The 72,089-nt window shown below is 51.1% G+C and overlaps 1 protein-coding gene across 1 annotated transcript; it reads right to left on the bottom strand.

Annotated features, from left to right (window-relative positions):
* Nucleotides 1-18,367: 18,367 nt before the first annotated feature.
* Nucleotides 18,368-65,315, bottom strand: TMEM214 (transmembrane protein 214). The gene is made up of 17 exons (XM_063914947.1): nt 65,027-65,315; nt 63,574-63,785; nt 63,204-63,354; nt 62,428-62,562; nt 55,027-55,115; nt 51,423-51,528; nt 51,260-51,341; nt 50,811-50,912; nt 49,959-50,100; nt 49,793-49,884; nt 47,864-47,912; nt 35,408-35,518; nt 32,644-32,761; nt 25,244-25,340; nt 21,225-21,393; nt 19,768-19,919; nt 18,368-19,238 (listed from the first exon to the last, which is right to left on the bottom strand). Exons 1-17 carry the CDS (start codon nt 65,148-65,150, stop codon nt 19,112-19,114), a joined length of 2,058 nt encoding a protein of 685 aa, XP_063771017.1. The 5' UTR covers nt 65,151-65,315; the 3' UTR covers nt 18,368-19,111.
* Between the last annotated feature and the right edge of the window lie 6,774 nt (nt 65,316-72,089).

Raw genomic sequence — 72,089 nt, 5'->3', positions numbered from 1 at the left:
TGCTGTGTGTCCGGCCACCCCCCCTCCCTGCTGTGTGTCCGCCCCCCCCCCTGCTGTGTGTCCGGCCACCCCCCCTCCCTGCTGTGTGTCCGGCCACCCCCCCAGACACGCAGCGCCTGATACACACACACGCATATGCAGCGCCTGACACACACACACACGCAGCACCTGACACTCACACGGACCTGACACACACTCACACGCAGCACCTGACACACGCATATGCAGCGCCTGACACACACGCACACACGCAGCACCTGACACACTCACTCGGACCTGACACACACGCACACACTCACACGCAGCACCTGACACACACACACATGCAGCACCTGACACACACTCACAGACACGCAGCGCCTGACACTCACAGACACGCAGCGCCTGACACTCACAGACACGCAGCGCCTGACACACAAAGCGCCTGACACACGCGCACACGCAGCGACTGACACACGCGCACACGCAGCGCCTGACACACGCGCACACAACACGCACACGCAGCACCTGACACACACGCACATGCAGCACCTGACACACGCACATGCAGCACCTGACACACACACTCACACGCACCTGACACACGCACTCACACGCAGCACCTGACATACTCACACGCACACGCAGCACCTGACACACGCGCACACGCAGCACCTGACACACGCGCACACGCAGCACCTGACACACGCGCACACGCAGCACCTGACACACGTGCACATGCAGCACCTGACACACACGCACACGCAGCACCTGACACACACACAGCACCTGACACAAACGCACATGCAGCACCTGGCACACGCAACACCTGACACACACACACTCACACGCACCTGACACACGCACTCACACGCAGCACCTGACATACTCACACGCAGCACCTGACACACACGCAGCACCTGACACACACACACACGCAGCACCTGACACACACACGCTGCACCTGACACACACACACACTCAGACACGCAGCACCTGACACACACGCAGCACCTGACACACACACACGCAGACACGCAGCACCTGACACACACACACACGCAGCACCTGACACACACACGCAGACACGCAGCACCTGACACACACACACGCAGACACGCAGCACCTGACACACACGCAGACACGCAGCACCTGACACACACACACGCAGACACACAGCACCTGACACACACACGCAGCACCTGACACACACACACACACACACATGCAGACATGCAGCGCCTGACACACACACGCAGACATGCAGCACCTGACACACACACACACACACACACACATATGCAGACATGCAGCACCTGACAGACACACACAGACATGCAGCACCTGACACACACACACAGACATACAGCACCTGACACACACACACACACACACACAGACATGCAGCACCTGACACACCCACACACATACAGACATGCAGCACCTGACTGACACACACACACACACACAGGCAGCACCTGACACACATATATACATGTGGCATTTAACGCACACACGCACAGCACCTGACACACAATCATATACACTCAGAGCACCTAACACACACATACACTCGCAGCACCTCACACACATATACATTCAGCACCTGCCACTCCCACATACATGAACAGCACCTAACACACACATATATACATGCAGCACCTAACACACACATATATACATGCAGCACCTGACACACACATACACGCGCAGCACCTGACAGTCACACACATACAGATGCGACACCTGACACAAACACATACACGCTCAACACCTGACACCCACGTGGCAGCTGACGCATACAAATGCAGCACCTGAGATACACACATATACACGTACAGCACCTGACACACACATGTACGTACACGCGCGGCTCCTGACACACACATGTATGTATGTATATGCGCGGCACCTGACACCTACACGTATGTATGTATATGCGCGGCTCCTGACACCCACACACATGTACACGCGTGGCTCCTGGCACACACACACACACACACACGTACTCGCGCTGCACCTGACACATACAGGCGTGTACGTACACACATGCACAGCACCTGACATACATAGATGTAGGTACGCGCCACCTGACACACACACACGTACACGCACGACACCTGACACACACGTACGTACACGCACGGCACCTGACACACACGTACGTGCACGCACGGCACTGACACGTATGTACGCGCACGGCACCTGACAAACACGTACATACTAGTGATGAGTGGGTTCGGTTCGTCGGAATTCAAACCCCCCGAACTTCACCCATTTTACACGGGTCCGAGGCAGGTTCGAACCTTCCCGCCTTGCTCGGCTAACCCGAGCGCGCCCGAACGTCATCATCCCGCTGTCGGATTCCCGCGAGATTCGGATGTCTGCATTCGTGGAAAGGGGTCCCATGTGTAAACATGGGACCCCTTTCAGTCCGTCTGGTCCGGGTGTTCGGTTTGTTGTTTTGCCAAGTACGTGGATTTAATCTGGAACCTGGATCAGGTGAGTATAATTATCTTTTATTTTCAGGTACCCGTGGATTCTACTTGGAGAAGAGGACCGACTGCTTCGTGTCAACATAGTTAAGTATGTGTGTGTCGGCAGGTGTGAAATAAAGTTATACTTTCACGGTGTCTGTCTCCTGTTTTTATTTGGGTATTTTTTTCCAGTAGAACTACAGGTACCAGCGGGCCCGTTTTACTCCCGCATGCTGGTACTTGTGGTTCTCCAAGTACCAGCTTGCGGGGAGGCTTGCTGGGACTTGAAGGACTACTGGAAAAAACAATATTCTTTCAATTTTCTCAAGGCTATCAGCCTCCCATCCGCAGCCCTTGGATGGGGGGGACAGCCTCGGGCTTCACCCCTGGCCCTTGGGTGGCTGGGGGGGGACCCCTTCAATCAAGGGGTCCCCCCCCAGCCACCCAAGGGCCAGGGGTGACTAGTTGGATATTTAATGCCACGGCCGCAGGGCTCTGTATAAAAGTGACCCCCGGCTGTGGCATTATCTGTCCAGCTAGTGGAGCCCGATGCTGGTGTAAAAAATATGGGGGACCCCTACTCTTTTTGTCCCCCGTATTTTTTGCACCAGCTCCAGGCGCAGAGCCCGGTGCTGGTTTTAAAAATACGGGGGATCCCCTGTCCGTTTTTCCCCCGGATTTTTAGAACCAGGACCGGCTCGAAGAGCCCGAGGCTGGTTATGCTTTGGAGGGGGGACCCCACGCAAAATTTTTTTCGGGTTTTTCACATTCCATTTAAAAAAATAATCTTTTAAAAAATATATAAATAATACTTGTCCCTTCAAAAAAGACAAACCAAGTACCTAATCCCTTCTAATATAAATAGATATGCTATTACCAAAAAAGAAAATAGCAAAAAAAAAAACATGTTTTTTAAATTTTTTATTAGATTCCGCCAGCAAAGTGTGGTGGATTGAAAATTACGAATTTACTGTTTAAAAGCACTGTTGTCGAATTTACAAACTTCAATTGAATATACTTTTGTCGAATTGCCGCATTTGTACCATTGCAGAAAAGTCGAATTTGTCAAATGTCGAATTTTAAAAAATTGAGTTTTGAAAGCCTGTAATAGGCCACGCCCCCTTCTTCACATCAGCCGTCCCCTTCTACCCCTGTACCTTGCTCTCTCCTGATTGTGCTCTCTCCCGTCTGTTGGACTAGGCCCCGCCCCCTTCTTACTCTCCAGTGACCGCTCTCTCCTGACAAGTGGACCAGGCCTGCCCCCTACACGCTGCTGGTGTCTTCATTGTTACTTGGTCTGGAGCTCTGTTGGGGAGAGAACTCACGTGAGCTCATTAAGAATGAGGAACGGGGATGTTTTAATTTTATTGTGAGTAGTGTGGTGATGTAGTATGTTGTATGGGGGGTATAGTGTAATTATGAAGTGCAGCATATGAGAGGGCTATAGCATAGTGATGTAGTGTGGCATATGGGGGGTGGTAGCGCATAGGCGTGCGTACAGGGGGTGCCTGGTGCGCACAGGCACTCCCTAATGTCCAGCACCGCTGCACGCCACGCTTGCACAGTGATCGCTGAGTGTGTGATCGGTGGAGCCTAGCCTGCAGCTCATTTCCGTACCTCCCCCCACAGCTGCGCCCGCCCCCCCTCTGCCTGCTGCTAATACTATGCTGAGTGCATTCGTCGGCGGCCTCACTAGGGGGACTGGCGTCACCTTGCAATGTGACGTGATGATGTCCGCCCATGCTCTCCTCCCGCCCACCTGTGCTTTCCTCCCGCTGCGGTCTCTCAGTCTTAGTGTGCCGCGGCTGCCACGCCACTGGCAGTGTTCCTCAAGGAGGGACTGGGAGCCGCCGGCAGACACATTCTGCTGAGACTTACTTGTCAGTGCGGGTTCCGGACGGCAGGTGGCGGGTGGGAGGGCAGACGGGGAGCAGGTGTCACAAGGAGTGTGTGGGTAACTAATTCACAATACTTCCGCTCAACGTGGCACTGCTGGTCCTTCATCTCCCATGTCTCTTCACCAGGTGGCGGGCGGCCCGGTAATTAAATGATGTGTTGTGCAGCAGTCAGTGTGAAGTGACTGTGAGTAACACTGGTGGTGCTGATGATGCTGCTGCAGAATCGGGAAGCAATTAATTCATAAATATAATGTACTCTATCAGTGTATTATACATACATAAACATGTACATACGTGAATTTGTGTATACATGTATATGCATGTATATACATGAGTGTGTGTGCATATATATATATATATATATATATATATATATATATAAATAAATAAGACTTGGGGTTTGTTTTATTAGATAGAGCATGTCCCAGTGAAGTGCCTTTTGGGGTTGTGGTTTTTCAGAAAGTTACAGGTTTTTTTTAATTAAGAGAAATATGCCACATTATAGAGATTGGGCATTTCAATTTGTTGCGCCTGCGCAGTGGCTGCCAGCAGGGGGTGTACTAGAGTGCCTTCACTTGAGAGCCGCAATATGGCCGCCTTCTCCCCGGTTATTCTGTAAATAGGAAAAGAACCTCACAGGTTCACATAGGGCAGAGTTGCCACTACTAGTGCAGGGCTGTAATGTACAGTACTAAGGAAAAGCCATATACTAAAGCGGCACGGTGACCTCACCCCTCTCAGAGACACCAGGGCGTAACACACTGTACGGGGTACACTTGGTACACACACCAGTTAGATCAGGGCAGCACTATAGGACCCTCCTGTAATGCTGTGCTGGCGGCGTGTAGTGATCAGGGCACTGGGAGACTGGCTGGCTGGTCTCCGTCTCTGCTGCCTATAGAACTTCCACCCCCCTCTTATATATCAGGGCTGCTCTCCTGTGTGTTCTCTTCCTCTCCTACCTCACACTGGAACTGGCCGCCCAGAGAACGAGAGGGCAGCGGCTGACATCAGAGAGGGTGCAGCAATCTGTGTGGGCAGAGCCCCTCACAGCAAGGTGTCCTTATGCTGTGCCCCGTGTTATCACTGTGATCCATACAGACTCTCACCCTGGTATGCTCTCTATTTATTATTTATTTTTTTACACTGCGGCATGCTCGAGGGAAGGGAGCAGGCACCCCCCCACCCCACCGCCACTACTCCTCCGCCAGCATCACTGCCGAGCCGGTCAGTGTTCCGGCGGCAATGAGCAGTAGGCAGCCACCAGCAACAACAGTCAGGAAGCTGTTACTCCCGGCAGCAGTAGCATCAAGCTGCAATTCAACCAGCGGCACGATGATCCGGGAGACAGTGGCAGCACAGGGAAGCAGTACCCCCTCCAATCGCAGCACCAACCAGCAACCCGCCCCCAGCAGCAGCACCACCCTGATGATAGGTAAGATGCATTTTGGTGCCACAAGAAGGTGGCCGGAGTAGTGGCTGGCTGTGGTCACACCCCGGCGAAAAGTGATAGTGACTTCAGTGTCCCCTTGCGCGGGGATTGGATGTGTAGATGTATGGAGGCTATGTATGTATAGATGTGAGCGGCAGTGTGCGGATGTATGAGAGCGGCAGTGTGCGGATGTATGAGAGCGGCAGTGTACGGCTGTATAACTGCGTTGGTGTGCGGCTGTACGCGTGCGGCGGTGTGCGGCTGTACGCGTGCGGCGGTGTGCGGCTGTATGTGTGCGGCAGTGTGCGGCTGTAAGAGTGCGGCAGTGTGCGGCTGTAAGAGTGCGGCAGTGTGCGGCTGTAAGAGTGCGGCAGTGTGCGGCTGTAAGAGTGCGGCAGTGTGCGGCTGTAAGAGTGCGGCAGTGTGCGGCTGTAAGAGTGCGGCAGTGTGCAGCTGTATGAGAGCGGCAGTGTGAGAGCGGCAGTGTGCGGCTGTAAGAGTGCGGCAGTGTGCAGCTGTATGAGAGCGGCAGTGTGCAGCTGTATGAGAGCGGCAGTGTGAGAGCGGCAGTGTGCGGCTGTATGAGAGCGGCAGTGTACGGCTGTATAACTGCGTCGTTGTGAAGCTGTATGAGAGCAGCAGTGTGCGGATGTATGAGAGCGGGGTTGTACGGCTGTATGAGAGCGGCAGTGTGCGGATGTATGAGAGCGGCAGTGTACGGCTGTATGAAAGCGTCGGTGTGTGGATGTATGAGAGCGGCGGTGTGTGAATGTATGAGAGCGGCGGTGTGTGAATGTATGAGAGCGGCGGTGTGTGAATGTATGAGAGCGGGGTTGTACGGATGTATGAGAGCGGGGTTGTACGGATGTATGAGAGCGGCAGTGTATGGATGTATGAGAGCAGCAGTGTACAGTTGTGTGAGAGCAGCAGTGTGCGGATGTATGAGAGCGGCAGTGTACGGCTGTATGAGAGCGGCAGTGTATGGATGTGTGAGAGCGGCAGTGTACGGATGTGTGAGAGCGGCAGTGTGCGGATGTATGAGAGCGGCAGTGTGTGGATGTATGAGAGCGGCAGTGTGCGGATGTATGAGAGCGGAGTTGTACGGATGTATGAGAGCGGCAGTGTGTGGATGTATGAGAGCGGCAGTGTGCGGATGTATGAGAGCGGCAGTGTGTGGATGTATGAGAGCGGCAGTGTGCGGATGTATGAGAGCGGGGTTGTACGGATGTATGAGAGCGGGGTTGTATGGATGTATGAGAGCAGCAGTGTACGGATGTATGAGAGCGGCAGTGTATGGATGTATGAGAGCAGCAGTGTACAGTTGCGTGAGAGCGGCAGTGTGCGGATGTATGAGAGTGGCGGTGTACGGATGTATGAGAGTGGGGTTGTACGGATGTATGAGAGTGGGGTTGTACGGATGTATGAGAGCGGCAGTGTATGGATGTATGAGAGCGGGGTTGTACGGATGTATGAGAGCGGCAGTGTACAGTTGTGTGAGAGCGGCAGTGTGCGGATGTATGAGAGCTGGGTTGTATGGATGTATGAGAGCAGCAGTGTACAGTTGTGTGAGAGCGGCAGTGTGCGGATGTATGAGAGCTGGGTTGTACGGATGTATGAGAGCAGCAGTGTACAGTTGTGTGAGAGCGGCAGTGTGCGGATGAATAAGAGCGGGGTTGTACGGATGTATGAGAGCAGCAGTGTACAGTTGTGTGAGAGCGGCAGTGTGCGGATGTATGAGAGTGGCAGTGTACGGATGTATGAGAGCGGCAGTGTACAGTTGTGTGAGAGCGGCAGTGTGCGGATGTATGAGAGCTGGGTTGTATGGATGTATGAGAGCAGCAGTGTACAGTTGTGTGAGAGCGGCAATGTGCGGATGTATAAGAGCGGGGTTGTACGGATGTATGAGAGCGGGGTTGTACGGATGTATGAGAGCAGCAGTGTACAGTTGTGTGAGAGCGGCAGTGTGCGGATGTATGAGAGTGATGGTGTACGGATGTATGAGAGCGGCAGTGTACGGATGGATGGATGGCAGCGTCATAGGAAGGGATGTCTGAATGCTGTTATAGGATTCCTAATACAAAATGGAATCCGTATAGTGGGTGGGGCTGGCACCATGGCACCACGTTGGGCTTGATGGGCAGGTAGTGCGGCAAGCACACCCAAATTGGCGTCTGACGTCGCCCGCAGTCCACACTGTTGTGAGGAGTCAGAGTTAATTTTGACTGTGTAGTGTACTCACAGAGGACCTACCGCCCGTCCCCTCCTCGCATCTGAGCAGCAGGTCAGGCTCTTATTTTCTTTTTAATCAGTAGAGGCCGAGTGAACTGTGAGCAGGGGGGCAGAGCTACATGGGACCCAGAGGGGCTGCTGTGCTGTCAGAGAGGAAGAGAGAGATGAAGCTACTGCAGATCCCCAGCTGATTGTGAGGTGCCGGGTTGAAGGGTGATGTGATCACCCTTCTCCCTCGCTGCCGCTGGGGACCGCATCTAGGCTTCCTCCATCGAGGGCATGCGGCGCAGCAGTGGGCAGCGTGTAATGAGTTTGTCTGACTCATTATACTGCTGCCTGTTGTGGAAACCTCCGTCCGTACGGACTGGTGTACATGCCCAGCACAGAGGTGACAGTGTTGGTGGAAGTGCTGCCCGGCTCTGACCCTGCAGGCCTCCCTGATCTGGCTGCGGCCGCTGCTGCTGCGGCCCGAAACCCCTGCCCGGTCCCCTCCATAGACTTCTGCCTGGCCAGTGCTGAGGTACTAGGGGTAGCCCAGCTGCGGGAAGGGTATGTCTCTGGCTTTCTCTCCGGTAGGGGAAGGTGACAGCAGCGGAGGAAGTGCTGCCCACCTCAGACACTGCAGGCCTCCCCGATCCAGCTGCGGCCACAGCTGATGCTGCCAGGACCCCCTGCTGGTCTCCTTTGTTGACTGCCGCATGGCCAGTGCTGAAGTACTGGGGGTAGGCCAGCTACGGGAAGAGTGTCTCTGCCTCGGGCTCTCTCTCTCTGGCAGGGGAAGGAAGGGCTGATTCTCTGGCACAACAGGGAGGGCTGGGCTGCAGGAACACAGCACTGGAAGAAACAGGAGGCCGAACTCATGACCAAAAAGTGAGCTGTGCAGTGATCAGCCCCCTGCTCTTTCCCTCTCTCTGGGTAGAGCTGTATTCTACATAGAGAGCTGGGATGGGAAGAAGGGGAACGGCACTTGACATACACATACACGCGCAACACCTGACACACACACATATACACGTGCGGCACCTGACACACACACACGTAGCATCAGACACAATAAAATAAACATGCAGCACCTGACCTACACATACACGCGCAACACCTGACACACACACATATACACATGCGGCACCTGACACACACACACGTAGCATCAGACACAATAAAATAAACATGCAGCACCTGACATGCATATACACACAGCACCTGACACATGCATATACACACAGCACCTGACACATACATATACACGCACACCATCAGATACACTAATATACACATGCAGCACCTGACACACACATACACACGCAGCACCTTACTCACACACACATAGACACGTGCAGCACCTGACGCACACACATGTACACGTGCAGCACCTGACGCACACTCATGTACACACACAGCACCTGACGCACACTCATGTACATGCACAGCACCTGACAGAGACATACGTATTCATGCACAGCACCAGACATACACTTGTACACACGCGGAGCACCTGATACTCACACACATATACACCCGCAACACCTGACACACACACACACACGTGCGGCAGCTGACGCATACACACGCACCATCAGACACACTCATATATACACGCAGCACCTGACACATACACACACACACACACACACAGGTGCTGACACACACATACACAGGCAGCACCTGACACCACGCACTCACATGTACAAGCAATGCCATTGCACATGCGCACCTCACAAACTAATTCAGACTGCGATCGCTGCTGCTGCAGTCTGAATTACCCCGTGTTTCTTTGTCCCCCCCCATCAGTGCTGCTTAGTGTTCCCTCTATCCACACACTTCTGTTCCCCCATCCACACCGCTCTCCTCCCTCCAATCAGCAACACTCTTACCTCATCCGAGCAGCTTTGTCTTCTGCTCAGACCTTCAGTTGCATAGACTGCATGTGTGTATTCCAATGAGCACACAAATCTGTGAATTAGCAGCTCCACCATTGTGTGAGTGACAGCAATGTCACTCTGTGAGAGTGCTGAATCTGCACTTACCCACAGGCTGTGATGGCATACCATATCTGTATTGCACAAAGAACACGTCCATTAAGGCGTCAGCCTTAATGATCGGAATTTCATTGCTTTTTGGAGTTTGAGTGGAAGAGTTACAACAGGTTTCTGAAATTTCGATCATGTGTAAGATGCCTTAATGGGACATGTGAAACCGTAAGGTTTTTTGTCTATGGAATATATATATATGCACATGTCGGGGGAATAAAAAGCTATGTGTTTTTTCTGTTATTTGTAACCTGAGGACGAAGAATAAACTTCGAAACGTTGTTGCTGCAACCTGCTGTCTTGTATCTTTTGTGACTAGGTCTTTGATGTTCTTCCCTCTTCTGTAACTCGTCATAATTCTAGTGTGTTTTAATGATTTCAGATCAGGATCAGAGGTGATCACAGGCCATAATGATTTGGCCCTTTTGTTTGTATGATGGCTATTGGTGTCAAACGTATTGACCCATGGGAGCCTATCTTTAGACTTTTGAGAAGTTTCTTTTAGAAGCAAACTGCTTCTCTTTTGGGCCACCGCCTTGGCTCGTGCCTGCTTTAGCAAGGATCTTGGATAGCCTCTCTGCAGAAATTTGCCTTCCATTATCTCAAGTTGTTTATCACGTTCAGAAACTGAACTGGAGATCTGCATACGCGTAAAAACTGGGAATAAGGTAAACCTTGAACTGTGGGAACAGGATGGAAACTGTTGTATTCGAGAATGGTGTTCCTATCAATTGGTTTGGTGTATAAAAAGGAGCCACATCGGAGGGTTTGCATTAAGGAAAAGTCTCTTGATGTATAGCAGAACTAGGGTACAGGGGTATAGAATAATTCTCTATGCTGATTTCATCTGTGTTGAGTTTATACGTGCTCTAGCAATGTTTTATTTGGTTTATGTATGGGGGTCTTACCACACATGTTGACTTAGGGGTTATTCACATGTATGGCAGTACATGTTTCGGGGTTATGAGTATATGTGATATTGTAGTAACACATTGTTTTTAGTCACAAACACAGGGTTCAGGTACTGCATTACAGGTCGCTGGTCACAGATTAGATGTTTTTATAAGGGTCATTGATATACATCCTTGTATGGTCTAGGATGGTAGGTGTACTATGTATTCCGCATAAGTACACACAGTAATAAATTAGCAGATGTTTTTAACTTGTATTTTCTTAACTTGTTACAGTAATCAGTGGCCGCTGGGGTTTCTAGTATTCACGCGTGATTCAGGGTTATCCACAGTTTGTATTATTATTGTTCAGCGTCACACATTATGAGCATTGCTCTCTTATTAAGTTTTTTACCAGCTGCACTATTTAATGTTTTTTTTATGCTCTTTTTAAGTAAGGACCAGCGGCAGGTATGCACATGAACTCTATGTTTGTTTTCACAGGGTCACCATGGCAACCGTGACCCCGCGACGGCATCATACGACGTCACTTCCGGCGGAAGTGATCATTCCGGATGGCCGGCCGGGCTCAGCGTGGCCAGTGGGACTCAGACACGGGGAGTGTTCAGGGGGTGAGTGCTTCTATATATTGTTTGTGTTTTTGCACTGTACACTATCCTGATGAAGGGGTCAAGTACCCCGAAATGTTGATGTAGCACTTTATGCACTAAAGTCACTTTTTTGATTCAAAAGTCTCCGAGTGCCGCCTATTTCATTGCGTATATATATATATATATATATATATATATATATATATATATATATATATATATATATATAGCCGAAGTGCAGTGCACGAGGACAGACTATATGAAACCTGATCCAAAATTCCCACTAACACCCCTGCGCCTCCGGTGGAGTAGAGATGTAGGACAGGAACGTTCTGGAATCATAAACAGGAAGCATGGTTAAAATGGCCCCCATGCCATGCTTACAGTCATAATCACAGTTCAGGTTATAAATACTTGTCTATACACATTCATAACCTGTAACTAACCCCCGTTAATATAGGCTTAACAGCCTATGCAATATTCCTTGTAAACCCATGCAGCCTTGCTATATTGCTGCTGCTGCTATAGGCATTCACTCCCCCCCCTATCCTGTGAGGATAGGCTTCTCACTCCCACTGCTCCCCCCCTGTAACATCGACTATCCAGCAGATGGGAGCGGGTGCAGGGAGCGGAGGATGTATACAGCCGGGGAGCGGCATTTAGAGCGGCCGTGAGTGCGGCGGCTCTGTCGGGATAGCTCTGAGCGGCAGGTGGGGCGGCTCTGCCGGGCGCTGTGAGCACTAGTCTTCCGAGCAGCGGCGGCGCATCGTTCCCCACACAGCGAGGCGGCAGCGTGAGCTGACCACCCTGTCCCCCAGCATACCTGATCTCCTGTAGTGAGGGGCTATGACGGGGCTTCTGCTGTAAGCTCCGTCCAGCCTGTCAGCTTGAGCTGCTGTTGGCTGTGAGGGTGCTCCTTTTGTGAGGACCGACACGCCAGTAGCTGCGTCCTTGCAGCGTGCACGATCCCGGACCCAAGTTTCTTGCTAAACTGGGAAGGGATGTGCTGAAGTAGAATTTTTATTTAAAATCAAAGTATGTGTGGAAGAATCCACTCGTGCTGTCACTCCTGTGAGCACCGAAAAAACACTGAGGTACTAATGGGAGTATGGAGGGGAGGAGAGTTAATAAATTTAAATATTCAGTGCCTGTCCTGCTAAAGCCCCGTCCATATCACAAGAGAACTCCAGTGACCCCTAGTGGATGAAAAATAAATGAAATTTCTTTTCAGGATTCACCCTCACTCCCTCAAAAATTTAGCTCGTGGGAAGGAGGGAAAGTTACCTTACATTTCTTTTCCTTATAGAAATAAGCCTTCTCCTGAGGTACAGGAGTGGCTTCCGTAACTTCCAAAACCTCCTTTATAGTAACCATCATATATTGTATGTTTTTTTGCCAATTTATGATCTTTCTCCCTGAAGTCACTATCGTCGACACAAGAATCAGAGTCCGTGTCGGTATCAGTATGTACAATGTTTGCAAATGGTCTCTTATGTGAACCCGACCAAGCAGCCGCTCGGCCAAGTTGCAATGCCGAGACACCTCGGGCAGCCGCCCAAGAAGAGCCCACCTTCCTAGTGGAATGGGCCTTTACCGAATTTGGTAACGGCAATCCAGCCGTAGAATGAGCCTGCTGAATCGTGTTACAGATCCAGCGAGCAATAGTCTGCTTAGAAGCAGGCACGCCAACCTTGTTGGCTGCATACAGGACAAACAGAGCCTCTGTTTTCCGAACTCGAGCCGTCCTGGCTACATAGATTTTTAAGGCCCTGACTACATCAAACGACTTGGAGTCCTCCAAGTCACTCGAAGCCACAGGTACCACAATAGGTTGGTTCATATGAAATGAAGAAACCACCTTAGGCACAAATTGAGGATGAGTCCTCAATTCCGCTCTATCCACATGAAAAATCAAGTAGGGGCTCTTGTGAGACAAGGCCGCCAACTCTGACACCCGCCTTGCACATGCCAAGGCTAATAACATGACCACCTTCCAGGTGAGAAATCTTAATTCAACAGTTTGAAGGGGTTCAAACCAGTGTGATTTAAGGAACTGTAACACCACGTTAAGGTCCCATGGTGCCACTGGTGGCACAAAAGGAGGCTGGATGTGCAGAACTCCCTTTACAAAAGTCTGGACTTCTGGGAGAGAAGCCAATTCCTTCTGAAAGAATATAGATAGGCTCCATTAAGGTACAGATTTCGGCCCTAACTTTAGGCCCATATCCACTCATGTCTGTAGAAAGTGGAGAAAACGGCCCAGATGGAAATCTTCCGTAGGAGCATTCTTGGTTTCACACCAAGATACATACTTCCTCCAGATACGGTGATAATGCTTCGCCGTTACCTCCTTCCTAGCCTTTATCAGAGTAGGGATAACTTCCTCCGGAATACCTTTCTCAGCTAGGATTCGGTGTTCAACCGCCATGCCGTCAAACGCAACCGCGGTAAGTCTTGGAACATGCAAGGCCCCTGCTGCAACAGGTCTTCCATGAGAGGAAGAGGCCACGGATCTTCTGTGAGCATCTCCTGAAGATCCGAATACCAGGCCCTTCGAGGGCAATCTGGAACAATGAGTATTGTCTGTACTCTTTTTTGTCTTATGATTCTCAGCACTTTTGAGATGAGAGGCAGAGGAGGGAACACATAGACCGACTGAAACACCCATGGTGTCACTAGGGCGTCTACCGCTACTGCCTGAGGGTCCCTTGACCTAGCACAATACCTCCGAAGCTTTTTGTTGAGGCGTGACGCCATCATGTCTATTTGAGGAAGTCCCCAAAGACTTGTTATCTCTGCAAAGACCTCTTGATGAAGTCCCCACTCTCCTGGATGGAGATCATGTCTGCTGAGGAAGTCTGCTTCCCAGTTATCCACTCCCGGTATGAAGACTGCTGACCGAACGCTTACGTGATTTTACGCCCAGCGCAGAATTCTGGTGGCTTCCGCCATTGCCACTCTGCTCCTTGTCCCGCCTTGGCGGTTTACATGAGCCACGGCTGTGACTTTGTCTGACTGAATCAGAACTGGTAGGTCGCGAAGAAGATACTCCGCTTGTCGTAGTCCGTTGTATATGGCCCTCAATTCCAGCACGTTGATGTGTAGACAAGCCTCCTGGCTTAACCATAGACCCTGAAAGTTTTTTTCCTTTTGCGACTGCTTCCCATCCTCGGAGGCTCGCGTCCGTGGTCACCAGAACTCAGTCTTGAACGCCGAACCTGCGACCCTCTAGAACAGGCATTCCCAACCACGGTCCTCAATGCACACTAACAGTGCAGGTTTTAGTGATATCCAGGCTTCAGCACAGGTGACTTAATTAGTAGCTCAGTTATTTTGATTTAACCATCTGTGCTGCAGCCTAGATATCACTAAAACCTGAACTGTTGGTGTGCCTTGAGGACCGTGGTTGGGAATGCCTGCTCTAGAAGGTGAGCACTCTGCAGCCACCATAGGAGAGACACCCTGACCCTGGGGGACAGGCTTATCTTTTGATGTAGTTGCAGATGTGACCCTGACCACTTGTCCAGAAGGTCCCACTGAAACGTCCTCGCATGGAACCTGCCGAAGGGGATGGCCTCGTAGGCTGCCACCATTTTCCCCAGAACTCGAGTGCATTGATGAACAGACACTCTTTTTTGTTTTAGCAGGTCCCTGACCATGTTCTGGAGATCGTGGGCTTTTTCCATTGGTAGAAAAACCCTCTTCTGTTCCGTGTCCAGAATCATGCCTAGGAATGATAGTCGAGACGTTGGAATCAACTGTGACTTTGGCAGATTGAGAATCCAAACATGTTGTTGTAACACTCTCGGGGAGAACGACACGCTTTTCAGCAATTGATCTCTCGGTCTCGCCTTTATCAGGAGATTGTCCAAGTACGGGATAATTGTGACTCCCTGCCTGCGCAGGAGCACCTTCATTTCCGCCATCACTTTGGGGAAAATCCTCGGGGCCGTGGAAAGCCCAAACGGCAATGTCTGAAACTGGTAATGACAGTCCTGTACCGCGAACCTCAGGTACTCCTGAAGAGTAGGAAATATGGGTACATGAAGGAAGGCATCCTTCACGTCCAGCGACACCATAAAATCCCCTCCTTCCAGACTGGAATTTGAACTTTTTCAAGTACAGGTTTAGGGATTTTAGATTTAAAATGGGTCTGACCGAACCATCCGGCTTCGGGACCACGAACAGGGTTGAATAGTACCCTTTTCCCTGTTGGACCAGGGGAACCTTGACAATCACTTGCTGTTGACACAGCTTTTGAATTGCATCTAATACTACTTCCCTCTCCGGGGAAGAGGCTGGCAGTGCCGACTTGAAAAATCGGCAAGGGGGCACCTCTTCGTACTCCAGTTTGTAACCTTGGGATACAATTTCCAACGCCCAAGGATCCACGTCTGTCAGAACACAGACCTGGCTGAAGAGTCGAAGACGTGCCCCCACCGGTGCGGACTCCCTCACTGGAGCCCCAGCGTCATGCGGTGGATTTAGCAGAAGCCGGGGAGGACTTCTGCTCCTGGGAACAAGCCGAAGTAGGTGTTCTCTTACCTCTACCCTTACCTCTGGCGAGGAAAGAGGAGCCCCAACCTCTTCTGGACTTAAGCGACCGAAAGCACTGCATCTGATATTGTGGAGTTTTCTTTTGCTGTGGGGGAACAAAAGACAAAAATGTAGATTTACCCGCGGTAGCTGTGGAAATCAGGTCCGCGAGACCATCCCCAAACAAAACTTCACCCTTGTAAGGTAAAACCTCCATATGCTTCTTTGAGTCGGCATCACCCGACCATTGGCGGGTCCACAGAGCTCGTCTCGCCGAAACTGCCATGGCGTTGGCTCTGGAACCAAGCAGCCCAACGTCTCTTTGAGCGTCTCTCATATATAAGACTGCGTCTTTAATGTGACCTAAAGTCAGTAAAATGGTATCCTTGCCCAGGGTATCAATGTCAGCTAATAAGGTATCTGTCCACGCTGCCACTGCGCTACAAACCCATGCCGCTGCTATTGCCGGCCTGAGCAAAGCCGGTGTATAAATAGATTTTAAGGTAGTTTCCTGTCTACGATCTGCAGGATACTTGAGGGCTGCGTTGTCTGGAGACGGTAGCGCCACCTTCTTGGACAGACGCGTTAAAGCCTTGTCCACCCTGGGCGAGGATTCCCACCGTACCCTGTCCTTTGCAGGGAAAGGATACGCCATAAGGATCCTCCTGGGAATGTGCAGATTTTTGTCTGGAGTTTCCGAAGCTTTTTCAAATAATTAGTTCAGTTCATGAGATGGAGGAAAAGTTACCTCCGGTTTCTTTTCCTTATACATGCACACCCTCGTGTCAGGGACAGAGGGTTCATCTGTGATATGCAAAACACCTTTTATTGCCATAATCATATAATGAATACTTTTGGCCACCTTTGGGTATAACCTTGCCTCATCATAGTCGACACTGGAGTCAGAATCAGTGTCGGTATCAGTGTCTGCTATTTGGGATAGGGGACGCTTTTGAGACCCTGACGGGCCCTGTGATCCAGTCAAATCCGTGGATTGACTCCCTGCTGTTTCCCTGGACTCAGCTTTGTCCATTCTCTTATGTAATAAGGTCACATTTGCATTTAAAATATTCCACATATCATGAGTCGGCGTTGCCGACGGAAACACCACAATCATCTGCTCCACCTCCTCCTTGAATGAGCCTTCCGCTTCAGACATGCCGACACACGCGTACCGACACCCCCACACACACACAGGGATATATCTATAAGGGGACAGTTCCCCAACAAGGCCCTTTGGAGAGACAGAGAGAGAGAGAGTATGCCAGCACACACCCAGCGCCACTGGACACTGGAACCAATTCCCAGATAAAGCGCTTTTATATATATATATTAACTGTGATATACACTCACTGCGCCTACATGTGCCCCCCCCCCCTCTTTTTCAGCCCTGTATCACCGTTCAGCAGGGGAGAGTCCGGGGAGCCAGCTTCTCTGCAGATCACTGTGGAGAAAATGGCGCTGGTTAGTGCTGAGGGACCAAGCTCCGCCCCCTCAGCGGCGGGCTTCGGTCCCGCTCAAATGTACAAATAATGGCGGGGAATGTATATATCTACTGCCTCCGCAGCCCATATATTAAAAATGCCAGTCCAGAGGGTTATATTGCTGCCCAGGGCGCCCCCCCTGCGCCCTGCACCCATCAGTGCCTGTTAGTGTGTGTAATGTGTGGGAGCAATGGCGCGCAGCGTTGCCGCTGCGCGCTTACCTCAGGGAAGATCTGAAGTCTTCTGCCACCTTTGAAGCCTTCTTTCTTCTTATACTCACCCGGCTTCTATCTTCCGGCTCTGTAAGGAGGACGGTGGCGCGGCTCTGGGACGAACGGTGGGGGGAGACCTGCGTTCCAACTCCCTCTGGAGCTAATGGTGTCCAGTAACCTAAGAAGCAGAGCCTATCATTTAAGTAGGACTGCTTCTCTCTCCTCAGTCCCACGATGCAGGGAGCCTGTTGCCAGCAGTGCTCCCTGAAAATAAAAAACCTAACAAAAGTCTTTTATCAGAGAAACTCAGGAGAGCTCCCCTGTAGTGCACCCATTCTTCTCTGGGCACAGAATCTAACGGAGGTCTGGAGGAGAGGCATAGAGGGAGGAGCCAGTGCACACCCATACTAAAAGTTCTTTATAGTGCCCATGTCTCCTGCGAAGCCCATCTAGACCCCATGGTCCTTACGGAGTCCCCAGCATCCTCTAGGACGTAAGAGAAATAAGATAAGGTCATGTGCAACCGTAACAGCGTAGTATGCAGTGGAGAACGTCAAAGAAAGAACACAACACCCCAACTTCACTCACATTCTTTGGTGTGTGAATACTGATGAGTTTATTAAAATAACTGACTGATGTACGTGCCGTATCATTACATACATGACTGTACTAGTGGAAATTTAGGAGATGGGAAAACGGGCTTATAAGAAACATCCTAGTGTTTAGGTCTTCAGCAGGAAACCTGGAAACAAAAACAAAGGTCTTTATTTGGCTAAAAACAAGGCTCAGTCTATGTCTGTGCAAAGAGATATTGTATGGGAGGAACATGACGGATGCGGCAAGACCAGCGACACTTATGAACAAAGTTGATCATTAGACAGAGGACAAGCTGACACTCCAGGAGAGACCGGGAGGCATTTCACCATAAAAACCAATAAGATCAAGTCCACAGGAAAATGGGAGACACGTTCTCCAATGTCGTCATTCACCACACAAAAAAAAAAACACAAGACAAAAAAAAAGCCCTAGCGATCATACATGTATATACTTCATGATCGATTGTCCAAAGGCCCACAAGAACTTATATAAAGTACACATGATCGCCAACAGACTCACGGAAGGGAAGCTGCAAACGGTGTAGACCCTGGAAATGGCTCCACCACAAAGAAACACACAAAATGCTTTGTCCGTCTGACCCCATGACATTCACACAGCGGTAATGGAACTGGTCCCAGTACAGGCGCATTTTCACCCAGACGTGTTTGGGATAACAGAGAAATGACGTTTTTGTAGGCAGCAGTTCCTAGTCCAGCTTACGTCCCACCACAGGTCTCTAGTGACTTGAGATCATAGCAACAGCCCAGTTTTTAATGGCCAACGTAGTGTTCTGTAAGTAGGCCCAGGAAGATTGGGTAACACTGGTCAAGTGTCCCTTGGTGCAGTCCCACGTCACCTCACCACTAAACGGGAAGAACCACAAGAACAGTTTAGCATCACAATGAAACGTCCTGACTGAATTACTTAAATACACACAGGTCAAACCCCATTAGCCCCCCCCCCACCCCCAGGCCAGATCTCGCAGATTTTGGAAGCAGTCCTAAAGGGTTGCTAATACATATCCGCGAGTCCGGAGGTACCATAAGTGCGGCATACGCCGGCACTTACTCACGGATTGACCCCGCAGTGTTACGATTTCTGAAGCAGCTACTACAATTCCTCTTCTGCCACCTTTGGTTAAACAGAGTAGACCTCCAAGACGTGGAGATTGCACATCAGCTGTTCTAATTCTATATTCTAGTGTAGAAGACTGAGACAGGAGGAACTCTCCCCGTCAGCCGTTCTGAACACACTCTGTAGAGTCCTCACAACCCGACTGGACTAGGTCCGTTTCCTCTGCGTGTTTAGTGTGCCTGTCTCTGACCCTACATGATATAGTACTGTAATGCAGAAAGAGACTACGTCTGTGCCTAGGCCGCCTAGAGAACCTACTTGCAAGAGTCCACGTATTGCTGCCACGCTCTCTGTACGGCGGCCTCGCAATACTCCACTGCAGGCACAAGGTAGCTACGATACAGATGTAGAAGAAGCTCCCGCAGGTACTCAATCAGGTGAAAGACGGAGTCAGGAATCCGAGACTGAAGCTGATGAGAGAGGAGGAAACAAAAGGGAAACCAATTGAGAACACTATGCAAACACAATAAACGCAGGTGGTGGTCGTCTCAAGTCTTAACGCAGGTCAGGGGGTTGTGCCCACACATGAAGGTGACTACCAGGTATTCAGGTAGCAACTGCCGGAACATTTATCGGCATTACACAGCGACACTTATTTCACGTATGTGGCAAGGCTACGCCACTCTACAGCTTTCGTTTTTGAATGGTGACTAGGTAATGGTGCATGAAAGGTGCGGTAACCCATAGCAACATGATTGCATCATTCTCCTAGATGAAAGCATGTATCTCGTTGAGTTAAGAGCAGTGGTCTCCAACCTTAATTGGGGTGTGAGCTACTTTCGGAAAATAAAACCTATGAAGGAGCTACCCCCTCCCCCCAATGCGCGTGCGTTCCTGCGAAAGTGGATGTGGCCTCACAAAAGTGGGTGTGGCCTCACATCTACAAGTAATGCCCCCCCACGTAGTGTCAGATACACAAAGAATGCCTCCAGCAGTGCCAGATACACAAATAATGCCCCCAAGCAGTGCCAGATACAAATCCCCCTGCAGTGCCATTTAAAATGCCCCCCCCCCCGCAGCGCCAGATAAAATGCCCCCCCCCCCACAGCGCCAGATAAAATGCCCCCCCCCCGCAGTGACCGATACAGTGCCCAACACAGTGCTATCCCTTGCTGGCGTCTTACTATGAGGGACGGAAGGGGAGAACAGCGCAGTGCGCGCCTCTCCTGTGAAGTCCATAGAGCGGCTGCGGTGACGGTGACCGTCTCCGGCGGCGGCGGGAATGTAAAATATGGTGCCGGTAAGTGAGCCAATCAAAACTCGCGGTCCGGCAGCCAATCAGGTTCCACCACTGCTGGTCCACAAGCTCTGATTGGCTGACGGCCGACACCATATTAAAAATGAAGGGAGGAGTAGTGCCAGTGACTGCCCAAGCCCATGCGCTCTCTGAGCTACCGTAAATACTACGGCGAGCTACCGGTAGCTCGCGAGCTACGGGTTGGAGATCACCGAGTTACAGCACCTTTATCCCTTTGCTCCAGTTTTCACTATACAGTCCCTCAATGACGCCACCTGTGAGCTGGAGAAGATGGCGTCCGGTTACACGCTTCAATTAGGGAGCTCAGAGAATCCCCCAGCATGCTCCACAGAGGACACGGCCACTGACATACACAACACAGACGTGAAACATGACCTTTCCCCGTATTTGGGCAATATAACACATTAATAAAGACCACAGAAACAGTTAATGGGGGACATCTCCACGTATCTCTTACCCATTCAATAAACCAGGGCAGGTTTTCCTTCAGGTAAGCGGTCTGTGTGGAGCATTTCTGTGTCACGTACACCAGGCCCTCCCGGGTTTTCTCCCACAAAAGCTGCAGGCCTGGTCCCAGAACATCCGCCATCTGTGAGTAATATACCGGAACATTCCTCTCCAGCCAGCTGCCGGACAGGGAGGAGATTATGTCAGTGCTGCGTCACAGGTCAGGGGAGGGGTAACACACATGCACGGCAAGTTCTAGAGATTACCGCACACAATGGGATATATAGCGTAAAATGTTCCTATGTATACATTGAGCATGTCGCAGGATCGCGGCACCGGCACTCATTGTCGGAGGATGAGACTTCTCAGGGAAAAGCAAATATTCAGCACACAGCTGGCTGGCTATAGCCTTAATGGAAATCTATGAATGCTACGAATATAGGTTTGGGTGATACTGCCAGCACTGTGCAAGATCAGTTATTACACAGGACAGAGGTGTGATACTGCCAGCACTGTGAGAGATCAGTTATTACACAGGACAGGGGTGTGATACTGCCAGCACTGTGAGAGATCAGTTATTACACAGGACAGGGGTGTGATACTGCCAGCACTGTGCAAGATCAGTTATTACACAGGACAGAGGTGTGATACTGCCAGCACTGTGCGAGATCAGTTATTACACAGGACAGGGGTGTGATACTGCCAGCACTGTGTGAGATCAGTTATTACACAGGACAGGGGTGTGATAACGCCAGCACTGTGCGAGATCAGTTATTACACAGGACAGGGGTGTGATAACGCCAGCACTGTGCGAGATCAGTTATTACACAGGACAGGGGTGTGATACTGCCAGCACTGTGCGAGATCAGTTATTACACAGGACAGGGGTGTGATACTGCCAGCATTGTGCGAGATCAGTTATTACACAGGACAGGGGTGTGATACTGCCAGCACTGTGTGAGATCAGTTATTACACAGGACAGAGGTGTGATACTGCCAGCACTGTGCAAGATCAGTTATTACACAGGACAGGGGTGTGATAACGCCAGCACTGTGCAAGATCAGTTATTACACAGGACAGGGGTGTGATACTGCCAGCACTGTGCGAGATCAGTAATTACACAGGACAGGGGTGGGATACTGCCAGCACTGTGCGAGATCAGTAATTACACAGGACAGGGGTGGGATACTGCCAGCACTGTGAGAGATCAGTTATTACACAGGACAGGGGTGTGATACTGCCAGCACTGTGCGAGATCAGTTATTACACAGGACAGGGGTGTGATACTGCCAGCTCTGTGCAAGATCAGTTATTACACAGAACAGGGGTGTGATACTGCCAGCACTGTGCGAGATCAGTTATTACACAGGACAGGGGTGTGATACTGCCAGCACTGTGCAAGATCAGTTATTACACAGGACAGGGGTGTGATAACGCCAGCACTGTGCAAGATCAGTTATTACACAGGACAGGGGTGTGATACTGCCAGCACTGTGAGAGATCAGTTATTACACAGGACAGGGGTGTGATAACGCCAGCACTGTGAGAGATCAGTTATTACACAGGACAGGGGAGTGATACTGCCAGCACTGTGTGAGATCAGTTATTACACAGGACAGGGGTGTGATACTGCCAGCACTGTGTGAGATCAGTTATTACACAGGACAGGGGTGTGATACTGCCAGCACTGTGAGAGATCAGTTATTACACAGGACAGGGGTGTGATACTGCCAGCACTGTGTGAGATCAGTTATTACACAGGACAGGGGTGTGATACTGCCAGCACTGTGCAAGATCAGTTATTACACAGGACAGGGGTGTGATAACGCCAGCACTGTGAGAGATCAGTTATTACACAGGACAGGGGTGTGATACTGCCAGCACTGTGTGAGATCAGTTATTACACAGGACAGGGGTGTGATACTGCCAGCACTGTGTGAGATCAGTTATTACACAGGACAGGGGTGTGATACTGCCAGCACTGTGAGAGATCAGTTATTACACAGGACAGGGGTGTGATACTGCCAGCACTGAGCAAGATCAGTTATTACACAGGACAGGGGTGGGATACTGCCAGCACTGTGCAAGATCAGTTATTACACAGGACAGGGGTGTGATACTGCCAGCACTGTGAGAGATCAGTTATTACACAGGACAGGGGTGTGATACTGCCAGCACTGTGAGAGATCAGTTATTACACAGGACAGGGGTGTGATACTGCCAGCACTGTGCGAGATCAGTTATTACACAGGACAGGGGTGTGATACTGCCAGCACTGTGAGAGATCAGTTATTACACAGGACAGGGGTGTGATACTGCCAGCACTGTGCGAGATCAGTTATTACACAGGACAGGGATGTGATACTGCCAGCACTGTGTGAGACCAGTTATTACACAGGACAGGGGTGTGATACTGCCAGCACTGTGCGAGATCAGTTATTACACAGGACAGGGGTGTGATACTGCCAGCACTGTGCGAGACCAGTTATTACACAGGACAGGGGTGTGATACTGCCAGCACTGTGTGAGACCAGTTATTACACAGGACAGGGTGTGATATTGCCAGCACTGTGAGAGACCAGTTATTACACAGGACAGGGGTGTGATACTGCCAGCACTGTGAGAGATCAGTTATTACACAGGACAGGGGTGTGATACTGCCAGCACTGTGCGAGATCAGTTATTACACAGGACAGGGGTGTGATACTGCCAGCACTGTGCGAGATCAGTTATTACACAGGACAGGGGTGTGATACTGCCAGCATTGTGCGAGATCAGTTATTACACAGGACAGGGGTGTGATACTGCCAGCATTGTGTGAGATCAGTTATTACACAGGACAGGGGTGTGATACTGCCAGCACTGTGAGAGATCAGTTATTACACAGGACAGGGGTGTGATACTGCCAGCACTGTGTGAGATCAGTTATTACACAGGACAGGGGTGTGATACTGCCAGCACTGTGCAAGATCAGTTATTACACAGGACAGGGGTGTGATACTGCCAGCACTGTGCAAGATCAGTTATTACACAGGACAGAGGTGTGATACTGCCAGCACTGTGCGAGATCAGTTATTACACAGGACAGAGGTGTGATACTGCCAGCACTGTGCGAGATCAGTTATTACACAGGACAGGGGTGTGATACTGCCAGCACTGTGCGAGATCAGTTATTACACAGGACAGGGGTGTGATACTGCCAGCACTGTGCGAGATCAGTTATTACACAGGACAGGGGTGTGATACTGCCAGCACTGTGCAAGATCAGTTATTACACAGGACAGGGGTGTGATAACGCCAGCACTGTGCAAGATCAGTTATTACACAGGACAGGGGTGTGATACTGCCAGCACTGTGAGAGATCAGTTATTACACAGGACAGGGGTGTGATAACGCCAGCACTGTGAGAGATCAGTTATTACACAGGACAGGGGAGTGATACTGCCAGCACTGTGTGAGATCAGTTATTACACAGGACAGGGGAGTGATACTGCCAGCACTGTGTGAGATCAGTTATTACACAGGACAGGGGTGTGATACTGCCAGCACTGTGAGAGATCAGTTATTACACAGGACAGGGGTGTGATACTGCCAGCACTGTGCAAGATCAGTTATTACACAGGACAGGGGTGTGATACTGCCAGCACTGTGAGAGATCAGTTATTACACAGGACAGGGGTGTGATACTGCCAGCACTGTGAGAGATCAGTTATTACACAGGACAGGGGTGTGATACTGCCAGCACTGAGCAAGATCAGTTATTACACAGGACAGGGGTGGGATACTGCCAGCACTGTGCAAGATCAGTTATTACACAGGACAGGGGTGTGATACTGCCAGCACTGTGCGAGATCAGTTATTACACAGGACAGGGGTGTGATACTGCCAGCACTGTGTGAGACCAGTTATTACACAGGACAGGGTGTGATATTGCCAGCACTGTGAGAGACCAGTTATTACACAGGACAGGGGTGTGATAACGCCAGTACTTTATACATATGAGGAAAGTTTAGCGCATATGAACTCACCTGTGTCCATGTTCCGCACAATATGACACTTTGCTCCACGCCTCCTGCGACACGTACAGCAGACCTGTTTGTTGCAGTATCTGTGCAGATGAAGACGCTGGAAGCAGAGTAAAGTGCGGCATCAGTATGGGAAAACCTCCTTACAGGGAGCCGAGTGTCACAAAGCTGGCACTATACCAGCCTGAGTACAGGCCCTGTGACCGATGGGCTCATAGTGGTAGATTGGGGGAGATGTACTACCAGGCCTCTTATATACCCTCACTAAGCTGCAGCCTGGATTGCTGCACGGAGGTGATAGCTCTGCAGACCTCTATCCTGGCTGTATTGCTGATCCCAACGCTGTGCACGAGTGAGATCTCATTCTGGACCAACTGTGCAAAGGTGTCAGCAGGACTGGGAAGTGACAGCACCAGGGGACATGCTTAGTAAGTGCCCCGCAATACTTCCCACACTGAAATCAGATTTGTCCAGGGTCAGCATTTGAATGCGTTTCAAAGAGGTGGTAAAAAGCCCTCTTTTGGCAAAAGCACAAAAATAAGAATTTACTTACCGATAATTCTATTTCTCGGAGTCCGTAGTGGATGCTGGGGTTCCTGAAAGGACCATGGGGAATAGCGGCTCCGCAGGAGACAGGGCACAAAAAGTAAAGCTTTAGGATCAGGTGGTGTGCACTGGCTCCTCCCCCTATGACCCTCCTCCAAGCCAGTTAGGTACTGTGCCCGGACGAGCGTACACAATAAGGGAGGAATTTTGAATCCCGGGTAAGACTCATACCAGCCACACCAATCACACCGTACAACTTGTGATCTAAACCCAGTTAACAGTATGATAACAGCGGAGCCTCTGAAAAGATGGCTCACAACAATAATAACCCGATTTTTGTAACTATGTACAAGTATTGCAGATAATCCGCACTTGGGATGGGCGCCCAGCATCCACTACGGACTCCGAGAAATAGAATTATCGGTAAGTAAATTCTTATTTTCTCTATCGTCCTAGTGGATGCTGGGGTTCCTGAAAGGACCATGGGGATTATACCAAAGCTCCCAAACGGGCGGGAGAGTGCGGATGACTCTGCAGCACCGAATGAGAGAACTCCAGGTCCTCTTTTGCCAGGATATCAAATTTGTAGAATTTTACAAACGTGTTCTCCCCTGACCACGTATCTGCTCGGCAGAGTTGTAATGCCGAGACCTCTCGGGCAGCCGCCCAAGATGAGCCCACCTTCCTTGTGGAATGGGCCTTAACCGATTTAGACTGTGGCAGGCCTGCCTCAGAATGTGCAAGTTGAATTGTGTTACAAATCCAACGAGCAATCGACTGCTTAGAAGCAGGCGCACCCAACTTGTTGGGTGCATACAGTATAAACAGCGAGTCAGATTTTCTGACTCCAGCTGTCCTGGAACATATTTTCAGGGCCCTGACAACTTCTAGCAACTTGGAGTCCTCCAAGTCCCTAGTAGGTGCAAGGCACCACAATAAGCTGGTTCAGGTGAAACACTGACACCACCTTAGGGAGAGAACTGGGGACGAGTCCGCAGCTCTGCCCTGTCCGAATGGACAAACAGATATGGGCTTTTTTGAGAAAAAACCACCAATTTGACACTCGCCTGGTCCAAGCCAGGGCCAAGAGCATGGTCACTTTTTATGTGAGATGCTTCAAATCCACATATTTGACTGGTTTTAAACCAATGTGATTTGAGGAATCCCAGAACAACGTTGAGATCCCACAGTGCCACTGGAGGCACAAAAAAGGGGTTTGTATATGCAATACTCCCTTGACAAACTTCTGGACTTCAGGAACTGAAGCCAATTCTTTCTGGAAGAAAATTTACAGGGCCGAATTTGAACCTTAATGGACCCCAATTTGAGGCCCATAGACACTCCTGTTTGCAGGAATGCAGGAAACGACCGAGTTGAAATTTCTTTGTGGGGCCTTCCTGGCCTCACACCACGCAACATATTTTCGCCACACGTGGTGATAATGTTGTGCGGTCACCTCCTTTCTGGCTTTGACCAGGGTAGGAATGACCTCTTCCGGAATGCCTTTTTTCCCTTAGGATCCGGCTTTCCATCGCCATGCCGACAAACGCAGCTGCGGTAAGTCTTGGAACAGACATGGTACTTGCTGAAGCAAGTCCCTTCTTGGCGGCAGAGGCCATAAGACCTCTGTAAGCATCTCTTGAAGTTCCGGGTACCAAGTCCTTCTTGGCCAATCCGGAGCCATGAGTATAGTTCTTACTCCTCTACGTCTTATAATTCTCAGCACCTTAGGTATGAGAAGCAGAGGAGGGAACACATACACCGACTGGTATACCCACGGTGTTACCAGAACGTCCACATCTATTGCCTGAGAGTCTCTTGACCTGGCGCAATACCTGTCCCGTTTTTTGTTCAGACGGGACGCCATCATGTCCACCTTTGGTATTTCCCAACGGTTTACAATCATGTGGAAAAAACTTCTCAATGAAGTTTCCACTCTCCCGGGTGGAGGTCGTGCTGAGGAAGTCTGCTTCCCAGTTTCCATTCCCGGGATGAAAAACTGCTGACAGTGTTATCACATGATTTTCCGCCCAGCGAAAAGTCCTTGCAGTTTCTGCCATTGCCCTCCTGCTTCTTGTGTCGCCCTGTCTGTTTACGTGGGCGACTGCCGTGATGTTTTTCCCACTGGATCAATACCGGCTGACCTTGAAGCAGAGGTCTTGCTAAGCTTAGAGCATTATAAATTTACCCTTAGCTCCAGTATATTTATGTGGAGAAAAGTCTCCATACTTGATCACACTCCCTGGAAATTTTTCCCTTGTGTGACTGCTCCCCAGCCTCTCAGGCTGGGCTCCGTGGTTACCAGCATCCAATCCTGAATGCCGAATCTGCGGCCCTCTAGAAGATGAGCACTCTATAACCACCACAGGAGAGACACCCTTGTCCTTGGATATTGGGTTATCCGCTGATGCATCTGAAGATGCGATCCGGACCATTTGTCCAGCAGATCCCACTGAAAAGTTCTTACGTGAAATCTGCCGAATGGAATTGCTTCGTAGGAAGCCACCATTTTTACCAGGACCCTTGTGCAATGATGCACTGTTTTTAGGAGGTTCCTGACTTGCTCGGATAACTCCCTGGCTTTCTCTTCCGGGAGAAACACCTTTTTCTGGACTGTGTCCAGAATCATCCCTAGGCACAGCAGACGTGTCGTCGGGATCAGCTGCGATTTTGGAATATTTAGAATCCACCCGTGCTGATTGTAGCAGTATCCGAGATAGTGCTACTCCGACCTCCAACTGTTCCCTGGATTATGCCCCTATCAGGAGATCGTCCAAGTAAGGGATAATTAAGACGCCTTTTCTTCGAAGAAGAATCATCATTTCGGCCATTACCTTGGTAAAGACCCCGGGGTGCCGTGGACAATCCAAACGGCAGCGTCTGAAACTGATAGTGACAGTTCTGCACCACGAACCTGAGGTACCCTTAGTGAGAAGGGCAAATTTGGGACATAGAGGTAAGCATCCCTGATGTCCCGGGACACTATATAGTCCCCTTCTTCCTGGTTCGTTATCACTGCTCTGAGTGACTTCATCTTAATTTGAACCTTTGTAAGTGTTCAAAAAAAAATTTTTTTTAGAATAAGTCTCACCTAGCCTTCTGGCTTCAGTACCACAATATAGTGTGGAATAATACCCCTTTTCTGTAGTAGGAGGGGTAATTTAATTATCACCTGCTGGGAATACAGCTTGTGAATTTTTTCCCATACTACCTCCTTGTCGGAGGGAGACTTGGTAAAGCAGACTTCAGGAGCCTGCGAAGGGGAAACGTCTCGACATTCCCATCTGTACCTCCGGGATACTACTTGTAGGATCCAGGGGTCCTGTACGGTCTCAGCGCCATGCTGAGAACTTGTCAGACGCGGTGGAACGCTTCTGTTCCTGGGAATGGGCTGCCTGCTGCAGTCTTCTTCCCTTTCCTCTATCCCTGGGCAGATATGATCTTATAGGGACGAGAGGACTGAGGCTGAAAAGACGGTGTCTTTTTCTGCAGAGATGTGACTTAGGGTAAAAAACGGTGGATTTTCCAGCAGTTGCCGTGACCACCAGGTCCGATGGACCGACCCCAAACAAGTCCTCTTCCTTTATACGGCCATACTGTGCCGTTTGGAATCTGCATCACCTGACCACTGTCGTGTCCATAACATCTTCTGGCAGTTATGGACATCGCGTTTATTCATGATGCCATAGTGCAAATATCCCTCTGTGCATCTCGCATATATAGAAATGCTCTATAGTCAATAAAATACTGTCCCTGTCAAGGGTATCAATATTTTTAGTCAGGGAATCCGACCAAGCCACCCTAGCTCTGCACATCCAGGCTGAGGCGATCGCTGGCCGCAGTATAACACCAGTATGTGTGTATATACTTTTTATTATATTTTCCAGCCTTGTCAGCTGGTCCTTGAGGACGGCCCTATCTATAGACGGTACCGCCACTTGTTTTGATAAGCGTGTGAGCGCCTTATCCACCTTAAGGGGTGTTTCCCAACGCGCCCTAACTTCTGGCGGGAAAGGGTATACCGCCCATAATTTTCTATCGGGGGGAACCCACGCATCATCACACACTTTATTTAATTTATCTGATTCAGGAAAAACTATGGTAGTTTTTTCACATCCCACATAATACCCTCTTTTGTGGTACTTGTAGTATCAGAAATACGTAACACCTCCTTCATTGCCTTTAACGTGTGGCCCTAATAAGGAATACGTTTGTTTATTCACCGTCGACACTGGATTCAGTGTCCCTGTCTGTGTCTGTGTCGACCGACTAAAGTAAACGGGCGTTTTAAAAACCCTTGACGGTGTTTTTGAGACGTCTGGACCGTACTAATTGTTTGTCGGCCGTCTCATGTCGTCAACCGACTTTGCAGCGTGTTGACATTATCACGTAATTTCCTAAATAAGCCATCCATTCCGGTGTCGACTCCCTAGAGAGTGACATCACCATTACAGGCAATTGCTCCGCCTCCACGCCAATATCGTCCTCATACATGTCGACACACACGTACCGACACACAGCAGACACACAGGGAATGCTCTATACGAAGACAGGACCCACTAGCCCTTTGGGGAGACAGAGGGAGAGTCTGCCAGCACACACCAAAAAGCGCTATATATGACAGGGATAGCCTTATGATTAAGTGCTCCCTTATAGCTGCTTTTATATTAATATATATATAGCCATTTATTTTGCCCCCCCTCTCTGTTATACCCTGTTTCTGTAGTGCAGTGCAGGGGAGAGACCTGGGAGCCTTCCTGACCAGCGGAGCTGTGACAGAAAATGGCGCCGTGTGCTGAGGAGATAGGCCCCGCCCCTTTTCCGGCGGGCTCGTCTCCCGCTATTTAGTACATTTAGGCAGGGGTAAATATCTCCATATAGCCTCTGGGGCTATATGTGAGGTATTTTTAGCCTTTTTAAAGGTTTTCATTTGCCTCCCAGGGCGCCCCCCCCCAGCGCCCTGCACCCTCAGTGACTGCCGTGTGAAGTGTGCTGAGAGGAAAATGGCGCACAGCTGCAGTGCTGTGCGCTACCTTAAGAAGACTGCAGGAGTCTTCAGCCGCCGATTCTGGACCTCTTCTTGCTTCAGCATCTGTGAGGGGGCCGGCGGCGTGGCTCCGGTGACCATCCAGGCTGTACCTGTGATCGTCCCTCTGGAGCTTCATGTCCAGTAGCCAAGAAGCCAATCCATCCTGCACGCAGGTGAGTTCACTTCTTCTCCCCTCTGTCCCTCGTTGCAGTGATCCTGTTGCCAGCAGGAATCACTGTAAAATAAAAAACCTAAGCTAAACTCTCTAAGCAGCTCTTTAGGAGAGCCACCTAGAATTGCACCCTTCTCGGCCGGGCACAAAATCTAACTGGCTTGGAGGAGGGTCATAGGGGGAGGAGCCAGTGCACACCACCTGATCCTAAAGCTTTACTTTTTGTGCCCTGTCTCCTGCGGAGCCGCTATTCCCCATGGTCCTTTCAGGAACCCCAGCATCCACTAGGACGATAGAGAAAAGGGGTTATCGAGACTTCACTAATGGAGCAGAACAGGCAGAAAGCCAAAACATTTATCACCGAGAGGTAGAGAGAATCTGGAGGGGCAACACACAATGCATCGGGGCACAGAGTGTGGTCACAGGAGCTTCGGTATTTCCAAGACTGCCTCCAAAAACTTCTCCTAGCCACGGTGGCTGTGATAACTCCGCTGCCCGCTCCATACTTCCCCTAGCCACTGTGGCTGTGATAACTCCGCTGCCCGCTCCATACTTCCCCTAGCCACTGTGGCTGTGATAACTCCGCTGCCCACTCCATACTTCCCCTAACCACGGTGGCTGTGATAACTCCGCTGCCCGCTCCATACTTCCCCTAGTCACGGTGGCTGTGATAACTCTGCTGCCCGCTCCATACTTCCCCTAGTCACGGTGGCTGTGATAACTCTGCTGCCCGCTCCATACTTCCCCTAGTCACGGTGGCTGTGATAACTCCGCTGCCCACTCCATGCTTCCCCTAGCCACTGTGGCTGTGATAACACCGCTGCCCGCTCCATACTTCCCCTAGCCACTGTGGCTGTGATAACTCCGCTGCCCGCTCAATACTTCCCCTAGCCACTGTGGCTGTGATAACTCCGCTGCCCGCTCAATACTTCCCCTAGACACTGTGGCTGTGATAACTCCGCTGCCCGCTCCATACTTCCCCTAGCCACTGTGGCTGTGATAACTCCGCTGCCCGCTCAATACTTCCCCTAGCCACTGTGGCTGTGATAACACCGCTGCCCGCTCAATACTTCCCCTAGCCACTGTGGCTGTGATAACTCCGCTGCCCGCTCCATGCTTCCCCTAGCCACTGTGGCTGTGATAACTCCGCTGCCCGCTCCATACTACCCCTAGCCACTGTGGCTGTGATAACTCCGCTGCCCGCTCCATACTACCCCTTGCCACTGTGGCTGTGGTGAGTAGTGTAAGCCTGTAAATATAGCATCTGCAGAAAGCAGCCCAGCGCCAGCCGGCACTCAGGAAAAGCTCTGACTCCCAGGGTATAGAGGGGAGGAGCATATGGAGGAAAACATAAAAGTGCCCAAACTGCCATATGTACACTCTATACCCCGGTGTAACCAGTGTCCCCCGCTGATTACAGATCTGTAGATTCTGTGATACACACAAGAGCAGAGGACTATTCAATAGGGGAATTTCACCGCTTACACACATGGGTCTATTTCTTCATGTGCAGCCAACACGTCATCTTGAGTATTCAGCGGGTGGGATTATTTGGCGCGACCCATTCTTTTGTTCGAGATTAGGACCAAACAATGGGAGTCAAATCAATGAGATTCTTTTCCGACAATTTAAAAGAAACGCCAGAGCCGAACTAACCTTGGAAACTTCCGTGTGTTCTGACGTCGTGGATGATAAAACCGGATACGAAAACGAGAGCGACGAGGAAAAGCCGGAAGAAGGGAAATCGCCGACCTTTCATCTTCTGCAACAGAGTCTGCGGAAAACAGAAAGAGGGTTTATTTAGTAACACTGCCAACAAGGTGCCAACCTGCGCCAAAGCCAACCGGACGCTTCTATTATAATAAGTTATTTAAGCAGCTAGAGCTCGTGTCATAGAGAAAAGGCTTTAGGTCAATCACGTCAGTCCCTGGTCCAAGAGAGCATACTGCCTGCACATAATACAGAGATAATGCTTGCCAGAGGCCAACTGACCTGCCAGTATGATTCTCAGCGGTGCGCAGAAACCCACAAAGAACAAGCAAACTCCAACGCTAACAAGGCCCCGGATGCCTGACAACCCCTGAGCTCTCTGGCAAGGCTGCTTCTGCTTTTCCCACTTGTGCCCCACTTATAGCCTTGCTATAGCAGTTATTTGCAGCTTGGCCTCTGGCATAATGTGAAGTGGGGGCATTCCGTGGCATAATGTGAAGCGGGGGCATTCCGTGGCATAATGTGAAGCGGAGGCATTCCGTGGCATAATGTGAAGCGGGGGCTTTCCGTGGCATAATGTGTATTGCAAGCAATATGATGTGCCAGAAGCCTTACTACAAAAGAACTGGTGGTGTGCTTTACCAATTTCACCATCTTCTTCAGTGCACGCAAGGGGCTTGGCTGCTGCGGCGGAGGGGAGGATCTGAGGGGGGGCATTAGGGGCACGTGGAGACATCTGAGGTGCATGTAAGGGGCCTGGCTGCTGCGGTGGAGGATCAGATGGGGGCATTTGGAGCACATGGAGACGTCTGAGGTACATGTAAGGGGCCTGTTCGGAGACCACAAGGTTTGGTTACTCCAGAGGTTCTCAAAAACAGTCCTCAAGGCACCCCAATGGTCCAGGTTTTAGGTATATCCACGGATCAGCGCAGATAGTTGAATAAAATTGACCGAGGTGCTAATTAAGTCACCTGTGGTCAAGCACAGATATACTTCTTAAAACCTGGACTGTGGGTTTGCCTTGAGGACCGCGTTTGAGAACCTCAGGGTTACTCTACAAGGTTTTTCGTTATTTCCCTCAAGCAGATTTAGATTTTACACCAAACCTTACACCAGGCATTCCCAACCACGGTCCTCAAGGCACACCAACAGGGCAGGTTTTAGGTATATCCAGGCTGCAGCACAGATGGTTAAGTCAAAATAACTGAGGTACTAATTAAGTCACCTGTGCTGAAGCCTGGATATCACTAAAACCTGCACTGTTAGTGTGCCTTGAGGACCGTGGTTGGGAATGCCTGCCTTACACCATGATGGACCCAGTAACTGAGGTAGGACACTATTCTTCTCCCCATTAGGTGATGGGTCTGTGTGATCACTGCGCTGCACACGGTACAGAGCCACCACACCGACGCCGGCTGCCATTACCCTATGCCGATTAGAATATTACAGCAAATGCAGATGATTTCAGGACCAATATTATTCAGAACTGTCCCCAAACCACTGCCCAGACACAATGCCATGTAACGAGGAGAAAGCGTCAGCTATATGGGTACAGGGTGTGCCCCGGGACTGCAGTAACACAGGAAGGCCTCTGGAGGTCACCGCACCTTACAGTACACAAAACCACAGCTCTGTGTGTAAGCAGCACTGGCAGCGGTGCATAGACTCGCAGAGGCACTGGGGGCATTACCTGGCACACAACCTCGCAGAGGCACTGGGGGCATTACCTGGCACGCAGGCTCGCAGAGGCACTGGGGGCATTACCTGAAACGCAGACTCGCAGAGGCCCTGGGTGCATTACCTGGCGCGCAGACTCACAGAGGCACTGGGGGCATTACCTGGCGCGCAGAGGCACTGGGGGCATTACCTGGCGCGTAGACTCGCAGAGTCACTGGGGGCATTACCTGGCGCGCAGACTCGCAGAGGCACTGGGGGCATTACCTGGCGCGCAGACTCGCAGAGGCACTGGGGGCATTACCTGGCGCGCAGACTCGCAGAGGCACTGGGGGCATTACCTGGCGCGCAGACTCGCAGAGGCACTGGGGGCATTACCTGGCGCGCAGACTCGCAGAGGCCCTGGGCGCATTACCTGGCGCGCAGACTCACAGAGGCACTGGGGGCATTACCTGGCGCGCAGAGGCACTGGGGGCATTACCTGGCGCGTAGACTCGCAGAGGCACTGGGGGCATTACCTGGCGCGCAGACTCGCAGAGGCACTGGGGGCATTACCTGGCGCGCAGACTCGCAGAGGCACTGGGGGCATTACCTGGCGCGCAGACTCGCAGAGGCACTGGGGGCATTACCTGGCGCGCAGACTCGCAGAGGCACTGGGGGCATTACCTGGCGCGCAGACTCGCAGAGGCACTGGGGGCATTACCTGGCGCGCAGACTCGCAGAGGCACTGGGGGCATTACCTGGCGCGCAGACTCGCAGAGGCACTGGGGGCATTACCTGGCGCGCAGACTCGCAGAGGCACTGGGGGCATTACCTGGCGCGCAGACTCGCAGAGGCACTGGGGGCATTACCTGGCGCGCAGACTCGCAGAGGCACTGGGGGCATTACCTGGCGCGCAGACTCGCAGAGGCACTGGGGGCATTACCTGGCACGCAGACTCGCAGAGGCACTGGGGGCATTACCTGGCACGCAGACTCGCAGAGGCACTGGGGGCATTACCTGGCGCGCAGACTCGCAGAGGCACTGGGGGCATTACCTGGCACGCAGACTCGCAGAGCTCAATATCCTTGGAATTAGGCGTCTTGGAGGAGAATTGTTCATTTGTCACGCAGAAGGACTTCACAGTTTCCTGTACAGATTTCCTCATCTGCAAGACACACGTGATCACGTAAAACCCGGACATCCGACCAACCAGAAATATATAGTTACCGACACTGCATATATACGACCCGGACATCAGACCAACCAGAAATACATAGTTACCGACACTGCACATATACAACCCGGACATCCGACCAGCCAGAAATAATAAGATTTTACTCACCGGTAAATCTATTTCTCGTAGTCCGTAGTGGATGCTGGGAACTCCGTAAGGACCATGGGGAATAGACGGGCTCCGCAGGAGACTGGGCACACTATAAGAAAGATTTGGTACTACCTGGTGTGCACTGGCTCCTCCCTCTATGCCCCTCCTCCAGACCTCAGTTAGGATACTGTGCCCGGAAGAGCTGACACAATAAGGAAGGATTTTGAATCCCGGGTAAGACTCATACCAGCCACACCAATCACACCGTATAACTCGTGATATTAAACCCAGTTAACAGTATGAAATATAACTGAGCCTCTCAACAGATGGCTCAACAATAACCTTTTAGTTAGGCAATAACTATATACAAGTATTGCAGACAATCCGCACTTGGGATGGGCGCCCAGCATCCACTACGGACTACGAGAAATAGATTTACCAGTGAGTAAAATCTTATTTTCTCTGACGTCCTAGTGGATGCTGGGAACTCCGTAAGGACCATGGGGATTATACCAAAGCTCCCAAACGGGCGGGAGAGTGCGGATGACTCTGCAGCACCGAATGAGAGAACTCAAGGTCCTCCTCAGCCAGGGTATCAAATTTGTAGAATTTAGCAAACGTGTTTGCCCCTGACCAAGTTGCAGCTCGGCAAAGTTGTAAAGCCGAGACCCCTCGGGCAGCCGCCCAAGATGAGCCCACCTTCCTCGTGGAATGGGCTTTCACTGATTTAGGATGCGGCAATCCAGCCGCAGAATGCGCCAGCTGAATTGTGCTACAAATCCAGCGAGCAATTGTCTGCTTAGAAGCAGGAGCACCTATTTTGTTGGGTGCATACAGGATAAAAAGCGAGTCAGTTTTCCTGACTCCAGCCGTCCTGGAAACATAAATTTTCAAGGCCCTGACTATGTCCAGTAACTTGGAATCCTCCAAGTCCCTAGTAGCCGCAGGCACCACAATAGGTTGGTTCAAGTGAAAAGCTGATACCACTTTAGGGAGAAACTGGGGACGAGTCCTCAATTCTGCCCTATCCATATGGAAAATCAGATAAGGGCTTTTACATGACAAAGCCGCCAACTCTGACACACGCCTGGCCGAAGCCAAGGCCAATAACATGACCACTTTCCACGTGAGATATTTCAGATCCACGGTTTTAAGTGGCTCAAACCAATGTGATTTTAGGAAACTCAACACCACATTGAGATCCCAAGGTGCCACAGGAGGCACAAAAGGGGGCTGAATATGAAGCACTCCCTTTGCAAAAGTCTGAACTTCAGGCAGTGAAGCCAGTTCTTTCTGGAAGAAAATCGACAGAGCCGAAATCTGGACCTTAATGGAACCCAATTTTAGGCCCATAGTCACTCCTGACTGTAGGAAGTGCAGAAAACGACCCAGTTGAAATTCCTCTGTAGGGGCCTTCCTGGCCTCACACCACGCATCATATTTTCGCCAAATGCGGTGATAATGGTTTGCGGTTACTTCTTTCCTGGCTTTTATCAGCGTAGGAATGACTTCCTCCGGAATGCCCTTTTCCTTTAGGATCCGGAATTCAACCGCCATGCCGTCAAACGCAGCCGCGGTAAGTCTTGGAACAGACAGGGCCCCTGCTGTAGCAGATCCTGTCTGAGCGGTAGAGGCCATGGGTCCTCTGATAACATTTCTTGAAGTTCCGGGTACCAAGCTCTTCTTGGCCAATCCGGAACCACGAGAATCGTTCTTACTCCTCGCCTTCTTATTATTCTCAGTACCTTTGTTATGAGAGGCAGAGGAGGGAACACATAAACCGACTGGTACACCCACGGTGTCACTAGAGCGTCCACAGCTATCGCCTGAGGGTCCCTTGACCTGGCGCAATATCTCTTTAGCTTTTTGTTGAGGCGGGACGCCATCATGTCCACCTGTGGCCTTTCCCAACGGTTTACCAACAGTAGGAAGACTTCTGGATGAAGTCCCCACTCTCCCGGGTGTAGGTCGTGTCTGCTGAGGAAGTCTGCTTCCCAGTTGTCCACTCCCGGAATGAACACTGCTGACAGTGCTAGTACGTGATTTTCCGCCCATCTGAGAATCCTTGTGGCTTCTGCCATCGCCACCCTGCTTCTTGTGCCGCCCTGTCGGTTTACATGGGCGACTGCCGTGATGTTGTCTGATTGGATCAGAACCGGCTGGTTTTGAAGCAGGGGCCTTGCCTGACTTAGGGCATTGTAAATGGCCCTCAGTTCCAGAATGTTTATGTGTAGGGACGACTCCTGACTTGACCAAAGTCCCTGGAAATTTCTTCCCTGTGTGACTGCGCCCCAGCCCCGAAGGCTGGCATCCGTGGTCACCAGGACCCAGTCCTGTATGCCGAATCTGCGGCCCTCTAGAAGATGAGCACTCTGCAGCCACCACAGTAGAGACACCCTGGTCCTTGGAGACAGGGTTATCAGTTGATGCATCTGAAGATGCGATCCCGACCACTTGTCCAAGAGGTCCCACTGGAAGGTCCTTGCATGGAACCTGCCGAATGGAATTGCTTCGTACGAAGCCACCATTTTTCCCAGGACTCGTGTGCAGTGATGCACCGATACCCGTTTTGGTTTTAGGAGGTCTCTGACTAGAGAGGACAGCTCCTTTGCTTTCTCCTGCGGGAGAAACACTTTTTTCTGTTCTGTGTCCAGAATCATCCCCAGGAACAGTAAGCGTGTGGAAGGAACCAGTTGTGACTTTGGAATGTTTAGAATCCAGCCATGCTGTTGTAGCACTTCCCGAGATAGTGCTACTCCGACCAGTAACTGCTCCCTGGACCTCGCCTTTATTAGGAGATCGTCCAAGTACAGGATAATTAAAACTCCCTTTTTTCGAAGGAGTATCATCATTTCTGCCATTACCTTGGTAAACACCCTCGGTGCCGTGGACAGTCCAAACGGTAGTGTCTGGAATTGGTAATGGCAATCCTATACCACAAATCTGAGGTACTCCTGGTGAGGAAGGTAAATTGGGACATGCAGGTAAGCATCCTTGATGTCCAGGGATACCATGTAATTCCCCTCGTCCAGGCTTGCAATAACCGCCCTGAGCGATTCCATCTTGAACTTGAATCTTTTTATGTATGTGTTCAAGGATTTCAAATTTAAAATGGGTCTCACCGAACCGTCCGGTTTCGGTACCACAAACAGTGTGGAATAGTAACCCCGTCCTTGTTGAAGTAGGGGTACTTTGACTATCACCTGCTGGGAATACAGCTTGTGAATTGCCTCTAGTACAGCCTCCCTGCCCGAGGGAGTTGTCGGTAAGGCCGATTTGAGGAAACGGCGGGGGGGAGGCGCCTCGAATTCCAGCTTGTACCCCTGAGATACTACTTGAAGGATCCAGGGATCCACCCGTGAGCGAACCCACTGATCGCTGAAATTTTTGAGGCGGCCCCCCACCGTACCTGGCTCCGCCTGTGGAGCCCCACCGTCATGCGGCGGATTTGGAAGAAGCGGGGGAGGACTTTTGTTCCTGTGAACCTGCTGCGTGGTGCAGCTTTTTCCCCTTCCTCTGCCTCTAGACAGAAAAGACCCGCCTTTTACCCGCCTGTTTTTCTGGGGTCGAAAGGACTGTACCTGATAATACGGCGCTTTCTTAGGCTGTGAGGGGACATGGGGCAAAAATGCTGACTTCCCAGCTGTTGCTGTGGAAACAAGGTCTGAGAGACCATCCCCGAATAACTCCTCACCCTTATAAGGCAAAACTTCCATGTGCCTTTTAGAATCTGCATCCCCTGTCCACTGCCGAGTCCATAAGCCTCTCCTAGCAGAAATGGACAATGCACTTATTCTAGATGCCAGCCGGCAGATCTCCCTCTGTGCATCTCTCATGTACAAGACTGAGTCTTTTATATGCTCTACGGTTAGCAATATAGTGTCCCTGTCCAGCGTGTCAATATTTTCTGACAGGGAATCTGACCAAGCAGCAGCAGCACTGCACATCCACGCTGAAGCAATAGCTGGTCTCAGTAGAACACCAGTGTGTGTATATATAGACTTTAGGATAGCCTCCTGCTTTCTATCAGCAGGTTCCTTTAGGGCGGCCGTATCCGGAGACGGTAGTGCCACCTTTTTAGACAAACGGTGTGAGCGCTTTATCCACCCTAGGGGGAGTTTCCCAACGTGACCTATCCTCTGGCGAGAAAGGGAACGCCATTAGTAATTTTTTTTTAAATCACCAATTTTTTATCAGGGAAAGCCCACGCTTCTTCACACACTTCATTTAATTCTTCAGATGGGGGAAAAACTACTGGGAGTTTTTTCTCCCCAAACATAATACCCTTTTTTGAGGTACCTGGGTTTATATCAGAAAGGTGTAATACCTCTTTCATTGCCTCAATCATGCAACGAATGGCCCTAGTGGACATTAAATTTGACTCATCGTCGTCGACACTGGTATCAGTATCCGTGTCGACATCTGTGTCTGCCATCTGAGGTAGTGGGCGTTTTAGAGCCCCTGATGGCCTTTGAATTGCCTGGGCAGGCACGAGCTGAGAAGCCGGCTGTCCCGCATTTGGCATGTCGTCAAATTTTTTATGTAAGGAGTCGACACTTGCACGTAATTCCTTCCATAAGTCCATCCACTCAGGTGTCTGCCCCGCAAGGGGTGACATCACATTTATCGGCATCTGCTCCGCCTCCACATAAGTCTCCTCATCAAACATGTCGACACAGCCGTACCGACACACCACACACACACACACACAGGGAATGCTCTTAAAGGAGACAGGACCCCACAAAAGCCCTTTGGGGAGACAGAGAGTATGCCAGCACACACCAGAGCGCTATATAATGCAGGGACTAACTGAATTATGTCCCCTATAGCTGCTATAATATTTACTGCGCCTCAAATTTGTGCCCCCCCTCTCTTTTTTACCCTTTTCTGTAGTGTAGACTGCAGGGGAGAGCCAGGGAGCTTCCTTCCAGCGGAACTGTGAGGGAGAAATGGCGCCAGTGTGCTGAGGGAGATGGCTCCGCCCCTTTTCGGCAGACTTTTCTCCCGCTTTTTTCTGTATTCTGGCAGGGGTAATTACCACATATATAACCTCTGGGGCTATATATTGTGGTTATTTTGCCAGCCAAGGTGTATTTATTGCTGCTCAAGGCGCCCCCCCCCAGCGCCCTGCACCCTCAGTGACCGGAGTGTGAAGTGTGTATGAGGAGCAATGGCGCACAGCTGCAGTGCTGTGCGCTACCTTGGTGAAGACTGAAGTCTTCTGCCGCCGATTTTCCGGACCATCTTCTTGCTTCTGGCTCTGTAAGGGGGACGGCGGCGCGGCTCCGGGAACGAACACCAAGGACGGGTCCTGCGGTCGATCCCTCTGGAGCTAATGGTGTCCAGTAGCCTAAGAAGCCCAAGCTAGCTGCAAGCAGGTAGGTTCGCTTCTTCTCCCCTTAGTCCCTCGTTGCAGTGAGCCTGTTGCCAGCAGGTCTCACTGTAAAATAAAAAACCTAACATATACTTTCTTTCTAGGAGCTCAGGAGAGCCCCTAGTGTGCATCCAGCTCGGCCGGGCACAGAAATCTAACGGAGGTCTGGAGGAGGGGCATAGAGGGAGGAGCCAGTGCACACCAGGTAGTACCAAATCTTTCTTATAGTGTGCCCAGTCTCCTGCGGAGCCCGTCTATTCCCCATGGTCCTTACGGAGTTCCCAGCATCCACTAGGATGTCAGAGAAAATAAGAATTTACTTACCGATAATTCTATTTCTCGTAGTCCGTAGTGGATGCTGGGGACTCCGTAAGGACCATGGGGAATAGCGGCTCCGCAGGAGACAGGGCACAAAAGTAAAAGCTTTAGGATCAGGTGGTGTGCACTGGCTCCTCCCCCTATGACCCTCCTCCAAGCCTCAGTTAGGATACTGTGCCCGGACGAGCGTACACAATAAGGAAGGATTTTGAATCCCGGGTAAGACTCATACCAGCCACACCAATCACACTGTACAACCTGTGATCTGAACCCAGTTAACAGCATGATAACAGCGGAGCCTCTGAAAAGATGGCTCACAACAATAATAACCCGATTTTTGTAACAATAACTATGTACAAGTATTGCAGACAATCCGCACTTGGGATGGGCGCCCAGCATCCACTACGGACTACGAGAAATAGAATTATCGGTAAGTAAATTCTTATTTTCTCTGACGTCCTAAGTGGATGCTGGGGACTCCGTAAGGACCATGGGGATTATACCAAAGCTCCCAAACGGGCGGGAGAGTGCGGATGACTCTGCAGCACCGAATGAGAGAACTCCAGGTCCTCCTCAGCCAGGGTATCAAATTTGTAGAATTTTGCAAACGTGTTTGCCCCTGACCAAGTAGCAGCTCGGCAAAGTTGTAAAGCAGAGACCCCTCGGGCAGCCGCCCAAAATGAGCCCACCTTCCTTGTGGAATGGGCATTTACATATTTTGGCTGTGGCAGGCCTGCCACAGAATGTGCAAGCTGAATTGTACTACACATCCAACTAGCAATCGTCTGCTTAGAAGCAAGAGCACCCCGTTTGTTGGGTGCATACAGGATAACAACAAGTCAGTTTTCCTGACTCCAGCCGTCCTGGAAACATATATTTTTAGGGCCCTGACAACATCTAGCAACTTGGAGTCCTCCAAGTCCCTAGTAGCCCCAGGTACCACAATAAGCTGGTTCAGGTGAAACGCTGACACCACCTTAGGGAGAAACTGGGGACGAGTCCGCAGCTCTGCCCTGTCCGAATGGACAATCAGATATGGGCTTTTGTGAGACAAAGCCGCCAATTCTGACACTCGCCTGGCCGAGGCCAGGGCCAACAGCATGGTCACTTTCCATGTGAGATATTTCAAATCCACAGATTTGAGCGGTTTAAACCAATGTGATTTGAGGAATCCCAGAACTACGTTGAGATCCCACAGTGCCACTGGAGGCACAAAAGGGGGTTGTATATGCAGTACTCCCCTTGACAAACTTCTGGACTTCAGGAACTGAAGCCAATTCTTTCTGGAAGAAAATCGACAGGGCCGAAATTTGAACCTTAATGGACCCCAATTTGAGGCCCATAGACAGTCCTGTTTGCAGGAAATGCAGGAATCGACCGAGTTGAAATTCCTCCGTGGGGGCCTTCCTGGCCTCACACCATGCAACATATTTTCGCCAAATGCGGTGATAATGTTGTGCGGTCACCTCCTTCCTGGCTCTGACCAGGGTAGGGATGACCTCTTCCGGAATGCCTTTTTCCCTTAGGATCCGGCGTTCAACCGCCATGCCGTCAAACGCAGCCGCGGTAAGTCTTGGAACAGACATGATCCTTGCTGAAGCAAGTCCCTTCTTAGTATCTCTTGAAGTTCCGGGTACCAAGTCCTTCTTGGCCAATCCGGAGCCACGAGTATAGTTCTTACTCCTCTCCGTCTTATAATTCTCAGTACCTTGGGTATGAGAGGCAGAGGAGGGAACACATACACCGACTGGTACACCCACGGTGTTACCAGAGCGTCCCAGCTATTGCCTGAGGGTCTCTTGACCTGGCGCAATACCTGTCCAGTTTTTTGTTCAGACGGGACGCCATCATGTCCACCTTTGGTCTTTCCCAACGGTTCACAATCATGTGGAAGACTTCCAGATGAAGTCCCCACTCTCCCGGGTGGAGGTCGTGCCTGCTGAGGAAGTCTGCTTCCCAGTTGTCCACTCCCGGAATGAACACCGCTGACAGTGTTATCACATGATTTTTCGCCCAGCGAAGAATCCTTGCTGCCATTGCCCTCCTGCTTCTTGTGCCGCCCTGTCTGTTTACGTGGGCGACTGCCGTGATGTTGTCCGACTGGATCAGCACCAGTTGACTTTGAAGCAGAGGTCTTCCTAGGCTCAGAGCATTGTAACTTGCCCTTAGCTCCAGTATATTTATGTGGAGAGAAGTCTCCAGACTTGACCACACTCCTTGGAAATTTCTTCCCTGTGTGACTGCTCCCCAGCCTCTCAGGCTGGCATCCGTGGTCACCAGGACCCAGTCCTGAATGCCGAATCTGCTGCCCTCTAGTAGATGAGCACTCTGCAGCCACCACAGAAGAGACACCCTTGTCCTTGGAGACAGGATTATCCGCTGATGCATCTGAAGATGCGATCCGGACCATTCGTCCAGCAGATCCCACTGAAAAATTCTTGCGTGAAATCTGCCGAATGGAATCGCTTCGTAAGAAGCCACCATTTTTCCCAGGACTCTTGTGCATTGATGCACTGACACTTGGCCTGGTTCTAGGAGGTTCCTAACTAGCTCGGATAACTCCCTGGCTTTCTCCTCCGGGAGAAACACCTTTTTCTGGACTGTGTCCAGAATCATCCCTAGGAACAGCAGACGTGTCGTCGGAATCAGCTGCGATTTTGGAATATTTAGAATCCATCCGTGCTGTCGTAGAACTACTTGAGATAGTGCTACTCCGACCTCCAACTGTTCTCTGGACCTTGCCCTTATCAGGAGATCGTCCAAGTAAGGGATAATTAAGACGCCTTTTCTTTGAAGAAGAATCATCATTTCGGCCATTACCTTGGTAAAGACCCGGGGTGCCGTGGACAATCCAAACGGCAGCGTCTGAAACTGATAGTGACAGTTCTGTACCACGAACCTGAGGTACCCTTGGTGAGAAGGGCAATTTGGGACATGGAGGTAAGCATCCTTGATGTCCAGGGACACCATATAGTCCCCTTCTTCCTGGTTCGCTATCACTGCTCTGAGTGACTCCATCTTGATTTGAACCTTTGTATGTAAGTGTTCAAAGATTTCAGATTTAGAATAGATCTCACCGAGCCGTCTGGCTTCAGTACCACAAATAGTGTGGAATAATACCCCTTTCCTTGTTGTAGGAGGGGTACTTTGATTATCACCTGCTGGGAATACAGCTTGTGAATTGTTTCCAATACTGCCTCCCTGTCGGAGGGAGACGTTGGTAAAGCAGACTTCAGGAACCTGCGAGGGGGAGACGTCTCGAATTTCCAATCTGTACCCCTGGGATACTACTTGTAGGATCCAGGGGTCCACTTGCGAGTGAGCCCACTGCGCGCTGAAACTCTTGAGACGACCCCCCACCGCACCTGAGTCCGCTTGTACGGCCCCAGCGTCATGCTGAGGACTTGGCAGAAGCGGTGGAGGGCTTCTGTTCCTGGGAAGGGGCTGCCTGCTGCAGTCTTCTTCCCTTTCCTCTACCCCTGGGCAGATATGACTGGCCTTTTGCCCGCTTGCCCTTATGGGGACGAAAGGACTGAGGCTGAAAGACGGTGTCATTTTCTTTATACGGCAATACTTCCATGTGCCGTTTGGAATCTGCATCACCTGACCACTGTCGTGTCCATAAACATCTTCTGGCAGACATGGACATCGCACTTACTCTTGATGCCAGAGTGCAAATATCCCTCTGTGCATCTCTCATATATAGTAATGCATCCTTTAAATGCTCTATAGTCAATAAAATACTGTCCCTGTCAAGGGTATCAATATTTTCAGTCAGGGAATCCGACCAAGCCACCCCAGCGCTGCACATCCAGGCTGAGGCGATCGCTGGTCGCAGTATAACACCAGTATGTGTGTATATACTTTTTAGGATATTTTCCAGCCTCCTATTAGCTGGCTCCTTGAGGGCGGCCGTATCTGGAGACGGTAACGCCACTTGTTTTGATAAGCGTGTGAGCGCCTTATCCACCCTAGGGGGTGTTTCCCAACTCGCCCTAACTTCTGGCGGAAAAGGGTATAACGCCAATAATTTTCTATCGGGGGAAACCCACGCATCATCACACACTTCATTTAATTTATCTGATTCAGGAAAAACTACAGGTAGTTTTTTCACACCCCACATAATACCCTTTTTTGTGGTACTTGTAGTATCAGAAATATGTAACACCTCCTTCATTTCCCTTAACATGTAACGTGTGGCCCTAATGGAAAATACGTTTGTTTCTTCACCGTCGACACTGGAGTCAGTGTCCGTGTCTGTGTCGACCGACTGAGGTAATGGGCGTTTTAAAGCCCCTGACGGTGTTTGAGACGCCTGGACAGGTACTAATTGGTTTGCCGGCCGTCTCATGTCGTCAACCGACCTTGCAGCGTGTTGACATTATCACGTAATTCCCTAAATAAGCCATCCATTCCTGTGTCGACTCCCTAGAGAGTGACATCACCATTACAGGCAATTGCTCCGCCTCCTCACCAACATCGTCCTCATACATGTCGACACACACGTACCGACACACAGCACACACACAGGGAATGCTCTGATAGAGGACAGGACCCCACTAGCCCTTTGGGGAGACAGAGGGAGAGTTTGCCAGCACACACCAAAACGCTATAATTTTACAGGGACAACCTTATATAAGTGTTTTCCCTTATAGCATCTTAATATGTAATAATATCGCCACAAAAATGCCCCCCCTCTCTGTTTTAACCCTGTTTCTGTAGTGCAGTGCAGGGGAGAGCCTGGGAGCCTTCCCACCAGCAGTTCTGTGAGGGAAAATGGCGCTGTGTGCTGAGGAGAATAGGCCCCGCCCCCTTTTCGGCGGGCTTCTTCTCTTGTTTTTCTGACAACCTGGCAGGGGTTAAATACATCCATATAGCCCCAGAGGCTATATGTGATGTATATTTAGCCAGCATAGGTACTTTCATTGCTGCCCAGGGCGCCCCCACCAGCGCCCTGCACCCTCAGTGACCGTTGGTGTGAAGTGTGCTGAGAGCAATGGCGCACAGCTGCAGTGCTGTGCGCTACCTTAAGAAAACTGGGAAGTCTTCAGCCGCCGATTTCTGGACCTCTTCTCTCTTCAGCATCTGCAAGGGGGTCGGCGGCGCGGCTCCGGTGACCCATCCAGGCTGTACCTGTGATCGTCCCTCTGGAGCTAGTGTCCAGTAGCCTAAGAAGCCAATCCATCCTGCACGCAGGTGAGTTCACTTCTTCTCCCCTAAGTCCCTCGTTGCAGTGATCCTGTTGCCAGCAGGACTCACTGAAAATAAAAAACCTAATAAAACTTTTACTCTAAGCAGCTCTTTAGGAGAGCCACCTAGATTGCACCCTTCTCGGCCGGGCACAAAAACCTAACTGAGGCTTGGAGGAGGGTCATAGGGGGAGGAGCCAGTGCACACCACCTGATCCTAAAGCTTTTACTTTTGTGCCCTGTCTCCTGCGGAGCCGCTATTCCCCATGGTCCTTACGGAGTCCCCAGCATCCACTTAGGACGTCAGAGAAACATAGTTACCGACACTGCATATATACAACCCGGACATCCGACCAGCCAGAAATACATAGTTACCGACACTGCATATATACAACCCGGCCATCCGACCAGCCAGAAATACATAGTTACTGACACTGCATATATACCACCCGGACATCCGACCAGCCAGAAATACATAGTTACCGACACTGCATATATACAACCCAGACATCCGACCAGCCAGAAATACATAGTTACCGACACTGCACATGTACCACCCGGACAGCTGACCAGCCAGAAATACATAGTTACCGACACTGCATATATACAACCCGGACATCCGACCAGCCAGAAATACATAGTTACCGACACTGCATATATACAACCCGGACATCCGACCAGCCAGAAATACATAGTTACCGACACTGCATATATACAACCCGGACAGCTGACCAGCCAGAAATACATAGTTACCGACACTGCACATATACAACCCGGACATCCGACCAGCCAGAAATACATATAGTTACCGACACTGCATATATACAACCCGGACATCCGACCAGCCAGAAATACATAGTTACCGACACTGCACATATACAACCCGGACATCCGACCAACCAGAAATACATATAGTTACCGACACTGCACATGTACCACCCGGACAGCTGACCAGCCAGAAATATATATAGTTACCGACACTGCATATATACAACCCGGACATCCGACCAGCCAGAAATACATAGTTACCGACACTGCATATATACAACCCGGACATCCGACCAGCCAGAAATACATAGTTACCGACACTGCATATATACAACACGGACAGCCGACCAGCCAGAAATACATAGATCCTGGCATAGCACATGAACAGCAATAGCTCCCGTTAAAGCGTAAAAGCGACCGGTTTCTGGACACCTGCCAGATCTGGTATTGGATGATATATCCACCCTACACTCATGTCAGATATTACCACACATGCAACATACGTGTTACTGACACCATATAGACCGGACAACTCACCGATTTGGAAGTGGTGTTCCAGGATTTAACGAGATGCTGTAGGAGCAAACTGGAAAAGAAGATACGAACATTGCATCAGACGACGAGCCGGGAGAACTACGTACTCAGGCTTCACGCAGAGATCTATAGTCCAGCCAAAATGTGCCATGCATTGGTGTAGGAGGGGTCTCCTGTGGTGGGAACATGTAGATGCACTGTGACATGCATTGGTGTAGGAGGGGTCCTCTGTGGTGGGAACATGTAGATGCACTGTGCCATGCATTGGTGTAGGAGGGGTCTCCTGTGGTGGGAACATGTAGATGCACTGTGACATGCATTGGTGTAGGAGGGGTCCTCTGTGGTGGGAACATGTAGATGCACTGTGACATGCATTGGTGTAGGAGGGGTCCTCTGTGGTGGGAACATGTAGATGCACTGTGCCATGCATTGGTGTAGGAGGGGTCTCCTGTGGTGGGAACATGTAGATGCACTGTGACATGCATTGGTGTAGGAGGGGTCCTCTGTGGTGGGAACATGTAGATGCACTGTGCCATGCATTGGTGTAGGAGGGGTCTCCTGTGGTGGGAACATGTAGATGCACTGCGACATGCATTGGTGTAGGAGGGGTCCTCTGTAGTGGGAACATGTAGATGCACTGAGCCATGCATTGGTGTAGGAGGGGTCTCCTGTGGTGGGAACATGTAGATGCACTGTGCCATGCATTGGTGTAGGAGGGGTCCTCTGCTGTGGTGGGAACATGTAGATGCACTGTGACATGTAGGAGGGGTCTCCTGTGGTGGGAACATGTAGATGGACTGTGCCATACATTGGTGTAGGAGGGGTCTCCTGTGGGGGGGGGGGCATGTATGTGGACTGGGCCATGCATTGGTGTAGGAGGGGTTTCTCTCCTGTGGGGGGGGGGGGCATGTACAAAGACTGTGCCATGCATTGTTTTTGGAGGGGTTTCCTGTGTGTGTGTGTGGGGGGGGGGGGGGGGGGCATGTACATGGACTGTGACATGTATTGGTGTAGGAGGGGTCTCCTGTGGTGGGAACATGTAGATGCACTGTGACATGTATTGGTGTAGGAGGGGTCTCCTGTGGTGGGAACATGTAGATGCACTGTGACATGTATTGGTGTAGGAGGGGTCTCCAGTGGTGGGAACATGTAGATGGACTGTGCCCCATACATTGGTGTAGGAGGGGTCTCCTGTGGGGGGGGGGGGGGGCATGCATGTGGACTGGGCCATGCATTGGTGTAGGAGGGGTCTCCTGTGGGGGGGGAGGGGGGGCATGTATGTGGACTGGGCCATACATTGGTGTAGGAGGGGTTTCTCTCCTGTGGGGGGGGCATGTACAAAGACTGTGCCATGCATTGTTGTAGGAGGGGTTTCCTGTGTGTGTGTGGGGGGGGGGGGGGGGGCATGTACATGGACTGTGCCATGCATTGGTGTAGGAGGGGTCTGCTGTGGTGGGAACATGTAGATGCACTGTGCCATGTATTGGTGTAGGAGGGGTCTCCTGTGGTGGGAACATGTAGATGCACTGTGACATGCATTGGTGTAGGAGGGGTCTCCTGCTGTGGTGGGAACATGTAGATGCACTGTGACATGCATTGGTGTAGGAGGGGTCTCCTGTGGTGGGAACATGTAGATGCACTGTGACATGCATTGGTGTAGGAGGGGTCTCCTGTGGTGGGAACATGTAGATGCACTGTGACATGCATTGGTGTAGGAGGGGTCTCCTGTGGTGGGAACATGTAGATGCACTGTGACATGCATTGGTGTAGGAGGGGTCTACTGTGGGGGGGGGGGAGGACATGTATGTGGACTGGGCCATGCATTGGTGTAGGAGGGGTCTCCTGTGGGGGGGGGGGAGGGGTATGGGGGACATGTAGATGGACTGTGCCATGCATTGGTGTAGGAGGGGTCTCCTGTGGTCAGATATTTACCTGGACTGCGAGAAATGCTTGGCGTAAAGCTGGCGCCATACGCTGAAGCTGAGCGGATCCAGGTGCAAGCACTCGTACAGGCTGTGGAGAAGCTGGAAGATAAAGAAAACTAATAAACAATTGATGAGGCATGGCTGGCGCTAGAGGAGCACGGCTGGGTCCACACCTCTTTCCTCATGGCTGCAGGACAGCTGGGCGTGGCTCTGGATAGGAAGGATGGGAAGTACGTGTGCAAAGTACTCTCAGGGGTCGCCCCAAATGCCAGAACCTTCAGCCTGGGATACAGGTCTCGCAGCTGTGCCTGCTGACTACAAGCAGAGAACACATTAGACCAGAGAATGCGCCACTCCCACACCGCACAGCTACACGTAACGTGTATACAGCAGAGACCCTACCACTCCCTGGCGGGGTATAAAGCAGAGACCCTACAACTCCCTGGCGGGGTATAAGGTAGAGACCCTACCACTCCCTGGGGGGTATAAGGTAGAGACCCTACCACTCCCTGGGGGGGTATAAAGCAGAGACCCTACCACTCCCTGGGGGGGGGTATAAGGCAGAGACCCTACCACTCCCTGAGGAGGTATAAGGCACAGACTTTACCACTCCCTGGGGAGGTATAAGGCAGAGACCCTACCACTCCCTGGGGGGGGGTATAAAGCAGAGACCCTACCACTCACTAGGGGGGGGGGGGGGTAGAGACCCTACCACTCACTAGGGGGGGTATAACGTAGAGACCCTACCACTCCCGGGGGGGAGGTATAAGGCAGAGACCCTACCACTCCCTGGGGAGGTATAAGGCAGAGACCCTACCACTCACTGGGGAAGTATAAGGTAGAGACCCTACCACTCCCTGGGGAGGTATAAGGCAGAGACCCTACCACTCCCTGGGGAGGTATAAGGCAGAGACCCCACCACTCCCTGGGGGGGTATAAGGCAGAGACCCTTAGGTCAGGGGCATTACCACTCTCAGGCGTAACTACCACCACGCAGAAGGGAACGGATGGAACGGCTCACTTACCTGGCAGACAGGGAGTTATTTGGCATAAATGCAAAGTCCAGGAGGGGGAAGAAGTCTTTAGGGCCAATCATGCCGAACCCTTTGGTCAGATTAGAGTGCATCCTGCAAGAGAAGACCCCAGAGTCATACAGAGACCAGACCCTCTCCAATCTATCCAGACCGGGGGCGGCCGCCAGCCCCATCCTCCAGCCACTACCCAGGGCTGATCACTGCATGGCACGGACAGGTTACACTCTGTAGCGGATGGTCTAGTCACCGTCTGGGTACAGTGTGTGCGCACTGGCGGACAGCAGGAGAATTACACCTGACCTCAGCAGAAGGACAGGAGAGGAATAAATACTAATAGGACCCCTGCCCGGGAAGCAGATGCCAATCACCCCCTCTACACAGACTGCGCCCAGCACCTGCAGACACAAGAACCGGCCAGCGGGTGGCAGCACAGCACTCACAGTAACAGACGCTCCAGGTACGATATGGCGTAAGGCGAGAGAGACTTTATCCCCAGCACTGGAAGCATGAGTCCGAGCCACACTGCAAGACACAACAGGGGGGATTCAGTACACAACCCAGGCCCGAACCGCAGCACGCCCCATACCGAGACACCGCACCCACCTTTCAGTCCCTCCGCTAGATCCGCATACCCCGCCTGTCCTACAGCCCACATGATGGCGAGACACTTGGCTGGTCTGCCCTGCTGAGCCCGCAGCATATCCAGGTACTGCGGAAGAGATAACATAGGGATTAGCGTCAGTCCCAATCATGACATCACACTGTGCGCTCAGTCCCTAGCATGACATCACACAGTGGGATGTGATCAGCACTGGTCCCTAGGATGACATCATACAGTGGAATGTGATCAGCACTGGTCCCTAGGATGACATCACACAGTGGAATGTGATCAGCACTGGTCCCTAGGATGACATCACACAGTGGAATGTGATCAGCACTGGTCCCTAGGATGACATCACACAGTGGAATGTGATCAGCACTGGTCCCTAGGATGACATCACACAGTGGAATGTGATCAGCACTGGTCCCTAGGATGACATCACACAGTGGAAAGTGATCGGCACTGGTCCCTAGGATGACATCACACAGTGGAAAGTGATCAGCACTGGTCCCTAGGATGACATCACACAGTGGAATGTGATCAGCACTGGTCCCTAGGATGACATCACACAGTGGAATGTGATCAGCACTGGTCCCTAGGATGACATCACACAGTGGAATGTGATCAGCACTGGTCCCTAGGATGACATCACACAGTGGAATGTGATCAGCACTGGTCCCTAGGATGACATCACACAGTGGAAAGTGATCAGCACTGGTCCCTAGGATGACATCACACAGTGGGATGTGATCAGCACTAGTCCCTAGGATGACATCACACAGTGGGATGTGATCAGCGCTGGTCCCTAGGATGACATCACACAGTGGAATGTGATCAGCGCTGGTCCCTAGGATGACATCACACAGTGGAATGTGATCAGCACTGGTCCCTAGGATGACATCACACAGTGGGATGTGATCAACATTAGTCCCTAGGATGACATCACACAGTGGGATGTGATCAGCATTAGTCCCTAGGATGACATCATACAGTGGAATGTGATCAGCACTGGTCCCTAGGATGACATCATACAGTGGAATGTGATCAGCACTGGTCCCTAGGATGACATCACACAGTGGAATGTGATCAGCACTGGTCCCTAGGATGACATCATACAGTGGGATGTGATCAGCACTGGTCCCTAGGATGACATCACACAGTGGAATGTGATCAGCACTGGTCCCTAGGATGACATCACACAGTGGAATGTGATCAGCACTGGTCCCTAGGATGACATCACACAGTGGAATGTGATCAGCACTGGTCCCTAGGATGACATCACACAGTGGAAAGTGATCAGCACTGGTCCCTAGGATGACATCACACAGTGGGATGTGATCAGCACTAGTCCCTAGGATGACATCACACAGTGGGATGTGATCAGCGCTGGTCCCTAGGATGACATCACACAGTGGAATGTGATCAGCGCTGGTCCCTAGGATGACATCACACAGTGGAATGTGATCAGCACTGGTCCCTAGGATGACATCACACAGTGGGATATGATCAGCATTAGTCCCTAGGATGACATCACACAGTGGGATGTGATCAGCATTAGACCCTAGGATGACATCATACAGTGGAATGTGATCAGCACTGGTCCCTAGGATGACATCATACAGTGGAATGTGATCAGCACTGGTCCCTAGGATGACATCATACAGTGGAATGTGATCAGCACTGGTCCCTAGGATGACATCACACAGTGGATTGTGATCAGCACTGGTCCCTAGGATGACATCATACAGTGGGATGTGATCAGCACTGGTCCCTAGGATGACATCACACAGTGGAATGTGATCAGCACTGGTCCCTAGGATGACATCATACAGTGGGATGTGATCAGCACTGGTCCCTAGGATGACATCACACAGTGGAATGTGATCAGCACTGGTCCCTAGGATGACATCATACAGTGAGATGTGATCAGCACTAGTCCCTAGGATGACATCACACAGTGGGATGTGATCAGCATTAGACCCTAGATGACATCACACAGTGGAATGTGATCAGCATTAGACCCTAGGATGACATCATACAGTGAGATGTGATCAGCACTAGTCCCTAGGATGACATCACACAGTGGGATGTGATCAGCATTAGACCCTAGATGACATCACACAGTGGAATGTGATCAGCATTAGACCCTAGGATGACATCATACTGTGGGATGTGATCAGCATTAGGGTGTGTACACACGGTGAGATCTTTTCTTCCGATTCTGACTATATAGTCAGAATCGGAAGAAAAGATAGTGCAGATTGCAAGGTGACAGTCACCTTGCGATCCCGATTCGATGCCGATGCGCGGCCCCGCGCGGTCAGCATCGCCAGAAAAAACAGACTGTGCAGGCAAGTCAATCTTGACTATCTCTATAGAAGAGAAGGTCAAGATTGACACTTAGCCAAAATCGCACAGAACCAGGATCGCAAGCACACTCATTATGTGCTTGCGATACTGGCTAAGTGCCGACCCGGCCCCTGTCGCACAGTGAGAATCGGTTAAGTGCGAATCTCACCGTGTGTACACACCCTTAGTCCCTAGGATGACATCACACAGTGGGATGTGATCAGCACTGGTCCCTAGGATGACATCATACAGTGGGATGTGATCAGCACTGGTCCCTAAGATGACATCACACAGTGGGATGTGATCAGCATTAGTCCCTAGGATGACATCACACAGTGGGATGTGATCAGCACTAGTCCCTAGGATGACATCACACAGTGGGATGTGATCAGCACTGGTCCCTAAGATGACAACACACAGTGGGATGTGATCAGCACTGGTCCCTAAGATGACATCACACAGTGGGATGTGATCAGCACTGGTCCCTAGTATGACATCATACAGTGGGATGTGATCAGCACTAGTCCCTAGGATGACATCACACAGTGGGATGTGATCAGCACTGGTCCCTAAGATGACAACACACAGTGGGATGTGATCAGCACTGGTCCCTAAGATGACATCACACAGTGGGATGTGATCAGCACTGGTCCCTAGTATGACATCATACAGTGGGATGTGATCAGCACTAGTCCCTAGGATGACATCACACAGTGGGATGTGATCAGCACTGGTCCCTAAGATGACATCACACAGTGGGATGTGATCAGCACTGGTCCCTAGGATGACATCACACAGTGGGATATGATCAGTACTGGTCCCTAGGATGACATCACACAGTGGGATGTGATCAGCATTAGTCCCTAGCATGACATCACACAGTGGAATGTGATCAGCACTGGTCCCTAAGATGACATCACACAGTGGGATGTGATCAGCACTGGTCCCTAGGATGACATCACACAGTGGGATGTGATCAGCACTGGTCCCTAGGATGACATCACACAGTGGGATGTGATCAGCACTGGTCCCTAGGATGACATCACACAGTGGGATGTGATCAGTACTGGTCCATAGGATGACATCATACAGTGGGATGTGATCAGCACTGGTCCCTAGGATGACATCACACAGTGGGATGTGATCAGCACTGGTCCCTAGGATGACATCACATAGTGAGATGTGATCAGCACTAGTCCCTAGGATGACATCACACTGTGCGCGCTGTGTTGGCGCAGGGAAGGAGCAATGTTTTACCTTCTTCAAATTAACGGTCACAGTTTTGGGTTTGTCTAGAAGCACGGCCTGAATGCAGATGCGGTAACCGTGCACAGATTCCGCAGACTCTGCAGAGAAAAATAAGATTTTACTTACCGATAAATCTATTTCTCGGAGTCCGTAGTGGATGCTGGGGTTCCTGAAAGGACCATGGGGAATAGCGGCTCCGCAGGAGACAGGGCACAAAAAGTAAAGCTTTTTCCGATCAGGTGGTGTGCACTGGCCCCTCCCCCTATGACCCTCCTCCAGACTCCAGTTAGGTACTGTGCCCGGACGAGCGTACACAATAAGGGAGGATTTTGAATCCCGGGTAAGACTCATACCAGCCACACCAATCACACCGTACAACTTGTGATCTAAACCCAGTTAACAGTATGATAACAGCGGAGCCTCTGAAAGATGGCTTCCTTCAACAATAACCCGAATTAGTTAACAATAACTATGTACAATTTATGCAGATAATCCGCACTTGGGATGGGCGCCCAGCATCCACTACGGACTCCGAGAAATAGATTTATCGGTAAGTAAAATCTTATTTTCTCTATCGTCCTAGTGGATGCTGGGGTTCCTGAAAGGACCATGGGGATTATACCAAAGCTCCCAAACGGGCGGGAGAGTGCGGATGACTCTGCAGCACCGAATGAGAGAACTCCAGGTCCTCCTTAGCCAGAGTATCAAATTTGTAAAATTTTACAAACGTGTTCTCCCCTGACCACGTAGCTGCTCGGCAAAGTTGTAATGCCGAGACCCCTCGGGCAGCCGCCCAAGATGAGCCCACCTTCCTTGTGGAGTGGGCCTTTACAGATTTAGGCTGTGGCAGGCCTGCCACAGAATGTGCAAGTTGGATTGTGCTACAGATCCAACGAGCAATCGTCTGCTTAGACGCAGGAGCACCCATCTTGTTGGGTGCATACAATATAAACAACGAGTCAGATTTTCTGACTCCAGCTGTCCTTGCAATATATATTTTTAATGCTCTGACAACGTCCAGTAACTTGGAGTCCTCCAAGTCACTTGTAGCCGCAGGCACTACAATAGGCTGGTTCAGATGAAATGCTGACACCACCTTAGGGAGAAAATGCGGACGAGTCCGCAGTTCTGCCCTGTCCGAATGGAAAATCAGATATGGGCTTTTGTAAGATAAAGCTGCCAATTCTGACACTCTCCTGGCAGAAGCCAGGGCTAGAAGCATGGTCACTTTCCATGTGAGATATTTTAAATCCACCTTTTTTAGTGGTTCAAACCAATGAGATTTTAGGAAGTCCAAAACCACATTGAGATCCCACGGTGCCACTGGAGGCACCACAGGAGGCTGTATATGCAGCACTCCCTTAACAAAGGTCTGGACTTCAGGGACTGAAGCCAATTCTTTTTGAAAGAAAATCGACAGGGCCGAAATTTGAACCTTAATAGATCCCAATTTGAGACCCATTGACAATCCTGATTGCAGGAAATGTAGGAATCGACCCAGTTGAAATTCCTCCGTCGGAGCACTCCGATCTTCGCACCACGCAACATATTTTCGCCAAATTCGGTGATAATGTTGCACGGTTACTTCCTTCCTTGCTTTAATCAAAGTAGGAATGACTTCTTCCGGCATGCCTTTTTCCTTTAGGATCCGGCGTTCAACCGCCATGCCGTCAAACGCAGCCGCGGTAAGTCTTGAAACAGACAGGGACCCTGCTGAAGCAAGTCCCTCCTTAGAGGTAGAGGCCACGGATCTTCCGTGATCATCTCTTGAAGTTCCGGGTACCAAGTCCTTCTTGGCCAATCCGGAACCACTAGTATCGTTCTTACGCCTCTTTGCCGTATAATTCTCAATACTTTTGGTATGAGAGGCAGAGGAGGAAACACATACACCGACTGGTACACCCAAGGCGTTACCAGCGCGTCCACAGCTATTGCCTGCGGATCTCTTGACCTGGCGCAATACCTGTCCAGTTTTTCGTTGAGGCGAGACGCCATCATGTCCACCATTGGTCTTTCCCAACGGGTTACCAGCATGTGGAAGACTTCTGGATGAAGTCCCCACTCTCCCGGGTGAAGATCGTGTCTGCTGAGGAAGTCTGCTTCCCAGTTGTCCACTCCCGGGATGAACACTGCTGACAGTGCTATCACATGATTCTCTGCCCAGCGAAGAATCCTTGCAGCTTCTGCCATTGCACTCCTGCTTCTTGTGCCGCCCTGTCTGTTCACATGGGCGACTGCCGTGATGTTGTCCGACTGGATCAACACCGGTTTTCCCTGAAGCAGAGGTTCTGCCTGGCTTAGAGCATTGTATATTGCTCTTAGTTCCAGAATGTTTATGTGAAGAGACGTTTCCAGGCTCGTCCATACTCCCTGGAAGTTTCTTCCTTGTGTGACTGCTCCCCAGCCTCTCAGGCTGGCGTCCGTGGTCACCAGGATCCAATCCTGTATGCCGAATCTGCGGCCCTCCAATAGATGAGCACTCTGCAACCACCACAGAAGAGACACCCTTGTCCTTGGAGACAGGGTTATCCGCAGGTGCATCTGAAGATGCGACCCTGACCATTTGTCCAACAGATCCCTTTGGAAAATTCTTGCGTGGAATCTGCCGAATGGAATTGCTTCGTAAGAAGCCACCATTTTTCCCAGGACTCTTGTGCATTGATGTACAGACACCTTTCCTGGTTTTAGGAGGTTCCTGACAAGCTCGGATAACTCCTTGGCTTTTTCCTCCGGGAGAAAAACCTTTTTCTGAACCGTGTCCAGAATCATCCCTAGGAACAGCAGACGAGTTGTCGGCATTAACTGGGATTTTGGAATATTCAGAATCCACCCGTGCTGTTTTAGCACTTCTTGAGACAGTGCTAATCCCATCTCTAGCTGTTCTCTGGACCTCGCCCTTATTAGGAGATCGTCCAAGTATGGGATAATTAATACGCCTTTTCTTCGAAGAAGAATCATCATCTCGGCCATTACCTTTGTAAAGATCCGAGGTGCCGTGGACAATCCGAACGGCAGCGTCTGAAACTGATAGTGACAGTTTTGTACAACGAACCTGAGGTACCCCTGGTGTGAGGGGTAAATTGGAACGTGGAGATACGCATCCTTGATGTCCAAGGATACCATAAAGTCCCCCTCTTCCAGGTTCGCTATCACTGCTCTGAGTGACTCCATTTTGAACTTGAACTTCTTTATGTACAGGTTCAAGGACTTCAGATTTAGAATAGGCCTTACCGAGCCATCCGGCTTCGGTACCACAAAAAGAGTGGAATAATACCCCTTCCCTTGTTGCAGAAGAGGTACCTTGACTATCACCTGCTGAGAGTACAGCTTGTGAATGGCTTCCAAAACCGTCTCCCTTTCGGAGGGGGACGTTGGTAAAGCAGACTTCAGGAAACGGCGAGGTGGATCTGTCTCTAATTCCAACCTGTATCCCTGAGATATTATCTGCAGGATCCAGGGATCTACTTGCGAGTGAGCCCACTGCGCGCTGTAATTTTTGAGACGACCCCCCACCGTCCCCGAGTCCTGCTTGAGAAGCCCCAGCGTCATGCTGAGGCTTTTGTAGAAGCCGGGGAGGGCTTCTGATCCTGGGAAGGAGCTGCGTGTTGCTGTCTCTTCCCTCGACCTTTGCCTCGTGGCAGATATGAATAGCCCTTTGCTCTCTTATTTTTAAAGGAACGAAAGGGCTGCGGTTGAAAAGTCGGTGCCTTTTTCTGTTGGGGAGTGACTTGAGGTAGAAAGGTGGATTTCCCGGCTGTAGCCGTGGCCACCAAATCTGATAGACCGACTCCAAATAACTCCTCCCCTTTATACGGCAAAACTTCCATATGCCGTTTTGAATCCGCATCGCCTGTCCACTGTCGCGTCCATAAAGCTCTTCTGGCCGAAATGGACATAGCACTTACCCGTGATGCCAGTGTGCATATATCCCTCTGTGCATCACGCATATAAAGAAATGCATCCTTTATTTGTTCTAACGACAGTAAAATATTGTCCCTGTCCAGGGTATCAATATTTTCAATCAGGGACTCTGACCAAACTACCCCCGCACTGCCCATCCAGGCAGTCGCTACAGCTGGTCGTAGTATAACACCTGCATGTGTGTATATACTTTTTTGGATATTTTCCATCCTCCTATCTGATGGATCTTTAAGTGCGGCCGTCTCAGGAGAGGGTAACGCCACTTGTTTAGATAAGCGTGTTAGCGCCTTGTCCACCCTAGGAGGTGTTTCCCAGCGCTCCCTAACCTCTGGCGGGAAAAGGTATAATGCCAATAATTTCTTTGAAATTATCAGCTTTTTATCAGGGGCAACCCACGCTTCATTACACACGTCATTTAGTTCTTCTGATTCAGGAAAAACTATAGGTAGTTTTTTCATACCCCACATAATACCCTGTTTAGTGGTACCTGTAGTATCAGCTAAATGTAACGCCTCCTTCATTGCCAAAATCATATAACGTGTGGCCCTACTGGAAAATACGGTTGATTCGTCACCGTCACCACTGGAGTCATCGCCTGTGTCTGGGTCTGTGTCGACCGACTGAGGCAAAGGGCGTTTCACAGCCCCTGACGGTGTTTGAGTCGCCTGGACAGGCACTAATTGATTGTCCGGCCGTCTCATGTCGTCAAACGACTGCTTTAGCGTGTTGACACTATCCCGTAGTTCCATAAATAAAGGCATCCATTCTGGTGTCGACTCCCTAGGGGGTGACATCCTCATATTTGGCAATTGCTCCGCCTCCACACCAATATCGTCCTCATACATGTCGACACACACGTACCGACACACAGCAGACACACAGGGAATGCTCCTAACGAAGACAGGACCCACTAGCCCTTTGGGGAGACAGAGGGAGAGTTTGCCAGCACACACCAAAAGCGCTATATATATATCAGGGATAGCCTTATAATAAGTGCTCCCTTATAGCTGCTTTGTTATATCAAAATATCGCCATAAATGTGCCCCTCCCTCTCTGTTTTACCCTGTTTCTGTAGTGCAGTGCAGGGGAGAGACTTGGGAGCCGTCCTGACCAGCGGAGCTGTGAGAGGAAATGGCGCCGTGTGCTGAGGAGATAGGCCCCGCCCCTTTTCCGGCGGGCTCGTCTCCCGCTATTTAGAAAAATTAGGCAGGGGTTAAATATCTCCATATAGCCTCTAGGGCTATATGTGAGGTATTTTTAGCCTTTATAGGTACTCATTTGCCTCCCAGGGCGCCCCCCTCCCAGCGCCCTGCACCCTCAGTGACTGCCGTGTGAAGTGTGCTGAGAGGAAAATGGCGCACAGCTGCAGTGCTGTGCGCTACCTTTAGAAGACTGCAGGAGTCTTCAGCCGCCGATTCTGGACCTCTTCTGACTTCAGCATCTGTGAGGGGGCCGGCGGCGCGGCTCCGGTGACCATCCAGGCTGTACCTGTGATCGTCCCTCTGGAGCTTGATGTCCAGTAGCCAAGAAGCCAATCCATCCTGCACGCAGGTGAGTTCACTTCTTCTCCCCTCTGTCCCTCGTTGCAGTGATCCTGTTGCCAGCAGGAATCACTGTAAAATAAAAAACCTAGCTAAACTTTTTCTAAGCAGCTCTTTAGGAGAGCCACCTAGATTGCACCCTTCTCGGCCGGGCACAAAAATCTAACTGGAGTCTGGAGGAGGGTCATAGGGGGAGGGGCCAGTGCACACCACCTGATCGGAAAAAGCTTTACTTTTTGTGCCCTGTCTCCTGCGGAGCCGCTATTCCTCATGGTCCTTTCAGGAACCCCAGCATCCACTAGGACGATAGAGAAAACAGAACAAGGAGTAAAAACAACGTCATAGAACACACACACACACACAGGAGCATGGGGGTACCTAATCCTACACACACAGGAGTATAGGGGGTACATAATCCTACACACACACACACACACAGGAGCATGGGGGTACATAATCCTACACACACAGGAGTATAGGGGGTACATAATCCTACACACACAGGAGTATAGGGGGTACATAATCCTACACACACAGGAGCATGGGGGTACATAATCCTACACACATACACACAGGAGCATGGGGGTACATAATCCTACACACACAGGAGTATAGGGGGTACATAATCCTACACACACAGGAGCAAGGGGGTACATAATCCTACACACACAGGAGCATGGGGGTACATAATCCTACACACACAGGAGCATGGGGGTACATAATCCTACACACACAGGAGCATGGGGGTACATAATCCTACACACACAGGAGCATGGGGGTACATAATCCTACACACACAGGAGCATGGGGGTACATAATCCTACACACACAGGAGCATGGGGGTACATAATCCTACACACACAGGAGCATGGGGGTACATAATCCTACACACACAGAAGTATAGGGGGTACCTAATCCTACACACACCGGAGTATAGGGGTACCTAATCCTACACACACAGGAGTATAAGGGGTACCTTATCCTACACACACAGGAGTATAAGGGGTACCTTATCCTACACACACCGGAGTATAGGGGGTACCTAATCCTACACACCGGAGTATAGGGGGTACCTAATCCTACACACCGGAGTATAGGGGTACCTAATCCTACACACCGGAGTATAAGGGTACCTAATCCTACACACCGGAGTATAAGGGGTACCTAATCCTACACACAGGAGTATATAGGGTGTACCTAATCCTAAACCTACACACACACACACACACACACACACAACCATAGGGGGCACCTAATCCTACACACACAGGAGCATAGAGTACCTAATCCTACACACACACACACACACACACACACACACACACACACACAAGCATAGGGGGTACCTAATCCTACACACACACACACACACGAGCATAGGGGGTACCTAATCCTACACACCGGAGTATAGGGGGTACCTAATCCTACACACCGGAGTATAGGGGTACCTAATCCTACACACCGGAGTATAGGGGTACCTAATCCTACACACCGGAGTATAAGGGTACCTAATCCTACACACCGGAGTATAAGGGTACCTAATCCCACACACACACACACACGTATAGTGAGTACCTAATCCTACACACAGGAGTATATAGGGGGTACCTAATCCTAAACACACAACCATAGGGGCACCTAATCCTACACACACACACACACACACACACACAGAGGAGCATAGAGTACCTAATCCTACACACACACACACACACACACACACACATGAGCATAGGGGGTACCTAATCCTACACACACAGGAGTATAGAGAGTACCTAATCCTACACACACCGGAGTATAGAGAGTACCTAATCCTACACACACAGGAGCATAGGGGGTACCTAATCCTACACACACACACAGGAGCATAGGGGGTACCTAATCCTACACACACAGTAGTATCGCCAGTACACCTCCCTGCGCACACACTTTCCCCGCTGAGCGTTACCTGCAGGCTTGTCCAGCTCTTGCTGCATTAACAGTATACAGTGATCCACAAACATCTCCAGCACGCCGGGCACCTTGGACAGCAGAGAGCGGATGGCTGCCTTCAGCTCCTTGTTCACCAGACAGTAGGGGTAATCTGCGCGAGAGGCCACAAAACACAAGCACGGCTTACTACCCTGTGCAGCCACTAGAGGGCGCTCACACCATGCACAGTCTTACATCTGCTGCCACCTAGGACCTTCACACGGTGTCACCGCCTGGGGACAACGATACACTGTGTGCTTCTGACTGTGACATCTCAATCTACGCTGTCACCTACCCACAGGCAACGCCACCTTTATGGGAAGACCAGCACATATAACTGCACAGCCGAGGCGCTGGTCCCTTGTCATTACAGGACACACGCACTGTGGGGCTCAGTCAGAGAAGGACCCGTGACGTGAGGCGCACCCGCCACTAAGGACCCCTGGGCAAATCACCATGGAAGGGAGATAATGTAGATATAGTAATTATCACTAGAGGTTGGTAACAATACATTTACTGCACAATACGTAAACATAGAACAATAGATAAATCCTGTGACAGAGCATAAAGCCAGGTGACACTTATACTGCAGTCCCCGCCCCACAGGTGAGCGACTATATCGTGGTTAGGTGGGGTATCTCCGCTGTCCTCCGATTACAGGCGTCTCGTGTAAGACACAGTCCAGCGTCAGCGCTCAGGGCAGCCCTTACCCCTTCATATGAACCCTTACTATACAAAGGAGGAGGCACTGACCGTGAGACTGCTGGGCGGGCACAGGGTCGCCCCTGGGTGTCTGCAGCTTGTAGTTGAGGTATCCTGCCAGGTCCTTCACCCAGATCTGTGGGTTCTCGGGGAACATGTTCTGGCTCTTCTCCAGCTCTTTCTGAAGGGCCTTGACGTCCAGCTGCAACAGACCAAGCATGAAGGTTCAGTGTAGTGGTCTCCCACATCCCGCAGGTCTCTTATATAACATTCCCCGTACAGGGCTGCGCCATAGGGTGACAGTAATTACACAAACGCTCATGTAGAACCCAGCAGCCCTGACATCACCAGCGTGACCCCGTCCTTACACGGAGAGCTAAGATGCCAGCACCCCCAGCATTGGGGTGTCCACTATACTCACAGTCCGGAGAGCCTCCTCCAGCGAGGGGACCCTCCCCGGCACGGGCGCAGCACTCCCTCCGCCAGACACCCTCTTGGAGCTCTTCCCAGCACTGGTCTGTGGCTTCTTGTTCTGCTGGGTCTCAGAGTTGCCGCTCGGGGGCACCTGCTCCTTGTTCTGCTTCTTCATGATCTTCTCAAAGCCCAGCTGGAAGACCGTTGACTGTATGGGCACTGCAAACACACGGAGCACTCCAGTCAGAGCCCTGGCTGTGTGGTAAGCGCGCCCCCCAGCCCACATTACACAAGCCTGAGCAGGAGGCGGGGGAACGTTACTCAAGAAGAATTGTGGCAGAGGTCTGTGTTCCAGCAGCTGGTTCCAGCGCACCCCCCCCCCCCCCCCCCCCTCCCTCCCTGCCAGACAGGAGTCTCCTGCTGGGACATGTAATACCCGTGAGGATGAGCATGCTGGTACGTATAGTTCCTCTGGGGCTGGGCACTGTAGTTGCCCCCGAGATGAGCATGCTGGAACCTGTAGGTCTCCTCGAAGATGAGCAAACTGAGGGCTGTACTCCTTCCCTATGCTGGGTGCTGTAGTTCCCCACAGGGATGAGCATGCTTGGAAATAGAATTCCAATCATCTGACCATGCTGAGACCAGTAGTCCCTGCAGAGATGACAGGGGCATGCTGGGAGCTGTAGTCCCCCCAAGGGATGGTGACAGGGGCATGCTGGGAGCTGTAGTCCCCCCAGGGGATAGTGACAGGGGCATGCTGGGAGCTGTAGTCCCCCTAGGGGATGATGACAGGGACATGCTGGGAGCTGAAGTGCTCCTAGGGACTAGTGACAGGGGCATGCTGGAAGCTGTATGTGAAAGGAGCATGCTGTGAGCTGTAGTCCTCCAAGGGAATAGTGAAAGGGGCATGCTGGGAGCTGTAGTCCTCCAAGGGAATAGTGAAAGGGGCATGCTGGGAGCTGCAGTCCTCCCAGGGAATAGTGACAGGGGCATGCTGGGAACTGTAGTCCCCCCACGGGTTGTGACAGGGGCATGCTGAGAGCTGTAGTCCCCCCACGAGATGGTGACAGGGGCATGCTGAGAGCTGTAGTCCCCCCACGAGATGGTGACAGGGGCATGCTGAGAGCTGTAGTCCCCCCAGGGGATGGTGACTGGAGCATGCTGGGAGCTGTAGTCCCACCACGGGATAGTGACAGAAGCATGCTGGGAGCTGTAGTCATCTCAGGGAATAGTGACAGGGGCATGCTGGGAGCTGTAGTCCCCCCCAGGGTATGGTGACAGGGGCATGCTGGGAGCTGTAGTCCCCCCCAGGGTATGGTGACAGGGGCATGCTGGGAGCTGTAGTCCTGCCAAGGTATGGTGACAGGAACATGCTGGGAGCTGTAGTCCCCCCAGGGAATAGTGACAGCAGCATGCTGGGAGATCCCCGGGGCTGTAAGTGAGGCACCGGCACCTCATACCTCCGGCAGTGAAGGTGGCCGCGGCCGGCACCACGTTGCTCTCCCCGAGCGCCTTCCTCCGGTCCCCGCTCTTCTTGTTCTTCCCGACCACCTTCCATTTCCCGTCAGCGGCTCCGGACGCCATGGTCTCCGTGCAGAGCGCTGGCAGTGCTGCGTCACTTCCGGTGCCAGCCCCGCCTCTTCCGGAGACACCTGAGACGTGGCGCGCTGCGATTGGCGGAGGGGCTGGCGTGCCGCACGCGCACTGGTGTAACCTGTGTCTCCGCCACGTCCGTGCTGCTATGGCGACGTCACCGGCCTCTGAAGGGTCACATGATGTATGGCGGAGGGAGTCGGGGCCCCGCCCCCTGTGTTCTCCGACAACGGCAGGCATGTGTTATAAGGCGTCATGTCACGGTTCAGGGGCGGGGAACCTTGGCCCTCCAGCTGTTGTTGAACTACACATCCCAGCATGCCCTGCTACAGTTTTAGCATGGCCAAATAGCAAAACTGTAGCAAGGCATGCTGGGATGTGTAGTTCAACAACAGCTGGAGGGCCGAAGGTTCCCCATCCCTGTTAGATGCTAGAATCAAGTGAGCTAAAGGACCTGTGACGTCAGGGGGAGGAGCCACGACACCAGGGGGTGGAGCTAGGCCAGCGGGTTAGTTCTTCTGCTATCCACGCCGCCAACTACTCCCTTTAGTAACCTGGAGGCGAGGGTACATTTCGGGTACCATGGCCCTCATTCCGAGTTGTTCGCTCGGAGATTTTCATCGCATCGCAGTGAGAATTCTCTTAGTGCGCATGCGCAATGTTCGCACTGCGACTGCGCCAAGTAACTTTACTATGATGAAAGTAAGTTTACTCACGGCATTTTCATCGCTCCGACGTTTGCATTGTGATTGACAGGAAATGGGTTTTACTGGGCGGATGCACGGCGTTTTAGGGGCGTGTGGCTGGAAACGCTACCGTTTCCGGAAAAAACGCAGGAGTGGCCGGAGAAACGGTGGGAGTGCCTGGGCGAACGCTGGGTGTGTTTATGACGTCAGCCAGGAACGAAAAGCACTGAACTGATCGCACAGGCAGAGTAAGTCTGAAGCTACTCAGAAACTGCTAACTCGTTTGTAATCGCAATATTGCGCGTACGTCGGTCGCAATTTTAAGAAGCTAAGATTCACTCCCAGTAGGCGGCGGCTTAGCGTGTGTAACTCTGCTACATTCGCCTTGCGAGCGAACAACTCGGAATGAGGGCCCATGTTCGGACATAGCTCCTCCCCCTGGTGATGTGGCTCCTCCCCCTGATGTCAGAGGTCATTTCTCCGATCTACCATCTGATATTCTACAGCTCGCGGCACAGCAGACAAGATCCGAGTATTGCCCAGGCGCAGTCACATATAATGGCGGTGCATGGTGCGTGTCACGGGAGGGTAGATGCTAGAATCAAGTGGGCTAAGGGACCTTTTCCGTAAGGGGGAGGAGTTACGGCGCAAGGGGGAGGAGCTAGGCCAGCGGGATAGTTCCTCTACTATCCACGCCACCAACTATTACCTTTAGTAATTAGGTGGTGAGCGAAGCGAGCCACCGTGCCCGAAGCGTGGCGAGCGAAGCGAGCCCGCGAGGGTACTTTTTGGGTACCCTGTTTGCCCGTAGCTCCTCCCCCTGGTGACGTAGCTCCTCCCCTCAATACGTCACAAGGTCCCTTCAGCCCCTCCGATATAGAACCAACCGTCACGGGAGGTCATGTCGCAGCTTCTCCATAGGTAACGCCTGAGCCACGTCTGAGAAAGCCAGAAGAGCCCAACACTGCCCGGGCCAGAAACTAGACCTGGCTCTGCAACCACTAACCCCACCAGTACTGATCATTCCAGGGCCTCAGTAGCGGAAGAACACTGACTGGCTCTGCTTCTATGGCGGCACACCTGGAGACTGCTCAGGGCACAGTAGTGCGCCACCGCACAGCATACCTCCCAACTTTTAATTTCTATATAGAGGGACACACACACTGCATAAAAGGGGCGTGACCTAAGAAAAGGGGTGTGGCTTCGTGGGAGGGCCCGCTATCGCGAGCCACGCAACAAGTTTTCGTCACTGAGGGGGCATGCGAGACGCTGGCATGCCCCCTCTCCCTCTGACTCCATTGAATGGACGCTGTGCGCATGCGCACAGCATCTATTCACCGCTGCTCTGCTAAGCAGGGCAGCGAGTGCTTAAGTCTCCCAACTGCCCCCTCCCCCACCGTGGGACACAGCGGCCCGCGGGTGGGACAGCGGGACAGTCCCCAAAAAACGGGACTGTCCCGCGAAAATCGGGACAGTTGGGAGGTATGTGTTACACTGCACTGGCTGCTGCTGCGGCCTCCTCCTGTTACACTGTGCTGGCTGCTGCTGCGGCCTCCCCCTGTTACACTGCGCTGGCTGCTGCTGCGGCCTCCTCCTGTTACACTGCGCTGGCTGCTGCTGCGGCCTCCTCCTGTTACACGGCGCTGGCTGCTGCTGCGGCCTCCTCCTGTTACACTGCGCTGGCTGCTGCTGCGGCCTCCCCCTGTTACACGGCGCTGGCTGCTGATATGGGTCTAATAAGGTACAGCCACTGCTATCAGGCTGTACCACATAGTGCCTCTGCGCTTCCTCCAAGCCGACACGTGTAACATCAAGTCATGTGAAGGCTCATAGGAGGCGGATGTAACTATAGCTCCTGAGAGGCGCCCTCATGGCCGCTCCTCATAGCCCTGATGCACCTTCTCTAGGCAGAGCTGGTGCAAGATCTCTGTGCACCCTAGGCAAAGCTTCAGCCCAGCGCCCCCTAACCTACAAAAGCCCCCCCACCACCACCACCTCCCAGAGGGGAGATGCAGGTGGCCCCTAGGTGGGCTGGGATGAATTGCTCACAATATACTGTACTTTCACTGTAAAAGTCCATGAGCGGCATCTATTCTTTATACATACACGCTAGCCAGCATGTTAGGAATCGTATAGGACACAGGCCAATTTCAATTTATATATATATATAGCTGGGATGTCCGGCACTCCAAACTGTTTAACAGTAATACATGCTCCGGTGCCCTGCTCTCTGAAAACAGTCTATAGCGAGGTGGTGAGCTGGCACTCTAGGAGACTTTCTTAAATATACCACAGACACAGTTTGCTGTCAACGTTTCAGGGGATAACCCTTTTATCAAGACAACCGTATGATAACAGAATAAAAACATTTATACCTTACCAAACACCGCGTGTACAGTCCGTCCACGGCGCCCGCAGAGACCCGATGACGTCATTGGCGCCGGCGACCCAGCGTCAGAGGGGGGCGTGGAATGATATGTAAAGTGACCCATCACCATGGGAACAGTGGAAGCTGTAGGAAACATGCATGAGATGTCTTAATAACAGGATATTACAGTGTATAAATCCACAGTGGAGGTTTCGGCTGCCGTACGTGTTCCCTCTGGTGTCACTCCTGCCCAGGGTAATTCGGAAGTTCAAGCAAGAAAAAGGATATCTGCTTCTCATAGCTCCGGCGTGGCCCAGACGGCACTGGTTCTCAGGCCTGCAGGGCCTATCGTCAGAGCGTCCAATTCTACTTCCACAACGCCCAGACCTCCTCGTTCAGGGCCCTTGCGTCTACCAGGACCTAGCCGGCTATCTTTGACGGCGTAGCTCTTGAAGATTCCGTCTTGAGGGCTAAGGGTTTTTCTGAAGAGGTCATTAAAACTATGTTGCGGGCCCGGAAACAGGCTTCTGCTCGAATTTACCATAGGGTCTGGCATTCATACTTTGGTGCGCATCTAACAATTATGACGCTTCCAAGTTTAGTACAGCCAAACCTTTGGCTTTTCTGCAGCAAAGCCTAGATTTAGGCCTGCGTCTGGCCTCCCTCAAGGTTCATATTTCTGCCTTGTCGGTGTGGTTTCAGAGAAAAATTGCGACTTTACCTGATGTTCATACTTTTACTCAGGGTGTGTTGCATATCCAACCTTCCTATGTCCCGCCTGTGGCTCCTTGGGACTTGTCGGTGGTTTTGGAGGCGTTGCAGGAGCCTCCATTTGAACCTCTTGGTACAGCTGACCTTAAGTGGCTTTCCCTTGAGGTGGTCTTCTTGCTGGCTATTGCCTCTGCTAGAAGAGTGTCGGATCTGGGTGCCTTGTCTTGTAGTTCCCCATATCTGATTTTTCACCGTGACCGGGCGGTTCTTAGGACTCGTCCCGGATATTTACCTAAGGTGGTTTCTTCGTTCCACCTTAATCAGGAGATTGTGGTTCCAGCTTTTGTCTCTCCTGATTTGTCTCCCAAAGAGCGGTCTTTGGATGTGGTACGGGCTCTCCGTATCTATGTGAAGAGAACTGCTTCTATTCGAAAATCTAATTCTCTCTTTGTTTTGTTTGGATTTCACAAACGTGGCTGGCCTGCTCACAAGCAGACCCTGGCCAGATGGATTAGAATGGTGATTGCACATGCTTAGGTGAAGGCTGGTCTGTCAGCTCCTGCTCACATTACGGCCCATTCTACTCGGTCTGTTGGACCTTCTTGGGTGGCCCACCGTGGTGCTACCCTTGATCAATTGTGCAAGGCGGCTACGTGGTCCTCCGGGAACACGTTCATAAGGTTCTATGCCTTCGATACTGCCGCTTCCCAGGATGCTTTCTTTGGACGCCGGGTTCTTGTGCCCACTACAGTGCGTCCCCTCCCATAAGGAACTGCTTTAGGACATCCCCATTGTCCAGACTTGTGGAGCCCAGTGTACCCCGCAGCAGAAAACGAGTTTTATGGTAAGAACTTACCTTTGTTAAAACTCTTTCTGCGAGGTACACTGGGCTCCACAAGGCGCCCACCCTGACGCACTTAGCTTCTTTGGGTTGATATGGCATTAGCCGCTGACACTTCTCTTGTCGTGAGAGTGTGGTGTATGTGGCTACTAACCGTTGTCGTGTCTTATCCTGCTACTGCATTGGGCTGGTTAACTAAAACTGAGCTCCTGTGCTGGGAGGCGGGGTGATATAGGAGGCGGTGCTGTGCATTCTGGGAACAGTCAAAGCTTTGAGTCTGTTGGTGCCTCGGATCAAGATCCTACTCTACACCCCATTATCCAGACTTGTGGAGCCCAGTGTACCTCGAAGAAAGAGTTTTAACAAAGGCAAGTTCTTACCATAAAACTCGTTTTTTCTTTGCATCATGTGCTGTTTGGGGACTATTTTTTAAATCTGCCATCCTGCCTGACACTGCAGTGCCATTCCTAGATGGGTCAGGTGTTTGTGTCGGCCACTTGTGTCGCTTAGCTTAGCCATCCAGCGACCTTGGTGCACCTCTTTTTTTTCTTTGCATCATGTGCTGTTTGGGGACTATTTTTTTGAAGTGCCATCCTGTCTGACACTGCAGTGCCATTCCTAGATGGGCCAGGTGTTTGTGTCGGCCACTTGGGTCGCTTAGTTTAGTCACACAGCTACCTCATTGCACCTCTTTTTTTATTTGCATCATGTGCTGTTTGGGGACTATTTTGTAAATCTGCCATCCTGTCTGACACTGCAGTGCCACTCCTAGATGGGCCAGGTGTTTGTGTCGGCCACTTGGGTCGCTTAGCTTAGCCATCCAGCGACCTCGGTGCAAATTTTAGGACTAAAAATAATATTGTGAGGTGTGAGGTGTTCAGAATAGACTGGAAATGAGTGGAAATTATGGATATTGAGGTTAATAATACTATGGGATCAAAATGACCCCCAAATTCTATGATTTAAGCTGTTTTTGAGGGGTTTTTGTAAAAAACAAAAAAATTTCAGGGAGGTTTTGCCAAAACGCATCCGAATCCAAAACACGGCTGTGGAACCAAATCCAAAACCAAAACACAAAACCCGAAAAATTTCCGGTGCACATCACTAATATATATATATATATATATATATATATATATATATATATATATATAGTCCAGTATATGAACCCGCACTCAAATGCTGGCAATAATGCTTAAGTGGTGGGTGCCATCAGCAAAATAATGTAGAAAAAATAACAGGGAAACTGCTGCACTCCAAATGCATAAAGGTTGTATTAGGTTACAGGGTTATGACAGCACTGCATTTAGGCGACGTTTCGGTACTCGCAGGTACCGTCCTCAAGCCTCATGCTGACAACCTACAAAGCAACAAATGGTGTAAACAGAAGTGACAAACAGCACTTACCTAAATACCCCCCGCCGCTGAAGGAGGCCGGGGAACGGCGGCGACCCGCGTGGTGTCCGTCCAGAGCGGGCGCCGGCCAGTGACGTAACCTTTTGATACATGTCGTTTTTAATTTTTAATTTTTTCCTGTGTGTTAACACTGTGTGCTCAGGAGCACTACAGTGTGCATTTTTGTCTCCTTCTTTATTTATTTATTCTATGGCAGCATTGATTTATGATGTGTTTATCTCCTTCAGCCGCTGTGGGAGGCCGGGGAGACGACGCTGCACTGAGCGTCCGGTTGCCAGGCAACGCATGACGCCAGCCTGGATCACCGCCGGCGCCCAGCGGCATGACGTCACTGGCCGGCGCCCGCTCTGGACGGACACCACGCGGGTCGCCGCCGTTCCCCGGCCTCCTTCAGCGGCGGGGGGTATTTAGGTAAGTGCTGTTTGTCACTTCTGTTTACACCATTTGTTGCTTTGTAGGTTGTCAGCATGAGGCTTGAGGACGGTACCTGCGAGTACCGAAACGTCGCCTAAATGCAGTGCTGTCATAACCCTGTAACCTAATACAACCTTTATGCATTTGGAGTGCCGCAGTTTCCCTGTCTTTTTTTCTACATTATTTTGCTGATGGCACCCACCACTTAAGCATTATTGCCAGCATTTGAGTGCGGGTTCATATACTGGACTGTTCATTGTGAGTCGTTTAGACTCCGCACGGAACCCTGCACCACCAGCTGCACTTTTCTGCTCCTCTTGGATTCCCGACACATCTCATGATGGAATTGCAGCCGGGCGACAGCGGTAACTTCGCTGCGGGCTGCCGCAGCATGCCCACAGCTAAGGGCCTATTATGCAGTTTTACAGATGAAGAGGCTGAAACTATACTATCCAAGGAGCCATGGCCTTCTTTGGAGTCAGAACTATCAGCTG

Source organism: Pseudophryne corroboree, chromosome 4, assembly GCF_028390025.1.
Source record: "Pseudophryne corroboree isolate aPseCor3 chromosome 4, aPseCor3.hap2, whole genome shotgun sequence".
NCBI classification, from domain to species: Eukaryota; Metazoa; Chordata; class Amphibia; order Anura; family Myobatrachidae; genus Pseudophryne; species Pseudophryne corroboree.
Note: the sequence above shows the minus strand (reverse complement) of the source record. Positions and strands in the feature narration are given on the sequence as shown.

Excerpts from the sequence above, each read along its gene's own strand:
- TMEM214 (XM_063914947.1), bottom strand. The coding sequence starts at position 65,150 with ATGGCGTCCGGAGCCGCTGACGGGAAATGGAAGGTGGTCGGGAAGAAC. Across the intron at positions 47,913-49,792 it reads AAGCATTTCTCGCAGTCCAG|TTTGCTCCTACAGCATCTCG; the intron begins GTAAATATCTGA and ends CTTCTTTTCCAG. Across the intron at positions 35,519-47,863 it reads GGAACACCACTTCCAAATCG|ATGAGGAAATCTGTACAGGA; the intron begins GTGAGTTGTCCG and ends TGTGTCTTGCAG.